The following is a 56,865-nucleotide window of genomic DNA, read 5'->3' on the forward strand; positions in this document are numbered from 1 at the left end:
TTGTGGTAAAAGTGAGCTCACTGAGAGGTGACCTGTTTACCACATTCTTTGGAGGTTAAACCACACAGGAGAGCATGGTAACCTGGACAATTAGGCTAAATTCAGAGCCTACCTTAGCCCACAGTAACTGGCTGACATGTTCCTCTCTTCAATGTACCTTTGTGGTATAAATATGTGACCACATGTGGTTTTTTATTGGAAGACATGTAAGATAAAGACCAGGGCAAAACCAGATCTGATGTTATTGGTCGCTCTGCCAGTCTTCTGGCCAGCTAGTACAAAGCATTGTGGTTTTGCACCTGGGAATTCAGATTCCAATGAAAAAAACAAAGTTAAGTGTAATGGTTTCATATGTGAGAAGATTCTGCTGTGTCTGCCTAATGATGGGTGAGAACTAGGCAGACTTTTTTTAAGGTACTTTGTGGGTCTTTTTGGTGAAGAAATGAAATAAATCAGGGACTCATATCATTACTTCAGAGAGACAGCAAGCACTTTTTTTGACAAAATGGGACTCAGGGACTCAGTATTTTGTAGAGTTCTCATAGAACAGTATAAGCTATAAGGAATGGGATTTGTTCAGCCATGAACGCTTGATTCTTTCAGTTTAACATGGAGAAGAAAATCCTTCCTATCCATTTAGATTATGTTGAATTTCCACACTACAGTGAATAATTTACTACTGATCTAATAAGATGTTAAAATCTAACTTCTATTATCTTAAGTTTTAATTAATTTTTTGAACTAATGACTCTGGTGAATAAGACAGCTCTTACTTGTAATCTGTTTTTCTAAGGCACCTTGAAAGTATTAGATTACATTTTTGTATGAAAGAGTTGGTACTGAGGCATGGGATATGCCTGTACCTGTTAGTGGCTGGGCAAGCAGGAGTACCTGTAAACACTCAGGATCTAGGCTTTACAGAAATGACAGAGATCATCTGAAACCACTGAACCACTGAAACCACTTTCAACATTTGTACAGTAGATTTCCTTTACATCACTCATTGACAGTTTATATTAATTGCTAATTCTAACATATTCCATCATCTCCTTTGCACACTTTTTCTTTATGCTAGCTCAGTCCTTGATTTTTGCTGCTACCTTGTTCAAAACTCAGGCCATCTTCAATGGACTCAGTACTTTCTAAACATCTACTGGGATTTAAGACCTTAATAGCCTAAAGTTTCCAACATAATACTTCAAACAGAGTTAAGCATGAAGGGTTCCTGACAGGCTTCTCTATTTGGAAGACAGCCCTCGCATTGCTTCTTGGTGTTACGGGATCTTCATTTTTGACAATCAAGATATTTCATTTGGTCATAATTATATTCCTTTCTCACCACTGCAAATGGGGACAGGTTTTTCAAACTAGTTTTTATGCTCATACACTAGAGCACCACATGGCTACAGAACCTCCTCACTGAGAACGAGGTTGAGTGCCAATGTCCTGCCAAGTAATTACTGTAGCCAATAATCAAGTTTTCCTAGTATATATGGAATACATACTAGGTAGGGTCAAAATGCCAGCAACCTTGCCTACCTGTGACTGTTACTCCAGTTTCGAAGGATTTAATATCAGCAATATTAAGAACATTTGCTTGCTTAAGACAATGGTCTTAAGGTCATCTAAAGTGTAATAATCTTGAATGTCAACTTTCCCAGGGCATAAAGTAATAAACTGGACAACTGATGGGGTTTCTCTGCTACACAGCATCAGAAATGTGCACTGCCATGGTGATCCCCCTTCGATTACTCTTGTATTTTTCTCCCTGGGGACAAATACTCTTGTGATGCACTCTAGGTATGGGATAACTGTTTATTCATGGCCTTATTTTTAAAAAGGAGTTTTGTTTTGTCTCGTCTTACCTCTGGGTATCTATTCCATGCACAATGTAAACAAGTGTTGCTGCAAGACTACCGCATGTAGGTCAGCCCTTCCAATGAGCCTGGAGTTACCTTGGCAGGCAACCAAGAGTAATGCTCTGCATAGCATAACCCACTGCCTCCACTGGCCTCTCTACATGCTCACCCACAAATGGGATGGACAGCAGCAGCAATGGTAAGAACCACAGCGTGGGCTGTGCTCTGGGCACCCCAAATAACCACAGTGCTGATAATTGTACCATCAGCAGTCGCCAGGGCTATTGAGTGAATATCAAATACATTCCTTACTGGCCCACACTGTACTGCCATATCCTGACTGCTATTTTACCTCTGCCTACTGGATTATCCTAACTTGTGCATGTCTCGTCATGCTGCTCACACACTCAGTCGAAACAGGGTGGACAAAGCCTTCTAATCTTTTATTGGTATCATGTGTCTGGACATTTGCTCATTGCTAATTTCAGCTCTCATACCTTGGATTCAATCTTTCTTGGTGGTTGTTTCCTTCATGCCAATAATCTATGGGTTACTTTTTGAGTGACCTTCTTCCTTGAGAAGCCTTGGGAGGAGGTGTTGCTGCAGTGAGTTCACAAGCACTGTTTGCTCCTGCAACTATGTTCCTTTCCTAATTTTCTGCTGCTTTTATACCCCATCAATTAGGGAAGGGTGCAGTCAACCTGCAACATCTGATTCTCAGGGAAATCACCTGATTTTTCATTATTACCTTTGTTTCAAACCTGTCAGGACAGAATAGGAGAGATGGCTCTGCACAAAATTATTATCATCTCTTAAATTAGTCATATTCTTCTGGAGAAAGAAACACTTTCTATCAGGCAGTAGTCACTATTGTGTCTTAAAAAATGCTATTTGAGTACCAAAAGCAACAGTGACAGCATGGAGAACTGTGCAGGATAGCGCATGGCTTTTCAGCTCGACAGCTCTCAGCATTGCATAGGAACCCACGTTGCTCTCTGTTGCTGCCCTTGGACTGCTTTCAATAACCAGGTTAGCTCATTTAAGATGAGCTAAAATTAAGAGCTATAACGAGGATGTCCTGAGGTGGATCTTTTGGCACTCATGCTGGTATTTACAGCTGTGATAAAAATCAGTTACATATTTATTTCTAGTAATAAGATCTTAAAATGTACTTCATGTTTGTCAGGCTTAGATCCAATTTTTTTCTTTTAAATATCTCCTGAGGCTCCATTCTGGGCAATCTGCCTACTAAAAACTTTCATTCACTTTGCTTTGCTGTGTAATCTTCAATCATATTTTCAGCTAAAAACGCCAGTCCTTTTTGTGGGAAAACATTACCCTGTATCACAATTTTAGCCCTTTCAATAACACAGAACTGGGGACTAGATTGTCAGTATTGGTATGTTCTTTGGACAATTGTTTTGGAAAGACATATGGAGATTTGTATTCAGCAGTACATCCTGAGAACTGGATGTCAGATCACAGTCACTTTTTTTTTTTTCTGAAAGAGACAATATATCAGGGACCGACTAATATGCTGCAGTAAAACTGATGATAGCAGCAAGCTGCAGTAATTCAAGCTGCATAAGTTGTTGCTTGAATAATAGCAATTATAAGTAAATGCAGTCAGTTTCTTCTCTTCAAAGAAGGATTTGAGATTGAAGAGATTGAAGAAAGGGACTGGAATGGGCATCTCCTGGAGTATCACAGAGAAGACCACCCATATCCCCCACAAGAGAGCACTGTACCCTCTGGCTCCTTCTCTTACTTGGTATTCAGTCTCTTCTGGAAATTAAAAAGCAGAAGACAATAAGAAACAGTATCAAGTTGTGCCATAGGAGGTTTATATTGGATATTAGGGAAGATTCTTCCCCAAAAGGGTGGTCAGGCATTGGAACGGACTGCTGGGGAAGTGGGTGAGTCACCATCCCTGGAGGTATTTGAAAGGCACATAGATGTGGCACTTAGGGGACATGATTTAATGGTGGACTTGGCAATGCTGGATTAGTGGTTGGATTCTGTGATCCTAAAAGTCTTTTCTAACCTAAACAATTTATGATTCTATGTCTTTTTCCTTCAGTGTCAATTTTTTCCTTTTTGTTTTACAGAAACAACATTTAAATCCATTTTGAGTCTATTCTAAAATTTCAGTTTGCTCCTCTTTTGCTGAAGTTTAAAAACTATTTTTGATACCAGCAATGGAAGCAATCTCTGATATTTTGAATCTTACCATTCTTCACTGTTTGCATATTATGAAAACAAAAAATGTTTTTATTTCTGTTTATTGGAACATATTCCAAAAATAGCTGAAGACTCATTCAGTTGTCTTAAATTATTATCTTCAGTTGACCAAAGTTTTTTTTTTTTCATTAAATAGGAAAAAAGCTTTAATTTACAACCTATTGCACTTAAAAACTTGCAGAGAAAATATTATTTTCTTGAAACATCAAAAATCAAACCATAAAATTCAACTCAAGGGAACTACTAAGAAAAATATTTCTACACTGTGCATTTTGTGGAGTTGACCAAAGTTTTATTTTTTCATTAAACAGGAAAAAAACCTTAATTTACAATCTATCACACTTAAAAACTTGTAGAGAAAACATTATCTTCTTGAAACATTAAAAATCAAACCATAAGATTCAACTCATGGGAACTACTAAGAATACAATTTCTACACTGCACATTTTGTGGAGAGTGTTGATGAGATTATTTGGCTGTATTGGTAATTAAAAATTATCTATGTAATTCTATCTATGTATACTCTAAGCAGTATCCACAAGCAGGTATTTTCTCAGACACTTTGCATCTCAGGTCCTGTCTTCCTCCCTGGCAAAATCTGATTAATCCCCATTTCCTATATGATTGGAAATTACAGGCTTCTCTTTCTCAACAATACCGATGGACAGTAATTACAATGTACATCCAAAGAGTGCTCAAGACAATTAATATCAACATGATGCAACACAAAGCTGACCTATCTGTATGGTACTAGGATCTGCTGTCATTTTAAATATTGCTCCAATGGAATGCTATGGTATGATACTTTCCTACTTCTTGTCTGGCTTCACAAATAAATTACTTAGATTTTGTCCCCATGTAATTTTTTTAACCAAATGACTGCATTTTTTAAAAACTCTTTCCAAATTGTAAATATCTTTGTAATAACAATAACTCTGTGATGAGGTGGTAATCAGGAGCCACCATGATGCTTTTGATGCAGTCTGTACAGGGCTGCTAAAAAAAGACTAGAAAATCTGAATCTGATCTCTCTCCTAATTCTGGCAGCAAAAGTTTTGACAAGCTTCTTTGTTAGCAGATCATTAATTTATTGGATAGTTGTGGCTTGTGCATGCTCATGGGTCATCTAACACAGAAAAATCTCCTGTTGAAACGAGCAGATGAGTGCTTTATGTCACTGGAGCCTTCCACTAAAGCCAAGTATGAGACAAATGTCAAATGCTGCATGCTGTTAACATCAGAGTTGTTTTCTCATTATTATCAGCAGAAACAGTGAGAACTTTCAAGGCAGAAAATAATTTATCCATTTCCAGGGTTAGGAGATGATTTTGAAAGTAATTGGCCTTGAATGTTTTGATCATGCTGCTGAGAAAAGAGGTGAGCCAGTCTGAGATACTCCTTTCATCCCATGGCCTCAGGTTACTTTCTCTGTAGCAGAGTGCATCAAAAGGAATGTGTATTTGAGCTGCACTGCTTCAGTGGAGCATCCCACTTTCACTGGGATTAAAGAAGTACTCTGGATTCCTTATCTGCATTATGAAAGTAGGGACCTCCAAAAGAAAAGGGAGAAATCAGGTAAAGGGTGAAAAACAAGATTAATGAGAACTTCTGCAGAGTTCAGTTGCATAAAATGCCATTGCTTTGAGGGACAGTTATGACATACTTAAGTCCTTGTGTTACATCACCTTTACTTCCCTTGCAGCATTACTGATTGCCCACTTAGTTGGTTTTTTTTGGTTTTTTTTTTTTTTGAATGCTTACAGGGGTTATTTATAATTTTGTTTTCTGGTCTGGTTTAACTCTTTATTCTTCTAAGGTTGTTACATGTTACTTCCATTCCAACTCCTCCTATTCACTTATCAATTTCACTAATATTTTATTTACTTCCGTCTTAAGGCCATTAGTAAAGGTTTAATTAATAGGCCAGAAGTGCAATCTCTGTGGCTTAATGATACATTGTTTGGATGCATTGATAATTCAGAGGGTGGAGTATTAATGATTAAGTATTTAAATAAATTTTGAACCCTACTTCTTCTAGTTGTGAGGGGACACTTTGTCCCAGTACAAATATATTTTTATATATGCAATAATAAGAGTAACTCAATTTACATGCTTCTAATAATATCTTCCACATGAGGCACTGAGATGATTACAATTCCATTACTCTCATCATTATTTTTCATAGATAAGGAAGAAGAAAAAACAACACTCTAAGCCTTAACTGTATGTTAGTAAGACAGTGAAAGACTTGTAAAGAAAACACAGACCTTTTCCTTATTAGCTTTTTGTCAGCTCAGTTTTTGTAAAATTTTTGAAAAGGGATGCTGGGAAAAGAAGCAACTGGCAAGTAACAGGTAGCACAGAAACAGAGTCATAATTACATTTGAGGGGCTGGGCAAATGCTACTATATGTTGGGTTTGTTCTCTGAAGACCCTGTCTAAGCTTCTTAGACCTCGACTGTACCTTCTTGGATGTAGTTATCCTCGAACACATTCCATCTCTCTAATTCTCCTCTTTTTTTCCCAGCAGATGATTTCCAGAAAATTAACACTTCTGTTGTTGTTGTTGTTCTTGTTGGTTTTTTAATTATTTCTTTTATCTTACTAAATACCACAGGTACACTGGCTAACAGAAGCTGCACATAAAACCAGACTGATAAGGAATGGGTTCTTGGTTAAATATTTAGAAATAATTTCATGTCCTTGCAGTTAAGGGCATAATTTAGGTTACTGAAATCTAGATATTAACATCACTTTTTCAGGACCAAATTCACAATTGTATTGAGTATCTGTTCTTGCTTTCACTGTTTGTGGTAAAGGAGACTTTTAACAGTTGCAATGGTATCAGCAGTTAACAGTTTGTGGAGCACCATGGCCAACACTTTATAGCTCTCCCAACTTCCTGTAGACCCCACATGGCTACATGGACTCAAGAATTAGCAGAAACAAACCTATTTTCTCTGCAAGATCCTATGATCTGGTAATAAAAAAATGTGGTTTGCTATTAATCCTTTTATTTTAGGCAGTGAAACAAGAAGTGTCTGATACCATACCTGTATGACCCATTACAGCTATAATGGTGATTGCTGCTCAGATGTCTATTACACCTCTTTAGAAAGATACATGTTAAAATGACTGATACACACTATTGCGTTATGGCCACCTCCTCTCTGAAATACTCTAATAATGCAGTGAACAATGGCGATATGTTGTAATAATTTTAAGTCCTGATCTGGTATTGCACACAAATGCATCTTTCACCCATACATATCCTTAAATTTACTACATTGAGCTGCCTAAATAAAACTACTTTTGCTTGGTTCTTTCTGATAGTCTAAGTATTTTCTCCAAAATATAACAATAGCTAGGTCTCAAGTGAGGAATTTATGAGGAAAGATGTCAAGAATTCATGTTGAACAAACTCAGGTCTCAGATTTCTTAAACTGGGTGGCATTCACCAATTATATCCCTCTGCCCACACCCCTTGTTTTCATCAAAAAGTAAATGGGAGTCTCTCAGGCTTTCTCACTCATTAGGGAGTGGCAAAAATAGATTCAAGTTTTCTCTGGCCATGCTTAAGTAGTCACATAGGAACTACATGCAGTCTAAGGGCTGTGCAGAGGAACGCTGCACTAACTAGCACATGCTGCTTTCCAGGCAGGTGTCAGAGGACTGTCCCAGTACAATTGTGTCTCTTTTGAACTGGACTTTTTTCATGTCCAACTAGACCAGAATGCAGGCAGGAAAGATTATAACTTGTGACTATCTGACTAACTGGCCTAAACGGATCGCTTTTGCCAAAGCTTTAATCTCGGAAGTGTTAGTCATTTTCATGACTGTTATTTACAGTTTTAAAGATCAAACCTCAGATTTAAAATTTCACTAAGGAATTGAATAGCACCCAGTGTAACAAGTTTGATAGGTTTTATTGCAGTTAATATATATTACCTGACATTTTTAGAAATATTCAAGAATGCACTAATATAAAGTGTGCTGCAGTAAACATGGGAACTGTACCATGCTTAGCTTCTATAAAATGGACACTTGAAAGGAAATTTCGGACAGATATATATATATATACACATATACATATCTATATATATACATATATATATGTTTTCTTTTGTTTTTAACATGGACATTCAAAAGAACCCATGGATCCACCATGACCCAAAGCTGTGAACCTGCACAAGCAACATTTTACGATTTCTCAACTCTGTTCTTTTCTAGTTATTTCCAGCCCACATAAATCTGTAACTCAGTTTGGTCATAAATGAAATAAGCTGCTGAACAGCACCAGCTGGATCTGATGAAATCAGTGTGTACAGCTGGGTATTATCCTCCTACTGGAGGTACCACAACTCTCATATCATCAAGGATTTCCTGTGTGGCCTCATACATGCATTATACTGGCCAGATAAAAGAACAAAACACAGAAGAACACCAGCTGAAAAGCCATCCATGGCAGATTACTAATTATCTAACAGGCAGGTGAGCAATCATCTTGTTTGTTGTACTCAGTGTCTGCCTGGTTAACAGAATCCCCTGAGAGAAGTCCTGAGGGCAAAGGAGTCCAGGATGGTTGAGAATTCTTCAAGGAGGAACTCTTACAGGCGTAGGAGCAGGCCATTCCCATGTGCCAAAAGGTGAGCCAGCAGGGAAATATGACCTGGTAGAACAGAGAGCTTTGGCTGGAACTTAGGGTAAAAAAATAGGGTGTATCACCTTTGAAAGAAGGAGCAGGCAGCTTGGAGAGACTACAGGGATGTTACAGGGTTATGCAGGAAGAAAGCCAAAGCACAGTTAGAACTTAATCTGGCTACTGACATAAAAGACAATAAAATATGTTTCTATAAATATACCAACAAAAGGAGGGCTAAGGAGAATCTCACAGAATCTCACAGAATGGATAAAATTGGAAGAAACCACAGGGCATCATCTTGTCCAACATCTCTATTCAAGAAGAGTTATCCTAGAGCACTTTGCACAGGATTGCATCCAGATGGGTTCTGAATATCTCCAGTGAAGGAGACTCCACTACCTCCCTGGGCAATCTGTTCCAGTGGTGGTCACCCACACAGTGAAGAAGTTCTTCCTCACGTTTTCCATCCACGGGATGCAGGGGAAACACAACGACAAAGGATAAGGAAAAGCCCAAGGTATTAAATGACTCCTTTCCCTCAGTCTGCACCAGTAAAACTAGCAGTTCTCTTGGTATCCAACCCCCTGAGCAGGGGCCAGGAGCAGGAGCAGAATGAAGCCCCCATAATCCAAGGGGAAACAGCAATCTGTTACACCAAACAGACACACACAAATCTATAGGGCCAGATGGGATCCACACAAGGATACTGAGGGAGCTGGCAGACGTGCTCACCAAGCCACTTGCAATAATTTCAATTATTTGTCATCCACATATTACAGGTGTTCTGGAGTTCCAGTGCAGTCTGGATCACTCTGTGGCAGATGGTAGGGCTGTGTTTCCACTCCCAGGAGAGTCAATCCCAGGTGTACTGGATGCCCTGTGAGCAGTGTCCTGCACTCTGCTGCCAAAGGACTGAGGAAAACCCACAAGCAATGTCAGTTGTGATATGCCTGTTGGCTGCCTTTGACTCCAGCTAGTGCTGAAGTTCCAGCATGTCCAGTATGGCAGCACTGGAGTGGTGTCATGACTTCACTCAGGCCACGACAGTCCATTGTGTGTCTCCTTTCTCCGTTAAGACTTTCACACAGTCCATATGGGACTATTAAAGGGTGAGTCCCTCTGATCACTCCTTGGCTCTCCTGTAGATGAATCAGCTCATGGATGGGAGTCAGGGAATCTCAGTTGGTGTGATAATGCTGCCAATACACTGCAGTGGTAGGAATCAGCACCTGCTGCTCTTCAGCCTTCAGCAATGCCACAACAGAAGGGACCTCTGAGAGATGTGGCAAGGTAGACAGCTGCTTAATTTCCTCCTTCTCCAAGGCAGCTACACTGCCCACCAATACTCTTTCATAAGCCCACCAATACTCTTTCAGGTCTTTGAAATACCCTCTGCTGAGATGTCTACAGGGCAGATGCATGGAGCCTTTGGGCCAGTCACAGAGGAGGGTTTTTGGCACTCATTCTTAGAAAGACTTAATTCAACCTTCAACACAGACAGATCCTGTGATCTCCCATCACTCCAGAAACACAGATGGATTCTGCTTCTTTGTAATCTGATGGTAATAGTGTACACTGTGCACTGATATTGACTAGAGCCTTAGAGTCCTGTGGATTTGATGTACCGGGCCACTGGTACAGCCAGTAAAGCAGGCTGTCCCCTTCTTTCACCTAATTGCAGGCAGAGCCCCTCTAGTACTGGCCATAGATGGCTCCATTGACTTGTAAAATCAGAATTAATTTCCATAGGATCAGAAGTAGGACCAACCCTTCCACTCTGACCAGGGAACTGCCCACTGAAGACTGGAGCAGCAATTTTCCTGGAAGAATCCCCATTTGTGATTGCTTTTCTTTGCAACCCATGTACCCATGTCTCTAGAGTCAAGGTAGACTTTCCACCCTATTTCCTCATGTCTTCTTTGTGGTCCCTCAGGTAAAACCACAGGGTATCTTGTGGTGTACACCCTCTATATCCTCCCTCTTGAGCAAAAGGACGCTCACTGCAATAGCTGAGATACTGGTCTGTACGGGTGACGAGTAGGACCTATCCTCTCTTTGTTGCTACAACTCCTGGAACAGCTTTTTCCACTTTTGGACAGGTTTTCTACAGTCAAGATACAGGTTCCTAGGGAGGAACAGAGATTTTCTTCATATTGCTGGAGTTGGTGAGTCACTAAATCATTATCGGTGCCTCTTTGTCTTTCCAAATAATGACTGCCAATAAGGTGGCATATGCAGGAAGTGCATTCTGTACAAATTTCTGCCACATGGGTCATGTACATTAGATTTCATCTTGATCTGTGGGTTACTGCATATTGTTTGGGGCAGAATAAATCATCTCTAGCATGGCTAATTCCTGAAAGATACTTGTCTTCATGACGGTCCACTTGTCTTTCTTGAAGGGATTCCTTTCCTTCATGCCTGACAGGAATCATCTCTACCACAGGCTGAGGACTTGTGTTCTCCTTTCCATTTGCCTTATCAATATTCCCTTTATCTAGAAAGTGATCCTAGCTGCTTGGCTTCCTTACCCTCTAATGCCAGGATACTAGATCCATTATCCCAGCCCTGGAGCAGCCAAGTGACAAATGTGCTCATCTGGGTGATGGCTGAAATATTTTCACACATCCTGAAGATCATTAAGGATAGGGGTCATGGGGTAACCTCTTGTTCTGCTTCTTCCTCCTTGCTCTTTTGCTAACCCTGCTTTGTCCTTTCCTAAATGAGCTTTCATGTCCATTTCTTCTCGTCTGCAGGAGCATCTGACACCAGCACGGGCTGGTTCTCATGTTCAGCTGCAGTGCCTGGCAAGGGAGTTGGATTATTTGTGGTGTCTGTCCCCAGGGTTGGGGACAAACAACAGTGCCAGTTGTTTTGCTCTCTCACCCAGAGACTATATCTTTCCTGCAGAGTACTGAATAGTGATGAACTTGGTAGGTAAAAAAGTTATCATTATTAATAGTTTCCAACAGATGGCTCCCAAAGTACAGTGGGGACAGCGATGCTGAGTACAAATACTAGATTTGTTTCATGACCAGCAATTCTGTCATACCATAAGCCAGTGCTACAAAGTACAGCAACGTGATAAGTTTAGCTCAGTTCCCACGGGTGAGATACTGCAAGTAAGGTATGACATAGCACATCTAGAAGAACAAGCACACCAACTTTGGGAGCAAATAAATCAACATTGTGACCAGGGACTACTAAGCTGATATAAAAATGCTTGTAATAAAATAGTTCTAACACATTCTAGTCAGATTTGTCATTGTCTCAAGATATCATGCCCCATGTTGGGAGCCAAAAAGAACTGCTACGGTTATGGTTTAACCACAGCATCTCTCACCACTCCCCACCCCACCATTGGTGGTGTGAGGAGGAGAATCAGGAAAAAAAACAGAAAAACCCATGGGTTGAGATATGTACAGTTTAATAATTTAAGTAAAATAAAATAAAAATAACAATATAATTTTAATGCAAAACGGGAGACAAAAATAAACCAGAGAGAAATAACACCTAAGAGAATAAAGTGATGCACAATACAATTGCTCACCACCTGCTACCCAACGCCTGTCCCATCCCTGAGCAGAGATCAAGCTCTTCGAGCCAACTCCTCCCAGTTTATATACAGAGCATGATGTTCTCAGATATGGGATATCCCTTTGGCCAGTTCAGCTCAGCTGTCCTGCTCCTGCTCCCTCCCAGCTTTTTGTGCTGCTCCTCACTGGCAGAGTATGAGAAACTGAAAAGTCCTTTGCTTAGGGTACGCACTACTGAGCAACAAACAAAACATCAGGGTGCTACCTACACAATTCTCCTACTAAATCAAAACCACAGCACTTTACCAGCTGTAAGGAAAAGAATTTACTCCATCCCAGCAAAAACGAGGACAATGTGGCACTTAGGGACATGACAGAGTATTGCACCTGCTTTTCTCTGCATCAGTCTCCCCCCCACAGAACCCGCCTCTAATTCCTTTTTCTCCATTGGCCCCAGCTTTGATAAATATTTATTCACATCTGGTATGGCTGGCACCATCACCCAAGTGACCTCATACTTCTGAGGAGTCGGTATTCTTGATGTGGTTATGTAGGTGCTCTTCGTGGTGTATGATCCTGCTACAGGAAAGATGACCTTTTCAAAATACTCCACTTCAAATACCTGTGAAGTTTGGCTGTCCCTCACACAAATCCTCCATAACAACATGTGAGATCCAGCCAACTTTCACACTTTGATCTGTAGCTTTCATCAGCTGCTTACAGTGTTATGCTCAGCAATTTCTCATTACATTCTCTATATTTCCACCTCCCCTCAGTCAGCCTAACCTCCATCCAGGCGCTAGTCAAGAGCCTGATCATTTGCCTGCAGCCTTAACACCATCTTTGTATCAAGTTCATCAGCAAAAATTTAAAATCACCACTATATTAGGCACATCACTGTTACAGTCAATCCCTGAGGTATCCTTCCTGACATGAATATCTTGAACACTTCTTATTGAGACTTTCTTTTTGAAGTCTGTTTATTAGCCAGTTTCTACATCAGTATTTTGTGTGCATGAAAAGCTGTGCATTTTATAAACCTCCAGCAGAAACTGGAATCAAGACAACACAAATAAACCCAAAAGAGCAATGGTTCTCATTATTTTATTGATTGAATATGACCATCAATATAGAAAAAAAGTTTATTTTCCAAGTCCAGTCACAAAGCATGCATTCACTCTATAAATTAAGAAATACTATGGGATAAGATCCACTGATACACAAAAACTACAAAAAAATGACACATAAATCTCAAAGTAGTCAGTAGGGACAAACAATAGTATGTCATGGAAACATAACATGTAGGAGGACTGGGAATACTGGACATCTGGTGATTATTTTTGCTGCTCAAAATCTTAGTAGTTGTTATTTACTCACTGCTTTCAGAACAACTTCTCAGTTGTTGGAGTGACTATGCCATCCAGAATGTGTGTTAGCTTCTTCTCATGGACATCCATAGGTTGTAGGAATGCATTGGGAGTCAGGAATAGTCCAGATACTCTCAGTATATGGTGTTCATGAAATATTCAGCAAAGCTTTCTCCAAATGCACTTTCCACCAAATCAGCTACATTGAATGTCTGTCAACAGTTGCAATCAAAGACCTACCATTATTTTTTTTTCTTTTAGATAAGCCCTTCATAGGCTTCAGACATTAAACCTCAAGTACCAAATTAAGAAGATGCCAAATTTTCAAGAGGAGGAAGGCCTCTCTCTTGTGTCTATCACAGAAAACACCATAGCGTGGTATAAAGATTTTACCAACACTTGAAAAATCCTTTGTGATTCACCTGTACATTTGCTGCATTTAGATTTACAAGACCATTATCCAAAATAATATGAAATCCTACCATAAGATGAGGTATTTTAAAAGAGTCAAACAAAATTGCCCTGATAGTGACTCATTACAAAAGACTGACCTCTCTCTCCTTTTGGTTGTTACCCAGTCTAGTACTTGTTTTTGCAATTCACAATTCACTTCTGTCACTCAAAGTGGAATTACCTTTAGAAGGAGACTACAGTTCATACGCTTCTTAAATTCCCTATGTATCTATGACTTTATATTAAATAAAATGAGAAGCATAAATATTTATAAGCAAATAAAGAATGCTTCTACCAACCATCCAAAACCCATGCATATTTTATGTTTTGTTGAAGAATACTAAATGGAGGTTCTTTTATTTTTTTTCTATGAGTATTACAGGCTTTCTTTCTCTGACTCTTTTTCTCTTGTTTGTTTGGGTTTTTTTCCCCCCAAGATCTACCCCATTTTCTTTCTCCTATTTATTTTGGTTTTGCCAGGAATCTATATGGTATCGAGATTTCTTGTCACAGCTACAGAAATCAAATGACAGCTCTTTAGGGCATTTTTCACTTACTAGAACACCGCCACTTTCCTCTCCCCTAACACCCATCAAAACTCCTGCTAGTAAAATAATCCACCTTTATGTCCCTCAAATGAAGCCAAATGCAGAGCGAATTAATGCAACTTGCGCTGTTTCTTTACATTTTCACTAGATCTGGATTCTGGTGGAACGCAAAATCAATACAACAAACCCACCAAAAATATGGGAGGAGGAGTAAGGCAATGCTGAAAAAGATCATCTCACGTAGCTTTAGCTGAGAATTACAATTGCTCTTATTTAGTAGAGAAACACAGGCATCTCTATGGGATCATCCATTACATTCTAAAAAAGGTGTTTGGACAAAATTTCCTTGTTGAAATCCTTTTGTTGAGTGTAGAGTGAGCCTGTATCACTAGATGAGCTGAGCTATTTAAAATGTAGATGAATAAAGGAGAATGAGATAAATTTCAATGAAAGGCCAGAGTAGGTATCTCATTATTAGACATAATGTGTGATGTCTATGGCAAGCGAATGATTAGCAACTTACCAAATTAATAGGAAAATAATATATATAAGGAAATAAGGAAATACATATAAGAAAATAAGGAAAAAATACACATCTGAGTTTTATAATGAGCCATCAATCTTGAAAACAGACTATATTTAGCATAATACTGAATTCATTATAAGCATCAGAAGAAACACAGAGCTGCAAGGAACACAAATTATTGCCTACACCCAGAATCGAGAGGGAGGCAAACCGAGAGGCCGAATTGTTTGGCTTAGCGCGTTGGTATTACTGTAGCCCAGGAAGGGGACGCTCAGAGAAGGAGCTGCTTTTAGCAGCCTCAGGCACGCTGCACATCCGGGATCGGCTTAGGAACGATCCCCTGGAGGAAAAGGTACAGGGCAGGCGCAAGGACACACAGCCCGGCTATTCCGTTACAACTAAATGAAGCTTCAAACTATAGCCGGCTATGGCCAAACGGGAAGAGCATTTCCAGATAAATAATTTCAGTCACTCGGCGCGGCCCTGTGCCCGTCCCCCTCCTCATCCGGAACCAGGATCGGGCCGCGGCCGCCCCAGCGCGCCTGCGCGGCCGCCCCTCCGCTCGGGCCCCACAAGGCGCCGGGACCCGCGGCCGCCGCGCACGGCGCAGCCACCGGCCAATGGGCGGGCCGGCCGCCAATGTGTTTCCCTCCTGCAGCCAATCAGAGCTCGCTTCCTCCCGCCTTCCGGCCAATGGGAAGGGCGCTCTTGGGGCGTCGGTCGCGTTCAAACCGGGGGCAGCGCGCGAAGGCGCTCGGTCGCAGCCGCGTCCCGGCCCCGCGGCGGCCTCGGTGAGGGCGGCCGGGCGGGGACCAGGGCGGCCGGGAAGGACAGCGAGGGTGAAGGGACCGGGCCGGGGAGCAGCGGAGTGAGGGAAGGTGGGTGAAGGGGCCGGGGGGCAGCGGCGGTGCTGGTCTGCGGTGAGGCCGCGGGGGGTGCTGGGCCCAGCTCCTCGGCAGCCCCGGGGCTGCGGCTTCGCTGGGCTTCCGCTCCTGAGGGCGAGGAAAGCTGCTTGCGTCTTCCCCCTCACGGTCTTTGTTTATGCCGCATTGCCTCACCTGCTCCGCTGCTGCTCAGTCTCTCTGTTACTTAGCCCAGTTTTGCATCTTGGTGTCTTATCCTTTCCGTTAGATTTAAATATTTTTGTATTTTATTTCTTTCCTAGTGTTGGTAATTTTTTTTAAATCCACGACGGTTTTTCTTAGGTGGGAGTTTTTGTTTTCCTTTAAAAAAATCCTGATTTAGGACTTGTAAATAAAACAGACAGAAGACGATGCAATTTTGTAGATAGTGTTTTTTAAAGGCTGGATACATGCTTCTGAAACAGTTGTTATTTTACCTTTTCTCTAAAGAAGACATAAACAGGACAAGTAGTGTAATACAGTAAATACAGTATTTCAAGACTGGATGCTGTTACTCCTTTTTATTATCAATGAGTATTTTTGAGTGTGTTAGATGTGGAATCTTACCACCAACCTGTAGTGCCACTTTATCCATTTACTGCTCTCAAGTCTCTGTCCTTTGGCTCCTTGTGTAGTGGGTCTGTATGAGGGGTTGAAGTTACTTTAACTACTACACTTTATTTAGAGGTAGTTCTTCCTGATCTTTGCACTGCATGTTCTCCCTAACCTCTCCTGGAGGCATTTCTGCATCTCAGGTATGCTGCAGTGGAGCTGCTGCAGTTACCATTCAGTGCTTTTGTAACAGCTGGTTTAGGTCTTCACTGTTGTCAGATTTTAAATATATATATACCAGTGGAATTCATGGCAAATGATTTTTTTAAGAGTAATTATTCAGTAGATTAAGAGACAAAGAACCTGTGCATACTTGCTTGTGGTTGAACATGACAGTATGTAGATGAATATGCCCTTAGTGTACTTTTTAGTATCTGAAGGTCACAGCAAGCTGACACATTTGGAAATGCTTGTCCTCATTCAAAATGTTGTCTTTAAGCTTTTTTAATTCTGTTTTTATTACGAACTAGGAATAGTTTCATTGATTTTGATGAAAACTGTATTTCTGGGACATGAGGATTAGGCAAGCTTGCGCAATATGCTTTCAGTGTTTCACCCATCAATTTTTGATGCACAGGAACTTCTTCAGGATGGAGAACTTCATTTCTTGCCTTTGGGTTCTTGGGATCATCTGAGGTAGTCTGGCCCACATCCATCTTACCTTCTGGACAAGGCATATCCATTCTTCAGGAGGGTTTTTCTCTGTAACACGTTGAACCTAGAGCAGTTAAACAGCGCACCAGGAATGTAAGTTTGATGTGTATTGTTGCAACTTAAGATCAAATTTATACAGAAGTTTATTTTTCTTTTTGTCTACTGCATTTGGGAAGCTATCACTGCCGGAAGAATAATGAACCTTTGATATTAGTGAGGAAAATATAATGACTGTGTTTAAGAAATCCAAAATCCGCCTGGGAATTTTTAGCAGTTATGGTTGCAATGAGCTATTGTGGTGTTTCTTAACATGAGGTAAATTTCTTTTGGTTGTCTTGGTGCTTCAGGTTCTGGAGAAGCTGACCTCATCCATACTTTGAGGGAGTAGGTACAGTTGCAATTCAGATCTCTATGGATATTCTCACCCATAAAGAGATGATTTGGAGTATCTGATTTCCTGTAGCCCCTTCTACAGTGTTTTTAAAAGGCAAAACTGCAATGTGTACTAAAATTTTCCTTATGAAGTGAATAAGTATCATCTGTGGAATGGCGCATGAACAGTATTAGCTCTAGTAATCACCTAGGTAATTTTAGCAGCATGATACCCAGAAGACGGGACAGTTTACACTCTCAGAAGAGCCTAAAGTGGCTCTGGGGGAGAAATAGATATTAAAGCAAGTTCCAAACAAGCATTGAAATTAAAATCTATTCAGTGTACAATTTTGAATATAAATGTTGGGGGGGGTCTTTATTTGTTTTTGTTCAGTGAAACAAAAAATAGTATCTCATATATTACTGATTTAGCATACAGTCTTAAGCTTTCATAGGATTTTGGGTTTTTTTCATTATAGGTCTTGCTTGAGGCTATTTGAGTGTCTCTCCAGACCCTTAAGATGCTATAGCCTCTTTATAGTGGTAATGTAGATGGTGCTTTTGCTGGACTAAGTCTTGGAATTTACTCAGCGAAACTGTGTTTTGAACCTACAGAACAACACTTCTATATAGACAGGAGCAGGCTTGCTATTCTTGGTGGGCCATATCTAGTTCAGGATGAACATGAAATATGCCTACTTTTACTTGATAAGTGAGCTCTTGTAAGCATGATAATCTTTTTGATTTATAGTCTTTGCTTGGGGAAAGCTGGGAGCTTGGTGCATTTAAAGACATGCCAGCTTCTGGTGAATAACGCCCTAAAAATTATTTGTGGGACTTCCTGAGAGTGGTGCCTGGTGTATTTTTTAGGTAGTGGGGTTAAAGGTAGATGAACTTCATTCCATTCAATTCTCTCTCTAGCAGTAATTCACCTAAAAGTAGATCTGAAGTTTCTAACCCTCTAGCAACTTTTTGTTGTACACAAGTACAAGAGGAACAAAAACCAACATTTCACTATAAAACTAGACTTAGTCTTTCTTTGAACTTATTTAATCTGTTTGAAGTGCATTACATTCCGTGTTTCTGGGCCCAACTTCACAGCAATTAGAATGTCAAACCCCCTGAATATGTGCTAAATTCACCACAGTTTTTACTAGAATTCTCATGTTCATTAGATGTATGGAACATTGTTGTGGGAAAAGCTGTTTATTATTTAGGCAGAAAAGGAAGAAATCATTAGGGTTTTTTTAGTTTATTTTAGCAGTCTTGCTCTGCTCAGATTGCCTAAATTCTTAGCTCTCAGCTATATACATGTATTATCTCAGCTGATGATAAACTGTCAGAATGTTGATGATTTGGCATAAGTTTCTTATAAGAAGTCTTTGAATCTCTAAACCTCCTTTCAGAAACTTAAAAATAGGTGTCACTTGTCTTTGTCCTTTGAACAGAGGAGAAAGTGAATTCTTTTCTGCTTAACCCACTGTGAGAACTAATTGCTGTAACCTGTGGGAAAGAGCATGGATTAACAGTGTGTGCTAAACTAAAGCCAGCCTAATTATGAGTACAGAACGTGATTTGATGTGATGGACTGGAAGCTATTTCAGGCAACACATCATACTCCCCATTTTATTCAAATGCTGAGTATACCTTATTGGAAAGGGCTACTGTGAAGCATGGATTGAATTTGGATGAATCAGTTAAGTACCAGTTATTTTTATTTGTCCAAGTTGTCTTCTGTGAAGTGGTTTACTTGTATAACTATATTGACAAAGGCTTAAATAGAGTATTTGTTACATAACATGGTTGAGTCTCAAGCTCCAAATGATACATGAGAGGCTTTCCCATGGTAATTCCAATCAAAGTGAGCTACAACAGGGTTCTTCAGTGACTCCATTGTTTTTTAACCTTGTGCCTGCAGATGGAGGAGACAGACCTAAGTGAAAGAGGATTACCACAGATTACATCAATCATGAATAGAGTTAGAAACTTGAAAAACAAATACAGAAATGAAGAGAATATCACAGATGAATTTAATTATACCAAAATCTCAGCGGATACAACAGGTATTTGGTTTTGCTATTCTACTGTCACTTATGCAAAAGATCTTAACATAGACTGAGTGAAAGAACCATTAACTGAAATAATTTCAAGTTTAGTGTTTCTTTAATCTTAATGACCACAGAGTTAATTTCATCTCTCCTTATTTCTCAGCTCTGTTGCTTTAATCTTGTTTGAAAAATAGTAACTGTCTTTCACAAAAGCATGTAGAAAGTGTTCTGTACATGTTTGCTGCTGTTTTAATCAATCTCCTTTTTTGTTTTTCTGTCAGATAACTCTGGAACTGTCAATCAAATAATGATGACAACAAACAATCCAGAAGATTGGCTATGTTTTTTACTTAAACTAGAGAAAAAGGGTGTTCCTCAGATGGATGTTAGCCTGCTCAATAGACTCATTGGCCGTTACAGCCAAGCAGTGACTGCATTACCTGCAGAAAAGTACAGTCAAGATGAGAGCTATGCTCGCATCCTTGTGAGATTTGCTGAGTTGAAAGCGTAAGTATAAATTTTCAACATGAGAACTCATCATTCTATTTTTGAATTAAGATAAGAATACCTTGTTTCATTAGTGTTTTCTGCAACAAATTATCATTTCGGGTGTGGAAGGTAAATAGCTTTGGTTAGTCAGCTTATCTGTCTCCACAGTACTTGCATTGTTTGTATATGCTAATAAACATGATTGTTTAGAGCTATTTGGTTTAGAGATGTTAACACACTACCTTTCTTCTCGGTTCTCTATGTAAGGTACAAGAGGGAATAGCATGAAATCCTTTTTTGAGCTTCATTTTAGTATGCTTTCTCTCTTACTAGACAAGATCATCACAGTTTGATTAAATTAACTGCCTTAGGATAGGAACAATGTCTCAGAACATCATTCTCTAGTTCCACACTTTGAAAATTAGTTTTGGTTGTGGTCATTTATTGCTTTATTCAGTCCAAATTCGAGCAGTGTGGTTGTGGAGATGTGTTCAGACATAATTTGGGACAGGGTTATAATTGGAATCTTTTTCGTAAGGGGTTCTTTTGTCTCTTGAAATAGTACAACAAATATTTTGATGAACAGCTGTATTTAAACAGTGTGGCAATCTAACAATCAGAGCTGAGCAAGTTATTTTCCAGTGAACATAGCTAATCTTTTTCTTGTATGCTCTTCCCCTACTTGACGTTTTGGCATATGGTTTCATCTTGCAGTATGATAAAGGTCCTTTGCATGGACCTTGCTGCATCACTGTCACTAAAAGCATACAGTGGAAGTAATCTGTTGAATCTCCTGTTGAGAAACAGGAGTGAATAATGACCTTGTGAATCTTTAGTATCTTGAAGAGGGAAGGTTTTTGTGTAAGTGGAGTAAAGAATCTCTTCCAGAAAGGTTTAAAGATACATTGCAAGATGGCATTCTTATTCAAAGATCAGTTGCTTTTCCTCAGAGCAGAAACTGTGCAATATACGCTTCTGGATCCTAGTTTGTGGAAATACTTTTCCCGAATAGTGATCAAATCAAATCTGTTATTTGATTGTAGGAGAGTTTAAGTTCAGAAAGGTGATTTCCTACCTCCCTAATCACTTGGACTTATTTTCACTTGATCTTTAGAACATGGTTTGAAAGGTGGGATACTTTTAAGATGTGTGCAAGAGCTATGTTCAGTATTCTGTGTGATGTATTGCAGAAAGCAAAACCAAAGGTGCTGTCAGTAGCTTGTTAATACATGAATAGTATGTGGTTGTCTAGTTGTGGTGTCTCACTGAAATATCTTCAGTTGTTTCACTGTTACAGCCTCTAGGGACCTTTTTGGTAGTCTGTCTTGTTTCACTAATAAAATGCACTCTATAGCTGTACTAAAGTAACTTCTACTTTAGTAGCCAACATAACAGAATTTACCTATCTCACTAGGTAGCTCAGGTCTGCTCTTTTTATTTTCTGCTGCATATTTTTAATTGGCAAATATCATCAGTCATGTTTCCTGACATGCCTAATAAAAATTTCTTTTAAAAAGATGAACAATCCACTCCAAACCCCCTTTTAAAAATATGTTCCCACCAAAATCTGATACAGCATTAATCCCGCTGGAACTTCACTGTAGGATCTCCCTAAATGATGATTCCTCATTTGGAAATGACTTTCAGATTCTAGCTTGTTCTTAATGATTTTTATGATCTAATACTTTCTACTCCAGAGTAGCATATAATATCCATTATTTTTATGAACTACATCTGTAATCTCACCATCAATGAAATTACTTTTGGCTGATTAGACCTAAAAACCAATGATGTTGATGGTAATTTTTGGAGATTAGGTTAATCAGTGGCTACTTATTTGGATCTTTTGTGTTTGGCATCTTTAGTTACTGCTCATAACTTACTCTCATTGCTCATAATTTTTTTTTGTTCTCAATTTCCCTGGTATTCTACACTCTACCTCCTCTGTTCCCGGCTGTCAGTTTGTCCAGTACTATATATTTTGTCTTTTTCTTTAACAGAAGCAAAAACAATCCTCTCATCTCATGACTTTGAGTGCTTCTGGTTTATTTTTTAGCTATTGCAAGTAAAGCAATATTGATACTACAAGTTAAGTGACACTGATAGATGCTCTGATGATACTACCTTGGGTGGGAGAGAGATGTGTTTTTCAGTAGAATTATTTGCTGTTCTCCCAAGTATTCCACCTAAACAAGGTGGAAGAGCAAATCAGCATCACAAACTTCAGAAGCAATGGCTTGAGATTTTAGTATCTACTGCCATCAAGACGATTTTGTTCTGATTGCAGAATGCTAAGTGGTTGGAATGGTTCTTAAAGATCATCTAGTCCCAACTCCTCCTGCTGTAGGCAGGGATGCCTTTCACTAGACCAGATTGCTCAAGGCTTTTTCCAGCCTGACCTTGAATGCCTCCAGGGTTGGGGCATCCACTGTCTCCCTAGGTAACCTGTTCCAGTGTCTCACCACCCTCACAATAAAGAGGATTACTTCTTTATTGTGACGACCTAAAACTTAGGCTACCTAATATCTAGCCTAAGTTTCTTCTTTCATTTTGTACCCATTTTTCCTAGTTCTACCACTAGAGTTCCTGAGAATAAGTCCATTTCTGGCTTCCCTGCAGGCCCCCTTCAGATATTGGAAGTTTGCTATGAGGTCTCCATGCAACCTTCTCTTCTCCAGGTGAACAGCTCCAACTTTTCCAGCCCATCTTCATAGGAGGGGTGCTCCAGCTGCCTAATCATCTTTGTGCCTCTTGTCTGGACTTGTGCCAACAGGTCCCTGTCCTTTTTATGTTGGGAGCTGAATGCAGTGTCTCAGGTGGGATTTCCCAAGGGCAGAGGGGCAGACTACACCTCCTGTGACCTGCTGGCCATGCTCCTTTTGGTTGAGCCCAGGATTCTGTTTGGCTTTCTGGGCTCCAAGTGCACACAGCTGGCTCATGTTGATTTTTTTCATCAGCCATCACCCCCAAGTCTTTCTCCCTAAGCCTGCTAGCAATCACATCTCTGCCCAACCTTTAGGGGAGAAACTGGGTCATTCCATTCTTTACACTGGACGGACCTTTTTTGTCCTGTTATCTGCTTTAGCTGCAGTCTAGCTGTGCCAATAACTTTTGACCTATTGTTATACCAAGTTTGTCTGAAGAACCCTTGAGTGTGCTCTGAAATAGTTGAAGACAGCAAATGCCTCTATGATTTTCTGTATTGTATATTAGCAATGCCAGACCTGCTCTTGTGGAATGCTTCTGGCTGTAGCACAGTGCCACCAAGCGTGTGACAGTTGGTGCCTATTGCTAGTGTCAGGTCTTGTTGTGTGTATTGCTATCCAAGCTGTTGCTGCTTTCTGCTGGAACTTAACTAACAAGCTCTTTGAAAGTGAATGTAATACATTACAGCTTAATTTCTCTGGCTCAGACTTTGCCTGCAGATGGGTAATTCTGTGCCTGTCCTATTGTTTTGGATGATCAGAGCCGAGTTCAGTAAACCTGTGTGACTCTAGGTACATGCCTAAGTAACAAGAAAAACTTCTTTCACTCAAAATTCCATAGAATTGGAATGAAAATGTTCCTTACCTTTCCATGTTGTATTTTTCTGTACTTTTATTTTGAACCATGGTCATTAATTTTTTTGCTCTTCCCGCTTCTAAGTGGTACCTGTGTGTACCTGTTGGGTCAAGGGGGAACTTAGGAAAGAATTCCTTTATCTCTAGATTATAGATGTTGCTGGTAAAAGTGTTAAGCTCGCTTTTTTTTTGTCAGTTGAAACATAACATTAAATTTCATAGTGATGTAGATTTAGGTATTTTGTGTCTTGACTGGTATTTGCAGAGGCTGTAGTTGCACTTGCATATTTAAATATTGGTGTGCTGTGTGTAAGCATGAACCTGCTCAGCAGTCTATGGCTGAATGTAACACTAGGATTAAAATTTTCCAAAAGTAAATGAACTATCAAGTGTGAAGGAGCTTAAGGATTGAGTCCTTTGCGTTTTGGGAAGGTTCAGCTTGTTATCTTTCAATAATTAGCATTTAAAATTCTTTGCTTATTTGTAGTTCACTGATTGCTCTAAGAAAGAGGAAAATCTTTAGCCTACAGGTGTGTTGCTTTTTCAAAGTTATTTAAAGGCTTCATCCCATACATGGAACTTCATCCTTCTCAGGCTTTTCACCTTGTATAACTATGAATGTGCTGTATTTACAGTCTTCAAGATCCAGAGGAGGCACGGGACCAATTTCACCTGGCCAGACTGAACTGCAAGAAATTTGCTTTTGTGCATGTGGCTTTTGCACAGTTTGAGCTATCACAAGGTGTGTAAAAAAAAAAAAAAAACCACCAAGAAAACAAACAACCAAACTTGTTTGGTGTTGCTGTTCTGTGTTGTTCTCAGTTTTGTTGTTTTAAACTTCTGCTCCGTTACTTAATTTGTAAGGAAACTGATAGATATTGAATAAGAAAGAAAAAAGTCTATTTTTTTAAATTGAAATTTATTGAGAATGTGTGTTCACTTTTAGAATGAAAATATGCACACAATTCATTGTTTTTTTCTGTTTTAGAAATAACTTTCAAACCAGGTGAAAATTGAAAAGTGAGGCTCAAATACTTGTGGAAGTAATTCTTGCTTGTGGAAGAAATTCTGTCTTCCAAAAAGCATCTGTAGATTGAGTATGCACATTGACAGTGTGTTTTGGTTTAATAAAAAACAATTTGGTTGCCCTGGTACTTGCTGACAAGACTGGGTTGGCTGCCCACAGGCTTGTATTTTTGGGTATCTTTTGTTTCCATGGGTGATTTGAACAGTGACATATGTTGCCCTGGGTGTTTCTTCCTTTGACAGTTTGCTCTGTACAGAAAGACAAGCACATTCCATGAAAGCTGTGTTCTTATTTGAATGGAAAAGACTTGATTAATGTATTAATTTTTATGTGATTTGTTTTCCTTCATGTTTTTTAGTATCATGCAAGTTATTGTATATTGTTGTGTATATTTCTCATACTGCCTAGTATGAGAAATTCTCCCCAAACTCAGCTACACTAAATCTCCATTCTACACTCTAGATTCTTGAATACATTTTACTGGTTATTCGTTTTTAGTTTATTTCTGTTTATTTTCCACTGATAGTGGTTTTGTCTGTAAATTTTTGCTCCAGTGCTTCTTTTTAACTGTATTTTAGGATATTGTTTAGATGTTCGAAGTGTGGCCCAAAAGGCAGAACCATTTTGTTAAAATCTATAAGTAGATACTCATTTGTCATCTCAGATTTTCCAGATTTTCTTTACTGATAAGTGGATTGACATTAGAGCAGAAAATGCTATGAACCAACTCTCCCCTCCCAGAAGTACATGCTGTGTTTATGAATGACTCCTGTACAAGATGGGGGGAAAAAAGACAAAAATCCGCATGTTTGTGTCTTGAAATCACACAGTTTCTGTGTTATGCCTAAGTCAGTTATCTGACCAGTCTTGTTCTAATATAAACTTGTGGTATTGAACTTCTAAACAGTAGTAAAAAGAATATAATCATTTTTTTAGTGAGCACTGGATGTTTATTGAAACAGATAATTAAACACTAATACTGCAATAACAGAGATATTGTTAAATAAGTGTAATAAAGCCTGTTGTGTAATTTAATGAAGTGTAGAAATGTTGCTACAGGTTACCAGTGACTAAATTCATCCTGTAGTTACAGGATGTGCTCATGCAGTAGTTTACCTTACTTTGACAGTAAGTAATCAATCTAGAATGAAGTTCTAATCCCAAAGGAAATAAGCCAGTTATGATCGGCTTTGTTTTATCTGCAGTGTGCTCTCTGATTTGTATCTGTTACCCTTGAGCTGATCTAGGTGTCCTTTAGTAATGTGTATGGAGCTACAGTGTCCCTGCTGTGTGCTTCAAAGAGGATTAATGGAACATGTGAGTTGTAAATTGTTACTTAAGAGTGCTGTTCCTTTTTCATTGTGTCCACTTAGGCCAGAGGGAAAGGAGGGTAGTGCTTTGTTGCTTCTTCATCCCAGTGATTTCAGCGGTGCTTGGCTCACCTGTCAGTGTTTTCTTTTGCATTAACAAGAAAAACTTAATTGCACATTCTCTTCCTTAGCTCACAGTTTTGCTCAAGATAAAAGCTCAAGTTGTGAAATTAGACTTGGCAAATTGATTTTGATTTCCTAATAATTGAATATTAGTGACCTGGAAATGGATTGAGACAATAAAGGTGCCATTCTGGTTTTTGTGGCTCCTTTTTTACTTAAATACTGACTAAAATTTCATTTAAATACCCCAGATGAGGAGTTGTCTTGTCATTACTTGGGTACCCTTGGGTGGTGTGCTTGAGGATGATTTGCTGTGAATTGGTCAGAATTCATGACCATGGATAAAACTCTACTCTTGAGTGTTTCACATCTTATGCCAGGGTGCTTGATTCAGGCTTTTGGCATGTGATGAAGTGGACTGATTGGAATTCAGAAATACTTCTGACTTTACTTTGTGCCTTGGATCCTCATCTGTTAAGGGGGATGAAGCAGTTAGTTTTTCATATACATGTTTTGGTGTCATGTTCTTTCTTACTCAGTGAGGTGCACAATACTGGGAGGAATTACTTTCGAGTAGCAGGTATTGTTGAAGCAATGTGTGGTTACTAAATATAGCCAAAGGTAGAATCAGAATGCTGGTTAGGGATTCTTAGAGCTTATCCACTTTGCTATGGATTTAGGAGAAAAACAGTATTTGACTATATGGTTAAAAAAAATTCTGACCAATTAGCACAAAATTGATTTAAATGAAATTATAGCTCATCTAATTTTGGTGCTTCCTTGCTCTAGTGTTTGATATCATCCATTTAATATTCTTAAAATAGGTTACTTAAAGCAGAAGTTCCAGAGCCCTACACTTCACTTCCACCAGCCTGAACTACAGGCAACAGTGATGTCTGACTTCATTTATGAGTGGAATTTTGAGTGTGGAGGATACGGTGCTCTTAAATATGCTATTGTGCATATACTTGAGTATTTCTTATAATATATATGTGTGGCATGAATGTAAGAACAAAGTGGTTTGTTTTGCTGCTTTGGAATGGAGGAAGAAGGGCATTTGGGGTTTCAGGGGCATTGACAGCTGTAGCAAAATACTGCATCATTTTGCCCAGATGTTCTTCAAACCAAGTAAAGTATTGTGGTTACAGTACACTTTTTTCCTTATTTGACTTTTTCTAATAGATGCCTGTATATGTTTACATATGTAAATTGACTGCTTCAATATGTTTTGATAACACATTCCCTTTCCCATTCCAGCTCTCTTCAAAGTTCTCTGTTTATGCCATTTAGTAATGTGTAAAACTGTAATGAAAAAATGTCCTTGCTTTTCTCTCCTCTTTTCTTAACTGTAGTGCTGTCCAGAGTTGTTTTATTTAACAACAGCTGGTTTTAAATGTGATTTCTATTAAGTGCATTAAAGATGTTTTATAATATATACATAATAAAAGTTTTACCTGGTCAGATCTAAATGGAAGTCCATGAAAGTAATATTTCCTTGCTGATACTACAGGGAAAAAAAAGGATTTTAGAATGAGTACAATTTTCTTACAGTTCCTATAACACTAAAAAAATACTGAAAATGTGTGTTTTGTGACTTGGTGTTCAATTTGACGTGAAAATTTGAATTGTGTGATTGCTTGTAACTATTTCCAGGCAGTTTCCTTAAAATGGCAATGTAAGAGGAGGTGTCCCTAATAAACAATGGCTTCATAGAACTATGCAAAGTGAATGTAAGACAACATGAATGTAACCATCTCTTTAAAAAAATCTTGCCCCAGTGTAATTGTTTTTTTACTTCTGTGATTTCTAATTCTGTGCTTCTTACACCTAGAAAATGAGAAGAAGTGTAAGCAGATCCTTCAGAAAGCTGTGGAGTGCTCTGCTGTTCCTCTGGAATTGTTGGAAACTGCTCTGCAAAACTTACATTTGAAAAAAAAGCAGTTACTTTCAGATGAGGAGAAGGAGAACTTTGCAGGTAATTGCAGTTTCTTAAAATACTGGTTGCTTATGCATGTTGTGATTCTAGATTGAAAAAAAAATTGCTAGTGTTTGTCCCTTCTAGATACAAACTCAGAATCTCTATTGCCCAATTCTCTATTGTCAATATTATGAATCTTATTCCTTCAGTGCTTGTTTTAATCTTCAGTGCAGTGGCTGTAGTTAGCAGGAGCTGTGGTATGGTCAATTCTGTTATTCTGCAGTGGGTTCCTCTGGCTGTCATCAAGGATTTGCAGTTTGTAAGAGAGACTTACAGCTCTAAGTGTGAAGTAAGAGCTGTTGGTAGAGAAGAATTAGGACTGGAATATACAGACTAAACTTCACATATATAGGTTGCTTGGAGGTGTATCTTGTGACAGACTGGGAAAGCTTTGACAGTCATTTCAGTCAAGTGAAATCTAGGAAAAATAATCCATTTCAACTTTATTGTGGACAAAACCCATATGTTTATCAGTACAAAGTTGAAGTGCTTGGCTGTATCATAAATCCTAAGTGATTCTTATTGCTGGGTATGTAACTTCAAAAAGGGAACTGTTATTTCTTGAAGTTTTCAAGAGATAAATTTGTTTGGAGTGGAATTGAGCAAAAAATATGGTTCGGCTTCAGCATTGAAGTGTGTGCAGCTAACTCATTCAAGGGTGAAGTTGAACACTTCCCGCATTGTGTAAGGACAGAATTAATGTAAAATAAGTCTGATTTAATTTTCTTAGGGATATATCTTCAGGAGTGGTGTTTGAGATTTGCTTGGCACCTATTGAATCAACCTTTGACTGAAACACTAGCGGGGGTGAATCCTTTTAATAGTGTTCAGCTATGGCGTTCATTTCTAATAAACTCTCTTTTCTGTCTTATTCTGTTTATCATTAATTGGATATAGACATCATAAATGCCACTGCTGATCTACTGTGCCACAGGAGAATATCTTGAAGGATACCAATATCCTTCATGGATTGCATAATTTTTCACTGCCATTGACTTGCTGCTGCAGAGCTAAGGGAATACCTGTGAGAATGAATGCCAAAACCCTGCCTGCCAGTTAGGAAGCAGTGAACTGTGGGGCAAGAGTAGGCTTATTTATTTTTTCATATATATGGGCTTGTAATTAGCTATTTGAAAAATGCAAACTATTAATTTAGTTATTTAAAGATTAAAAGGTAAATAACACCAGACTTGAAACATCTCAAACTCTGGGACATAAGAGGTAAATCACTAAATTTGCCTTTAAGTGAATTTGTATGGTCCTCTGGAACAACAGAGGCTATTTTAGTATATTGGCATTTAGGTATTTTCTGGTTTGTATTACCATTTGAAGAGCTGCTTTTGAAAGTTTTTTATTTGAAAATATGAATGCTGTGTATGTAAATGTGTTTGTTCACAGCTTCAGAAGATTGTACAGAATGCTTTTGGCAGTTATATGCTGTTAGTGTTGTGATGCAAACATAACCCATGCATCAAGTCTAGAAATCTTTGGTTTAATTCCTTTTTTTCCTCTTTCATTCATGATCAGCAGTCTAAAGTATTTGACATCCCAGGTGCAATCAAACATGTTTAGTTGGGAAAAGGTAGTTTAGTATTTCAGAAATGTAGGCTGCAGAATCATTTTAGAATTGTTTTGAGTGGAAGAGAGCCTTAGGACATGGGGTCCAGCTGTGGTAAGGAGTATCATAAGCAGATAGGCTGTCTTAGACTGTGAAGGAATGAAAGTATTGTAGATCACCAGCTTGGTGGTTTAAAAAAAAAATCTTTGGGTAAAAATTGTGGGCTGCATTTATGAGATGGTGATGGTCCTGGGTTGGTAATAAAACTACACTGTATATTGAGGCACTTGTTTTATTTAAATGAGTGATTTGGTCTATTGGCATAAGTAGTTCATAAAACATTAAGTATTAGAAATAGCCATTACTGCACTGTTCATCTACCATCTGACTGAAAGTAGTAAAGGGGTATGGGAGAGTTCAAAAGAAAAGTAAAAACCATTTAAATGAATTGATACGGATTTAAAAATGTTAAGTGCTATATAAAAAAGTCCTTAAATTGTGATTTCTTGGAAGGCTGTGGATAGCTGTGGATCTTGTTGGTCAAGCAGATAATTTCCTATACTGATGGAACACATGGTCCATGTGATGTAGAATATCATATTATATAGTATCTTAGTTAGAATCTTTGAATGGTTGGGGTTGGAAGGGACATTAAAGGTCATCTAGTTCCAAGCCCCTGCTATGGGGCAAGAACACTTTCCTGTAGACCAGGTTGCTCAAAGCTTTCAACCTGGCTTTGGACACTTCCAGACACTTCCAGTTGACTTGTTTTTTTTATTTTGTGTTTTGGGTTTTTTTTTTTTTTTTTTTTTGTTGTTGTTTTTTTGGGTTTTTTTTGGTTTTATTTTTTTTTTTTTTCCAAATATGCTCTTTGGTGCCTGTCTTTTTTTTTTTTTTTTTAAATCTTGTAGCATTAAAGAGATCTTAATCGAAATAACCAGATATTAATTTACATTTTTAAAAAAGGGTTTGTCAGGAAAATAGCTGAGTTCAAGTGATTATTGTTTATCTGAAGGTCCTTAAAGTAGCTTGTACTCCACATTGTTCCCAAAATGAAGAATTAAACTGTGTTGTAATGTGAATGCGTGTTCATTAAGGTGTTGATACATTTTCATTAGTGTATTCTGAGTTCTTGTGGTTTCTTTGTCTCTGAGAAATGACCATCCCTTTACCTGTAGGGAAAACTAATGTGGAAGACAGTGTTGTTCTGAACTGTTTATTTGTGGGTTTGAGTTTCTAGAATGACTCTTCAAATAACTTGAATTCTGGTTGTGTTTCCCATAAAGTATATCTGAAATATATACTTTCACAAAGTTTATTAAGTGGACCTGACATTTCATTTTAAGATTAATGTACAACTTCATAAAACTACTGCTAAATATTCAATAATCAAGCAAGACTCTCTTCTGGATTAAGATGGGGGAGGTGAATGAGCTTTTTGCTATTGCCTGCCTTGATACTCCCTGGCCTTGCACAGCTTATATGACCACTCTCATATTTGCTATCAGTGAAATCAGCTGGTTTAATTTAACTCAATTAATTACTTAGAATAATTTAGTTGAATTTATCTGATATGATCTGAATGATTCTAATATTTTCCTTACAGTATCAAGTACACAGGAGTCTGGACTTCAGAATATAGGTGGAAATCACAGAAGCTTAAAAAAGAATGATTCTAGTGAAAATTCTTCTACTATTACCAGATCTTTATTTGGGTAATGTCTTAATTCCTTATTTAGTTTCTTATAACATCATTTAAACCAAAACCAAACACATATGCAACAGTGTTGTGTGTGTTGTTTTGTGGGTTTTTTGTTTTGTTTTTTCTTTTAGGGAAGAGAAGTCACAGGAACTGGGTGCTCTAGTTAATTACCAGAATCCATTGAGACCACTAAACAAATCTAACCAGGTAAAACTTGTTACTTTTTCTTTAAAATCTTAAACTCTTTATTTTGCTGTACACACCTGGTAACTTCGAATTTGTTCTAAGATTTGCCCGTTTGGGAGGATTCCTGTTACCCTAGTGTCTGATGATGGTGATGACATGGAGGATTCAGATGTCCCACTCACGGCTAGTCTTACGAAGAGGTATGGTTATTGGGTTTACCTACAGCACAACAGATTTTAATACTCCTTTTCAATGGTTCTTTTACTGGCTAGTGAAAATGTCAGATGTCAGTGTTAAATTTGACCTGAAGGATAGAGACAAATAGTCATTATGGTTGCAACAGGTACTGCAGTAACCTACTTCCAATCTTATGGAAATTCTTTGTATGAAAGCATGTGAAGATGAAGAAAAAGCGTGTTCTGGCTAATCAGTAAGCTCAAAATAAATGGAAATTAAAGTGGAAATGGATTTAGTTCAAAATATCTAAAAGTTTATGTAGTCCACTTTTTAAAATAAGAGATAAGACAGTCTTGTAACTCAAGATATTTTAAAATCCTCATTTTGTAGGACTACTTTGCATCGTTTCTCACTTTGCTGTCTGAGTGGACCTGCTTTTCTGTATATTTTAAGCTTGTAACCAAAAGTCTTCACACAACTACTTTTCATCTCATTCCCAAAAATAACTATTGCCCCAGTGTATTGTATGTGATGTAATTAAAAATGTTACTTCAACAGGCAAATGTCCAGCTCCAAACAAACAGCCTTTGTTGCACCTTTTCCACCATCAGAACAGAAACCTTGTGGGCGTGATTCATACAGCCTGGGAGATTTGCAGGTAATGTAAATTTTTTTTAAATATATAAAGAAATTCTAGGTATCCAATTATATTAGTCAGAAAGATAATAACACCTTTTTCAATTCAAGAAAGAAATAATGTAGGATTTCACTTTAAGTAATCATTTGTGGATAGAAATATTCATTTGGCTTTTAAACTGAAAGTTTTTATGCGTAATAGGGCATTAAAAAAGAGCTTTCTCTGAACCCATCAGTACATCTGATGGGAGCCAGTGGGAGTGGTGTTTGGAGTATGATTTAGGAAGAGGGGATAAACTGATTTCAGCTTGACTACAGGACCTTTTTAAGCTGTAGTCATGAATTTTGCCATGGGAAATACCCTATATAGGGAAGTCAATTCAACTAAATTAGTGTTCTGTGGAGCCATAAATTACAGCTTTTGATAGGGATTTTTATCATAAAAAAACAAATGACTTACATTACTATGCCTTACGTTTTCGTGTCCCTATCTCCTGAAAGAAAATTTCAGAGTAGAAAGCATTTAGCTTTTATTATAGCAACTAGGTTATGATAATTCATAATGTTGATATATTTAAAAATAGCATTGGTAATACTTGTCTGTGTAACCTGCACAGTTCCCTGAGGCATGTTTGCTTTGCAGTGTGCCTGCCACTTAATCCCCTTGAGGAATGTCTTTTGTATACTACTCTCGAGTTTTCCTTTGATTCTTTAAGATGCTTTTTATGTTCTTTAGTCCTTACAAGAAAAAACAGCTTTGCAGTTGCAGATGTTGGATGAGGGCAGCTCAGAAACAGCCACCAATTCAACTGTAACTCTCAAAACCAAAGTGGATGCAAGTCTTGTGACAAAAAGAGCAGGTAACTATTAATGTCATGTCTGAGTAGTTTGAAATAGAATAAATGTTGAAAATGTGCTATTCTGTTTTTTTAAAAAATGCATTGCTAAATAAAATGTTTTTCAAACAGCAGAAGTTACTGCATTATTAACATACTTTTGGAGAATTATTCTTAAAGTTCTTTTAAAAACAGTTTTGATGTATTTCAGAAATACTTCACTAGATATTGCATGGATTTTGACTGTTGTGTGAAGTCAGCTAGAAATAGGGATGGTATTAGATTACATTTTTGTCTTTCTGGAAAATATTGTAACCAGCTTAGATTTATAGTAAGGATTTCAGGGCTAGTAAAATCTAGAAGGTTGCTGCTAATTATTTACCAACTTCATGGAATATGGAATATATGTACTAACCTCCTATGGTTAGTTGCGAGCTACTTCAGTGTTTCATCAGAAAGCTGGTTCCCAAAGTGGCTTTCTCATCCTGCTGAAAAATTAGGTGAAAATGTCTAATATTGCAAGAGTTAGATTTAGGATTGTGTAAGTACATATGTATTGTAGGAAAGAAAGAAAGATTTCAGTTGAAAAATGGTGATTTTTTTGAACTTCAGTGTCCCCTAAGCTCCTCAGTGAACTTTTCCCACTGACATTGGGAACAGTTTGGGTTTTGGGTCATGGTTGCCCTGTTTGTGCTTCATTCACGTTTCCAGGTGAGTTGTTGGTTGAGGTAGTTCAGTCCTTCAGCAGCTGACTTGCACTAAGCTGCTCAGCATGGGATGCTGCTTTCTAGTAATTTGAAAAGAAAACTTTTCAGGCTTGTGAAGGAACACTCTTAAGCTATGCTGTTTGCAGCTTGCACTGTCACATCCCGCCATTTCACTCTTGTACTCCCTGTGCAAAAGGAACTAGGAGACAGTGCCAAGTCCCTTTAGGCCTCTGGCTTCAGTCATTGCACTTAGATTATAGGCTGCTTATTGTTGCAGACAACAGACTTCTCATTTGGAGTGTAGTAGTAAGCTTATCTTCAGTGCTTTATAAACCTGCTCAGTATCCCGGGATGTTGTAGTACAATTTGTGAACATACTCTCGTTGCGTGTGTTGGCGTAGGAAACAGTTGCATCTCTGTTACTGTTACATTGTTGTCCTAAGACTTTGAAGAAAGTTGCCATTTTACTGCACTCACTTGAATATGAACCTTGAGGACTTCATTAATGTCTTTTAAGGCCTAATTCCAGTAAATCATCTGTGTTTTAGTCTGATCTAGAAAATGAGGTAAAATTATTCTATAAACTTTTCAAGTGTTGAATATTGAATCATTTTAATAGTCTGGGTTTTGGGTTTTTTTTTGGTTTTTTTTCACAGAAAATAAAGTTCAGCACCTGGAGCTGAAGACACCAGAGCACAGGAGTCTGGAGAGTCAACAGCAACAAACTAGTTTTGGTGAAAGCTATAGAAAGCAATTGGAACAGATAAAACTAAATTGTGTTAATGCCAGAAAAAAAATGCCAACTCAGGAAATGTCACAGAAGAGCTGCTATGGAGAGGTAAAGTAACCAAAATACATACTACATGTGTGCTAGCAGCAGCCTTCTCATGCTGAAGAAATTGTTTTCTTAATTGCGGCTCCTTGTGTGATATCATATCTTGCTTTGCCCTTTGTAGGGGAAACAAATGAACATTGAACAGTCTGGTCATCCTGTTTCAAGACGATTATCACCACCAGATGCTGTTTCTAAGAGAAGTGACCCATCGCACGTTTATGGAACACCAAGCACCACATCTAATGATTATATGGCCTGGTAAGCCTACTATAAGATGGTAGTTGATCTCTGAAAAGGTTTCAGCAGATTTTTACAGGGTTTAAATTATTCTGTTTGATAGCAAACATTCCAAGTGCTTCTGTGAAATGCCTGACTTTGAGATTCAGGTTGCATTTGGGGACCTTTGCCTTTTTGGGCAGCTTTTCAGCATTTGAATATTTACCATCAAATCAGTAAGTTCCTAGTAGTGTTTACTTTTTTCACTGATGCCTGCTACATGACACTTTCTTTTGGATAACTTTTTATGTGGCTGACAGGCTTTTTAGATTGATAACTATGTACCAGTTTATTTCCCATGATGCAAGTGTCTGAGGTTTTTTAAAAGCACTTTGAGAAATCCAGAAACTTGCAGAATTAAGCACTTATGTTAGGAAATTATAGCATTTGTTTATCCATGTTACCTTAAATAAGGCATAAACCCCTATGCCTGTGTTGGCAAATCTTTCTAATTATGTGATTACTTACTGTTTTCATAAGTCTCTAGGATGAATCATATAGGTCAAGGTTGTATGCTGAGTAAGCACTGTTGCTGTTGGTAGGACCTCTGTCTCTATAGCTGTAGAATTCAGACTATAGATAGGACATGAGCTACATAATTTCATAAAGAAACGTGATAATAGTCCTTGAATAAATTCTCTTTACTTAGTTTGTACATGCTAAATATGCAGAATTGCTGAGTGTTTCTGTATTCAAAGAAAACCATGCTTTGGACTGGTTTTGTTCTTTTTTTTTTACTTCTGTGATTTTACTCTACCAAATAAATCCTAGTTATATACATTTTTTCCAGTTCTGATCCTGGCATTAGTTTCTGTAAATACAATGGGGGGAAAAATAAAGTATGTTAAGAAATACAACTAAAGAGATGGCAGACACATCAGGAGAACAAATAAAAAAACTATAGAATTTTTGCAGTCTTTAGTTTTCTTAAATCTGTGATCTTTCTGCTCATATACAGTGTAGCTAAAGCTCTCAAAGCAATAGTGAGAGTTTTTGAAGTTGTCTGTCTTAATATGCTTACTTTAAGAAACAGGTAATCTAAAAAGTTTTTGAATAAATAACAAGCTGGAGAAGAGTAACTGGCTCAAACTCTTATAGTCAGCTCTTCTAGCTTTATAGTTCTTTTACTTTTCAGTTGCTGGGAAGTGCCAGCTATTGTCTGAAGATAGTGAGTTTGTGTTTTTAAAGGTATTTGCTAAGTATGTTATAGTTTCAGTGTATTTCTAGAAGGACTTCCAAATGAAGAAGTTGAAGTGGTCTTAATGGTAATTATTGAATGAAGTGGAGGCTTGAGCTCTTGCTAGTCAATAGGGTTTAACTTTCAGGAAACATTGAAGATTTCAACTTTGTTGTTAAAATTATCTTAACAAAATACAACTAATGCAGATATTCATTTTTTTGTTAGTTTCAGCACACCAGTTGTAAAGGACAAGTTTCTACCAGGATGTCAAATTTCTACTCCCTACAGCCAGTTCCCTTATTATTTACCACATACTCCAGCAACTCCATTTCAAAATCAAGTTGGCTTGCAGGTAACAATTTTCTGTCATTTTTAGCACATATTTTCATTGGGAACTACTTTAGGTAAAATAAACGTGTGTATATATTTTTTTTCATCTGAAGATTCTGTTCATCTTCCTGGAGGAGTAATGGAAAGTAGTCTAGTATTCCTAAAAGAGCTTCTTGTGTGTATATCTGAATTCAGATGGCCTAAGTCAGATGTTGAAAAATCAGTTCAATTTTGTCAAAATGCTGGAGCCTTTATGCAATCTAAGCCTTTTCAGGTCCTACTTAATGGCAGAGAAAAGAACTAGAGCCTCTATTTTTGTTCGGCAGTGCTTTTACAGTTGTATTACCCAGTACAGTACCATTAAAGAGAAGCAGTGTGTGTTGAAAACCATGAGTTTGAAGGAGGTAAAAGATTGCATTTTGCCTCCATTTTTTAAGATTTTTTTCTAGATTTCACAAATCTTGATACATTTGTTGTGGCCTGCCATAATGTAAAAATGGATTACTGTAGATGTGTTGCATATTCAGGTAGGAACCTTCCCAATTGTAGATAAAACTGGGGGATAGGTTTAAGATTTTATCCTCTGGTAGCATATTGATAAATTAATAAATCAACCTTGAGGTCTTTCTGTGGCTTGGTATAGCAGATATGGGCAATGCAGGCTGTTTCAACTTCGCACTACTTCAGTCTTTTAGCTAGTAATTAGCTTCAACTAGAATGGTAGATGATTTCAGTACAGCTCTTATGTTTCATGCTGATACTGAAAGTCTCTTGGATAATGTAATTTCTGACGTTATATGTAAAGAGGGAGATGTCTCTAATGATCTGGGAAGCCTTATTAAAGAAGATCCTTTCCTTGATTTCCAGTGTGAGGAGCATTGGCACCTTTTACAAGAGTGCAGTGATGTCACATGCCAAATGATGATCAGTGTATGGGGATCTGGCTTTCTTTGAAGTTTCTTTACTGCTTCTAAACAACTTTATCATCTTCAGGAAGAGCAAGATAACTTAAAGCATTTTAACTTAATAAAAAGTAGAGCTCTCTTAAGTTCTGTTGCAGGTACCAATATTTATTTCTTAACCTTTTCTACGTGTACACAGGTTCCAGCTTCTGTACCTTCGCATGAATGCCTTGTCATCAATGGAAGAGTTTATACAGTGTTAAAGCAAATAGGTAGTGGAGGCTCAAGTAAGGTAAGGTGCTCCTTTATCCTTTTAGGCAGTCACTCATTTACACAGTAGTACAATCCATTGTAAATACACATTGAAGTCACCTAATGAGTGCCTAGTGCCTTGTACACAATGTTTGACCCTGGGAATCTAGAACTTTGCTGGTTTAATGCTGTGGTTAGACTTTCTCCCCTTGAAGATAGTTTCAATGGTAGAGTAAGCATTAAAATTTCTGGTAGAATCAGCTCTTCTGTTGTAAGAGGTGTGCAGCATTGAGTACGTCCTAATGTGAGAGGCTGTTGTTTGGAGCAGTGTGATTACAGTGTTGGGAAATGGGTGACTTGTAAAGTTCAGAGCCTGAAGGAGACAGACCATCTCTTAACTACTTCTGTAACTTGTTTGAGAAGTAGAGTTGTAGCTATGTCTGAAGTGGTGAGTGAGCTGCTTTTTACATGGAAATTTGGGGTCATGAGAGCTTGGGAAACAATATTGGCAGAATCTCTTGGGTTTGTTATAGTTGTTTACTTTCTTAACAGCATAAGCAGTTTAAGCTGGATATTGTGGAGGATTACGTCAAAGGCCTTACAGAAGTCCGGATAGATGACATCTGTATCTCTTCCCTTGTCCTCTGATGTAGTCCCTCCCTCAAAGAAGGTCACTGGGTTGGTCAGACAGATGACAGACTTGCACGTGGTGAAGCAGTGCTGGCTCTTTCAAATCACCTCCCTGTTCTCCATGTATTTTAGCATAGCTTCTAGGAGGATGTATCCTAAGGATAGCTAATTTAACTAATTATTTACAGGTCTTTCCCTTTGTGAATCCATGTTGACTGTGTCTGATGATTGCATTTCAATAGTACCCAGTAGGATATTCTCTGTAATTTTTCTAGCAACTGAGGTTAGGCTAACAGGTTTTTAGTTTCCTGGGTCTTCCTTCACATCCTTCTTGTCAATTGGACTAATACTAGCCAGCTTCCAGACAGCAGGGAACTCCAGAAAGAGGAGCTCTCTGTGTCACCAGTGTATAGCTGTAGGATGGCAGGGACTGTGTGTCACTTTCTCATAGTCTGCTTAAAACAAGGCTAAAATAGAGCAGGGTATGCATGGGGTTTTGTGTTTAAATGTTGCCAAGGATGAAGATTCCATAGCCTATCTGGACAAGCAGTTTTCCTGTTGGACTATATGATAGTGAAAAAATCAAACTATCCCATTGCTATCTTTCTTGTTAGTTATGTCTGTTGCATCTCATACTTTGATGGTTCAAGAGGAGTCTGTCATACCTTCCCTTAGATAGCTGAAGACAGCAATAGGACTTCCTGCAGCCTTCTCATCTTAAGACTAAATGAGACTTTGTGCTCTCTGCCTTTTCTAATGTGCCATGTAATCTAGCCTCCAAATGATTTTGGTGTGACAAAGTGAATGTGTGAAGGCAGATCAAACCTGTATCTCTGGGAGTGTAATTTCATAATCTTTATCTTAGGAACACTGCAGACTTATGATGTACTACACCTGGTGTAATATAATGTGTCACCAAGATAGCTTCTGATAGAGGGCTGTTTCTGTCGTAACTGGTGTCTTTTTTGATTTTTTTTTTTTTCATGCTGACTTGTATGAATTTCTTTGTGTTGTTTCTTCCTTTTGAAGAGGTAGACTTCATTGGTATTTTGGCTGAGTTGAGATGGACCATAGTACATCAGAATTAGGGATGGATGAAGTTATTAACTAATACTGTTTTGCAGGTGTTTCAAGTACTGAATGACAAGAAGCAGCTGTATGCTGTCAAATATGTGAACCTAGAGGAAGCTGATCAACAGACTGTTGAGAGCTATAAGAATGAAATTGCTCATTTGAGTAAACTGCAGCAACATAGTGATAAGATCATCCGCCTTTATGGCTAGTGAGTAAATACTAACTTTATTTAATCAGTGTTTCTCTATAGAAAGATATTTCCTTCACTTTTAACATATGTGTTTTCTTTTTAGTGAAATTACTGATCAACATATCTACATGGTAATGGAGTGTGGAAATATTGATCTCAATAGCTGGCTTAAAAAGAAAAAAAAGATGGATCCATTGGAACGAAAGAGCTATTGGAAAAATATGCTGGAAGCTGTTCACACAATCCATGAACATGGTATTCTTAAATAATTCTAGGTATTTGTGTAGGATATATGGCAGATAATATGGATCTTGTTTTAATTTTGGAAGTGGTGTTGGTGTAATCTTAGTGATCTTCAAAGATGGGTATTTACTGTGTTTTAAAAAAAGCAGTGATGTGAAAAACCAAGGTAAATCTTGATTCAGAGATAGACTTAGCTAACTCAAGAAGGATCTCACAAATATCACTGTTAATGATATCTGCTTTCTTTCAACAGCCAGAAAATACTTTCTCTTTTAGACTACCTCATTATGCTTCCACTTGTTAATTCCACTTGTTCTCTGTTAGACTAAAATTTTAGCCACTCAGTCTTTCCATACTTAGCTCTGACATTAATGACAGCTCTGCCATCTTTACTTTAGGAAAAAGCTTAAACACTCTGTCAGAGTTCTTCAGGCCTTCCTCTTGTCTTTACCTATATAATTGTATATGCATCTATATTCTGTTTGTCTGTGTAGCATGAAGGAGAGGGCAGGCTTGGATCTTTTCCTATATAATAATGAAGTGAAGACCAGTACATGTAGCAGGAAGCATCATCTATTTTCAGGACTGGAGCATTCAATAATATAGCAAACAGCAAAACCTACTGAAATTCAGGGTGCATGCTTACATGTGATGTTTTGAAAAAAGACATAGATTTTTGTAAAATATCAGGGTAGATTGCTTGATTATGTAGATAGTAACCAAAATTCATGTTAAATCGTGCGAGTAGAGCTTATGAGAAGTCAGTTGTGTATGTTCCTCAATGAATGGTACCTTTAATCAGACTAAGCAATAAAATTATTTTATTTTAACTACCTGCTTAGCTAATTAAAGAGAGCTGCAAGCATGGACAGGCCACTGAACTGCTCCAGAGCAGCAATCCAGTGTGGCTATGTGCACACAGAGCCGGAGTGTCTGTCCCAAACTGAGACAAACTGTGCAACTCAAATTGGTTGGAGCTGTTCTGGAGTACCTGCAGGTTTGAATAAGTAGTAATTCTAACTGCAAATTCATGCAAGTTAAGAGCTCTTTAGGAAGAAATGGAAGCACTTTTATGAAATCTGCATAAACTTAGATAAAGCCAATCTGCACCTTCTGTTTGTGCAAGGGTTATGGAAATTGAGTAATGCTGACCCTTATGGTAGTAATTTGGATTTATTTTAAACTCTTTTTTACAGGCATTATTCACAGTGATCTGAAACCAGCAAACTTCCTGATAGTTGATGGAATGTTAAAACTAATTGACTTTGGCATTGCAAACCAAATGCAGCCAGATGTGACAAGTATCATTAAAGATTCTCAGGTGAAATTCTTCTAGAAAATTCATGTCCATTTTTCTGTGAAATGCAATAGTACCTGCTGATAATTTTGATTGTAATAACCTCAATTACTATTGAGTTCTTATGCTGAATAGTTTTATATGTGTACATGAATATTCATGTATAGTGTTTTTACATGTTTTTAATGAAGAAAATAATAGCATTCAGCCTTAATAGAAATAAACTTTTAAGATGTTTTTCAGTGTCTTGGGACAGAAATCTAAGTTTTTGTTAAGTTAAATAAATTTAATGCATGCTTTACTTAAAAAAATATTTTTTTCATTTTTATGGCTAGGCTGGCACAATGAATTATATGCCACCTGAAGCAATAGAAGATAGGTCTTCCTATGGAGAAAATGGCAAGCCTCGTTCTAAGGTAGTATGATCCTTTTCCTTCTATTCCCTTCATGTTAAGAAGGAAGTAATTCAATCATGTATCTGCAGATTAGTTTCTTTTTTTTCAAAATCTTCCACTGAAACTTAAGAAAATTTATTGTGCCATGATGATGGTGTGCAGAGTTGGAAGGTCATGCCTAACCACCTAAAAGCATTTGGCAGATGATGTTTAAAAAAATTGAAGTGCTCAATTACTGAGTAAAAGTGAATCTAAAACAGAGGCACAGTCTTGGGCATTTTAAGGACACATGTATGAGTTCAGTGTATCCTATTATTTTTTCTCTGCTACAGAGTATTGTGTATTGTAGAACATTCTATAACATCACCAGGGCAATAGAATGTGAATGATGAGAAAAGTACTGAAGGGGAAGTGTTTTTCACATTGGCAGTCAAACTTCAACTGAGGGTTACATGGTTTGGTGAAAAAGTATTTAAAATCCATATGTACTCACATGTACATGAAGATTAACTTTTTAACAGTTGAATGGTAGTATTAGTATGTAATGAAATACAATCTTGTCTTCCTAAATAGAGAATAATATATTTTATAAGTGGATTTCTTTTTTAAGGACGATAATTTTTTTTACCTTTTTGTACTTTTAAATTCGTACTGCATGCAAAGTGGAGATTTGTTCAGTTTATCTAAGCAAAAATCTAACCACTGTGCTGGGAGTCAGGTTCTCTGTATGAATCTTCCTCCATTTGCCTCCTCTTCCCCACTCTGTGCTTCTCTTAAAGTACTCCAGCTTCAACAGGACAAGTACAAAGTTGTACTGCAAGGAACAGCCTGAGTGTCAGGGTTGAAATATGGATCTGAATCCTTTAAACACAGGAGAATTGAATTGTGGCTTTCCACTCAGGAGACATAGTGGTGATCTCTCACTGTTTCCTGGGTTTAAATAATTTAGCATGCTTTTAGTTGTATTTATTTTTAAATCTGAAATTAGAATCCTGCAGTTTGACTTGTTAAGGACTAACTTTGTTTTTAAGTTAGTTCTTCAAATAAGTTGATTTTCAAAAATAGCTTACAAGAATAGTTTTCTTATCGAGTATCAGTGAAGGAAGCCACATTACTATCTTAGTAGATAATGGCATGCTGCCTTTGTGATTTTGTGTAAGAGTAACAAAGATTTCTTATACAATGAAAACTGTACAAATCCATGATAAGGAACTGATCCTTCAGTCAATTTAAGTGGAGAGTAATCTTCTTTTTTTTTTTTTTAATATTAGATAAGTCCCAAAAGTGATGTGTGGTCTCTGGGCTGCATTTTGTACTGTATGACATATGGAAGGACTCCATTTCAGCATATAACAAGTCACATCAATAAAATGCATGCTATTGTTGATCCAAGCTATGAAATAGGGTTCCCAGATATTGCTGAGAAGGATCTTCAAGATGTGCTGAAGGTAACTTTTTGAAGGTCCTTTTGTTTTAAATAATGGTAATTTCTTTACTTAAAGCATATTTTCCAAAACTGAATGAGTTGTGCTTGAGAGACTTTTTCCACAAAGAGATGCTCACTGCTACTTGTAGCAACAAGCCTTATTCCAAAAGAAGAATGAAGCTAGAGCTACTTCACCTAGTTTCCATGTTAAAGTCTCTTTTCAGCTCAATGCCAGTTAAGTAAGTACTGAAAGCAGTCTGACTGAAGTCCTTTGGTTCAACAACCTAAGTAAATACTGTTAATTCCTAGGACAATTCATAATTTATAGGCAAAACATTCTTCCTCTTTTTTCATTTGCAGCGCTGTTTAATAAGGAATCCTAAAGAGAGAATTTCTGTTTCGGAGCTGCTGGTACATCCCTATGTTCAAATTCAAAGTCATTGTCAAACAGGTACATTTATTTTAAAATACATTTTTATTAAATAGTATTTGTAACTATGCGTTAAAAAGCACTTTCCTCTTAGAGGTACTATGAGCTTGTTGGCATGACTCAGTTTTGTTTGGTGCTTACATCTGCTTCAGAAAAGACTTCAATATTTTCATTCTTAAACCTCTTACAAACTGTTCTGGCAGTTTTTACACATTTCAGCATAACTATAAATTATCTGCAGGCGTCCCAAATGCAAAAGGAACAACAGAGGAAATGAAACGTATCCTTGGCCAGCTTGTTGGCTTGAATTCTCCCAATTCTATTTCTAGAGCTGCGAGGGTAAGTAAATTGTCTTTTCTATTTTGTGTACATGCTCATGCAGACAAATGTTAGAATGTTCGGTCATGAACGATGAAACAATACATGTATGAAATCTTTAGCCATAGCTGGGAAAACATTACATATCATAGTGCTTTTATTTGCAAGGATACAGACTCTCTCTACGTTCTTCTGAATTGGAAGGGCTTAAAATGATGCCAGTAATCTTTACTTTTAGGTTTTTTCTTTCCTTTCCATTTCCTGGTAGATCTGCTTTGCTTTTAAGCAGCCCCTAAGCGAGGGTCTTCTAATTTAAGAATCCTCACTATGAAAAAATTATCTAAATTGATCTGTTAAGTGTGCACATTTTTGGACTGCAACTGTTCCTGCTTCCTGGAAGTTGCTGAGCTGTTAATGCAGTGCTATTTGTAAATTAGTTCCTGTGTGTTGAAGTATTGCAGCCTCTCTGTTTATTGCCTGAAAGAGAAGTTTGATAAATCTTTGACTCTGTTCTTTCTACCTGTGTTTCAGAAGTGATGGTGGTAAAGTATACATAAGACCTAGAGAATGCAAAGCTGCTTTCATGGGGAGGAAAGCAAATTCAATGTATATTAAATTGAAAGGAGTTCATGCTTACGCTTCTAGTTGCACTTGATTGGTTTTAAATATGAGGGTGAACAAGTAGTTATTCTTCTAACAAAATGATGTGGCTGTTTGTGGGCATCTGAGTATCTCATGTAAAGCTTGCATGCCCCCAGTTTACAAATAACTCTCTCCTTCCATGCTGGGGTTTCCATAGTGGAGACATTTAATAGAGTAAACTTGATTTTTAGATCTCTGCAGTTCGTTTGTTCTCTCCTGACTTGTGAAGCTCTATAACTTTGCCCACACTGCTAAGTCAGCATATGTATTTTCTTCTGGGCACTGCACTGCGTTACAGCTGGTACAACTAAGCTGTCTTAAGTGTGTTTTTGTTTTTTGATTTGACAAAACAATTTTAGTGTGGAATATTTCAGTATATGATAATTTATTTCAAGTGGTAATGTTTGTTATATAGTTTGAATCCATGTGCAGTACAACTGTGTTCACCTGAATACCCTGTGTTTGTTAACTTTCAGACTTTATATGAACAGTGCAACAGTGGTAAAACTCTTGATGTATCAGCATTTGCAAAACCTGGGAGTCAGAAAACATGGACAACAAAATGATGTACTACTGTTCAGGAGGCAACAGATGTCTGTTCTGTTCAAAAAGTATTTTGTGCTGCTAGCTTTTAAAAGGACACTCAGCATAAAGTTTGCATTTTTATATGTTCTTTGTGTTCTTTTGATAATGATTGCAGGTCATTAAAAAGAGCTTAATTGAATGTTTTTTACTGTGGACTCTTTCACTCCTTACATGCTGCCTTGGGTTGAGCAACGACAATGGCTACTTGGTGATTATGGTCTGTGTTACTTACAAAGCACTACAGTGTCTGTAGTACAAAAACTTGTATGAGAATCTTTTAAGATGAGATCTTATGAGAAGCTAATATAAAAAAGTTCCCAAAAAATGCCAATTGATGTACATGGAAAACATGAAATACCTTTTGAAACATCCAAGGCATGAACAGAGTGTTATGCTGTTCTGTCCTTTGCTAATAAATACCTTGGAAATGAACACTTGGTATAAACCACCAGTTACAATATTGGTAGATGCATGTAAATGTCACCCAGTTTTTGAGCTGTTCCTGTGGTTAAGTGTTATGATGGAATCATCAGTACTGTGTTGTACTTATACGAATAAAATGGCTCTTGTATTAAAAACGCTATTACAAGTTTAGTCTGCTTTTCAAATTTCAAAATAGAAAATCCTTCAGGATTCACAATGGTAATAAGTTACTAATTTGGATTTTTAAAAGCATTAATACTAAGCATTCTCTAAATGCACTGAATGTAAGAGAAGTGAATTCTACGTGGTTGTTATTGGATTGGTCAGGTTTTAACTGAAATATATTTCTGGTGTGAGTGTCTGTTCCTACCTGCCCTCCCTTGTTTTGGGTTAGCTGTGATTCTCCACATTACACAGGGAGAGTGATCAGAGTGGGAATTATTCTTGGTAAGGAGGAGGGCTGAAGCAGGGGCAGAGAATGTGTGCTCCGCTGCAGTGCTGGAGCACACACAAGAACAGCACATCTCCTTCCTAAGAGCAAACCTGGAAAGATAAACTTAAGGTGTTGGTCTCATTGTCATTATGTGAAACAGGATGTGGAATCTCAGTTAGTCCTCTGTCAGGATGGGGGTAGTTGTCCTATATTTCTAGTGAAAAAGGCTTGTTCCCTATAGTGGTCTTGTTCTTGCTCATTTTTTTAAGACTTAGTGCTGCTGCTGCAGAATTTCAGAGGTATTTCAGGCATAAAGAGTGAGTAGCTACACTAATTGTACTCCACCTTTTGTTTATAGTTTGTTGTATAGATGTTGAAATTTTCAAAGTTGAAGCCAATGAAGAAAATTTTATTCTGCACATTTCATATTCTAAACAGTTGGAGAGACTGCTAAGGTATGGGAACTTAGACACTTTGGCTTTCTCTGGAAGGGGGAGGAAGAAGTATCAGCCTCTTCAGAGAAAAATCTGTGAAGAAAATCTTTACTCTGCAGAAATGTCTTTTCATAAAGTGAAAAGTTTCCCAAGTCCTTGTCTAGATTACAGAGCTTGAAAAAATTATTTGTAATTATTGTAATGCTACAATTGTTAACTTTTGCTGTTTTGCTTCCCTAGTTAGTGTTGAATATTGAGAAGCAGTGCTACATTACTGCACAAAAGTGCTACGATAGCTACAGCTATTTTTCTTTTGTAGTGTATGATTTATCAAACCTTTCTCTTATTCCATGGCTGTTGAAGAACCCACAGGAAATATAACTGGCAGGAGAGGGAGCTTATGAAAGAGCCCTGGGGCTGATAAGAGGCAGTGGGTTGTTATCAGTCATCCCTTTTAAATTTTTCCATTGCAGATGGGCAGTTGATTTATACTCCTTCCCCACCTCAATGACACGCTTCAGGATGTCTGTCTACCTTGGTAGCTGCCACTTACCAGTCTTCAATCTATTTCAGGTTTTTTTTCTGCCTTGTAGACAACTATCTCCCTTCTCAGGTTTTGCTGGAGTCTTAAAAGCATAACTGAATTACAGAAATGTGTGATTAGCTTTAAAGGATAAAAAACACCTGTTACCCAGCAATTAAGATTAACTGCTAGAAGCTTTTAAAATGTCCATCCTGCATTACTGTCACCCTCAAGGCTGCATTTCAGGACATTGTATATAAAGGAGAGAGAAGATGGCTGGTAAAGCAGAGTATGTCTCTGTAAAGAGATAAATGTACAGCATAATACTGTATCAGCTGATAGTGAGATTCCACAGCTATGTGAAGCATACAGAGGTAAATGAGAACACTTCACTAAGTTCCCTGTTGTAATTCTTGTTGGAAAAATGGGTTTGGGAACTTACAGCCTGTAAATCTAAAACTGTGGTCCAAAAACTCTGCTCAGCAGCTTGCACTATAAAAGAAACCTAACTGCAGAAGGGTGACTTCCCTTTTCATTTATGAGGGGGTATAGCACGACTCATTGTCCAGATTCCTCATGAGGGTAAGTGGAGGGGCAGGAACTGACCTCTCCTCTGTGGTGGTGGGAGCTGAGGAAATGGCAGGAAGCTGTGTCAGGGAAGGTTTAGGTTAAATATCAGAAAAAGGTTCTTCCCCAGAGGGTAGTTGGGCACTGGAACAGGCTCCTCAGGGGAGTGGTCATAGCACCAAGCCTGACATAGTCCAAGAATTGTTTGGACAATGCTCTCAGGCACACTCTTGGGGTGTTCTGTGTAGGGCCAGGAGCTGGACTTGGTGATCCTTGTAGGTCCCTTCCACCTCAGGACACTTTTTGATTCCATGATTCTATGACTCTGCCTGAACTCTGCTCTGTAAGGTTAGTTGGAATTCAAACACTAAACAGAGTTTAAGTTTTGAAGGCTCTGCTCATGCAGTCATTCTTGTTGTGACAACACCTAGAATTTGAGTCCTTGACAAGTACAAGAAAAGGAGGCTGATACCTCTGCTCTGAGGACACTTGATCAAGGAACAGGAAAAATCTATTCACAGATCCATCACCATGATGCTGGAGGAGTCAAACTCCTGCTTCTCATCTAGTCTTCTGGAAGGCACTCTTAAGGTGCTACTGCTGTACATGTAGCTGTGCAGGAGGGAAATAGTAAAATCCCTAACAGCAGAGTACAGAGCAGAGCATGTGAGTTAGTCTGAAGGTAAGTTGTCGAATTGTCACTATTTTGGTCCCTCCTGTGGATTTCTGTTCTTCCTTTATGGTACCTGATAATGGTTGCATGCTAGACAGTTTCAACTAATTTTGGGAGTGGTGGTAAGTATCAAGTTAAAAATTCAACAGTTGAAGAAACTTGAGTTCTAGTCCTGGTGAGAAATCTACCTTGCTCCCTGAACTCCTCAGCAAGGATCTCTGGCTAATCCTTGCAGGTGCCAGTTATGACAACTCCTTGCTTCTCTCTTCCAGTTGTTTACACTCTTACTGCCTTGCTGCTCACACAAAAACGAGTTCTCAGCAACAACAAATAAAACAAATATCACCTTTTATTGTATTTCTCTTTAACGTTTCTATTGCTAAGGTATGTCCTGTTTCAGCTAAGGGTAAACTACTAATATGGGAGTATTCCCTTCCTGCTTGATGTATATATCTCTTCCCAACTTGGTTATCTGTCCCACCTGCCTGGGGCACAAGGCTTGTCAGTCTGTCAGGGAGCTGGTACAGTGTGCCCTTGTTTGCTTACTGCTTCACATAAAGTAATTAGGAGATAAATCTTGTGAGATAAAGGCTATGAAGAATGGAGCAGGCTCTGCAGTATGATTTACTTGTAGGATATAGAGGTGTACACCTGTGTAGACACAGAAGAAGTCTTTATACAGCCTGTCCATACACTTTCATGGGAGTTGCTGAAATGAAACCTGAGATAAAAATCTGACTCCTCACCTCAATTCCTTCTCTTGGCAGGTAGAATATTCACAGCTAAACAATGATGCAATTTGAAGATTCTGGCTCTAATCAGATGAATTGCTAAAATCCAGGCAGATTTTGCAATGAAAGATATGACTAATTTGATGTGGAATAGTGGTACCACTGTTCTGAACCCTGAATAAATACAAGGAATAGGTCAGTTTTAAACAATATCTGTCCATTGGTCTTAACCCTTATATGTTGTAAAGCTCTCTGGCTTGTCTCTGTACCCACTTAATGTGTATGTTACGTGGTAAGTGCAGGCATGCTTTGAATTCCTCTTTGTAACATGCTCCATGTTTCTGGCTTTTCCCCTATTTTATGTCACTGTTAATTGTATTTTTAATTAGCTATATTTAAGGAAATATCAATTGGATTTGCACTTGCTTCCTTTGTAGTCTTGAATAGACTAAATCTTAGAGGTCCCAAATGACTCTGTTAGCCTAGCACTGCCAAGCATAGGTAAAATATTTGTGAGTCTTCGCTCTTTACATTCCTTGTCTTGTTTGCTTAGAGTTTGGCAGAAAGCTGTTCAGTACCACAGATCTGTACAATGCTGCTTGCGTTCAGTGACTTACTGGGGCATATTGCAGAGTAGCATAGTACTTTGAAATAATCTTATCAGCCATAAAATGTGTGTTTGGATGTTCATGCAATGGGACACACAGTTCTGTGCAGCAGAAGGCTGTGATGTCCTCTCCACAGTGATAGGAAATGCTGGGTTCTGCAGCAGCTGCTCTGTGGTGGAGGAACAGCCATCCAGCACGAAGCACTCGCCAACATTTCAGGAAGGTACCTCAGTAATGAGAAGCTCTGAGTCTTCAGGAGGTCTTGGGTACCTGAGTGAAAGATGAGTGTGTGCCTAAATCTCTTTCAGTCTGATCTTTGGACTTAGCAGGCGTCCAGCACTGCAAAGGTAAAGTCACTTCCTAACTTCAGTGATGGATGCTGAGCAACGCAAATATGAACAAAGCATTGGTCTTTGGGACAGCAGATGAAGCTTCAAAGAAACCATGGCTTAGGGAATGCTCCTGTTGCTGCTCTAGCTTCTCATCTGGAAAGAAAAATCAACTCATGTGCATCAATGTTTAGAGCTGAGAAAGTTGGAAATCTTCATGTCAAGCTGTGCTCTGTAAGATATTAGTCCAAGGAACTACTTGATGTGTCAGTAGCAGCTTTTTAGGGCAGTCGATAAAGCTCTCCAGACCCAGGTGGTTTTGACTGCTGGAGTCTATAGGAGTTTGTAAGAGCTGTGTGAGGTGTTGTCCTGTGAGATTTTTAAATTAGCCTTAGGAACATAGAAAGGGAAGGTAGTAAATATGATACTCGTCTTCATGCATGTTGAAGCTTGTAAATGAGACTAGCAAATGTGTGTTCCATAGTAAATAAAGCCTATGTTGACAGAACACAAAGGAATTCACATGGGAAAAAAGTATCTTAACATACATACAACACAAGGGGCTGTGGAGTGGTATTTGGGGATGATTCTTCTGCATTATGCATAGTTTTCTGAAAATGTCTGCCCAAACCTTGCACCAAAGGAATCAATTAGATATTAATTATTGGGAAAGGATGAGAAAGCAATAAACTATTGGTATGCTGCTACATAAACATATTTGGTTTGAATGCTGTCTGCAGTCCTTGAAAAGGTTTAATAAAGCTAGAGGATATGGAGAGACCCGATGCAGGTCTTCAAGGAGATGGAAATGACTTCCAAGACTAAAAGCTGTATGACTTTCTTAGGAAACTCTCACTCTGGCTGGCTGCTGGATAGGAGGAATCAGCATTGCGCAGGGCTAGGAGCTGATGAAATGATCAGTCAGACTGTTAGAAATGGATAAAAGGAAGATCCTAGGGTTTAGTATGCAACACGTAAGTACATCTGAAGTATTGTGGAAGTCAAAGATACTAGTGTATTCAAAAAGAGATTGGATATATTCGAGGAGGTCAGGATCATCCTTGGCACTGTATGTAAGTGGTGAGATGTAATCTCTGGCTTGGGAATTCCCCCTATATATCTCTGATTCTAAGTGCCTGGGCTGTTTTGGCAGAAATGAAATTACTTACCTTGCTTAAAGGGTTTATGATAAAAAAGTTTAGCAGACCACACTGCCTTGTGGTCTGACCCCTGTGACAATAGATTCCTTAATTGGTTGGGTTTCTTTGGGTCCTGGGTACTTGATTTCCCTCTCCATGCCTGTCAGTGTGATAGCTTTTGCAAGCAGTTTTTGAATGTATTTGCTCCATCAGTGTCAAGAGAAGGCGATCATGTTTTAGCAGGCATTGTGTACCAGCAGCAGCTTGGCCAGAGCTGTGCTGCCTTACCTTGCTTCCCACCTGAGCCACTGCCTCAAGGAGTCAGGCAGGTTTTGTAGCTGTGCTGTAACTTCCCTGCTGAGATCACAGCTGTACCTCAGAAGGCCACCTGGAAGCTGGCATGGTGGCGGGCTGTTGCCTGGGTGTCAACTTCGGAGCAAGGCTATAAGAAAGCAAGGAGCTAGAATAGGCAACTGTAGCAGTGGTAGAAGCAGGGCTCAGAACTGCTTGTCAGAGGTTTGGTCCCACAGATCCAGTTTTAGGTTCTGTACACATGCTGTGGCTTTCTTGACTCTGCTTGTAACCACGTGCTGACCTAGTTGGCACTAGGTTCCACTTCACACACTGCCTGCTGATAACACCAGCAGCAATTCCTGCCAGCAGCTTAGGTCGGTGCAGGTCGTGATGTTTCAATAACCACTTTGGCACACTGGTGGGTTTTTGTACATGGGTGGGTCCTGCAAAACTTGTTTAGCTAGCCCTTCTTTTTCAGAGTTCCCTGTGTGCTCAGTCTTCCCACAGCACCTTGCCTCACACTTTGCTATATGCATGTCCTTACACCCTGTTTCAAGGCAATAGCTGGAACCTTTCCAGTGGTGGTTTCATGGGGAAATGCTAGTTCAAGGAGTTCACAGTGTTCCTTTCAAATTCTTCGGGTTTCACTTTAGGCAGGGGCCTGGTATCATTTGGGTACACTCCTGCCATAATTCTCCCAGGATCTGGAATAAGTGCTGAATAATAAGGACCCCAGGGCATTTGCTGATCACTTTGGTGTCTGTCACTATATTGGAATATTAAGTCTTGTCCATTCAAACTCTGGCCAAGGATCTTTTTGAGTTCAGGGAGATTCTGCTTCATGAAAGACAAGTGAAAAATAAACTTTCCTACATGTTGGACATCCTGTTTTTCTTTATGTTTGAAAACCTATATGTTTTCAGAAGGGATATGCAGAAAGACTGGCTGTGTAATGAGTCAATCCAGAAACATTGCTAATGCATGAGTTGTGCACCCAAAGCTACATCCAAGCACATTTTCCATAAAAGCTTATTCATTGTGTCTGATTACAGTAAACAGGAGTGTAGAGGCTTACTCATTCTATTTACTGAAATATTGTATCTTTCTCAATTTTGCAATTATAATAATAATAATTTGAAGTCTATATTGACATATGGTATCACAGGGGCTAACTGATTTTCATCTTGAGCATCTCTTAAAACATCATAGCCTAATAATGAAGAATTTCCCTAAGGCAGGCCAAGCATAAAGGAAAGATGAAGATATAAATCCAGGACTAGATGAAGCATCTACTCTATCTAAAGGAAAACCCTATTGTAGTTGCTGGTGTGAATGGATCTAATGGATCCAGTTAAAAAAACCAAAACACACAACAAAGCAAAAAAGTCCAACCAGTGACAGGGAGGTGCTACATCCCCACTGCTCTGCCTTGTGAGCTGTTATAAGCCTCTCTGGGATAGTGTCTGCTCTCCTTTCTCCCAGACTTCCTTCTTCTTGGCTGAGTGAGTCAGAATTTTCTATAGAGCATTTTCCTGATCCACCTACTGAACTGTCTTTGCCCTTCTGTGCATCCTGGTTGGCCGCATTCAAATATGGTGCATTGAACATGAAAAATTTTCAGAAGTCTCACCAGGTGCCTTTTTAGAGGGAAATATTTATCTTTTCAGAGAATACTTTCTAAGTACAATCCCTAGGCAGCATTTCTTTTTCTTGGCTTAAGCAGTTATGCTTCATAACTACTAAAAAAATGACTAATGCAGAACTCTTCTTCTGCTCTCCTTTTTTCACTTCCAACAGTTAGCTTACAGCACACAGTGAAAGGCTTTGGCACTAGGTACTTAACCTGCTCTATGTATGATTGAGGTTACTGTGACTTTTTTTCCTTATCACCTGGACCTGAATGACCGATCCTGAACTGAGGCTGATAAAGGTACAGGTAAAAATAAATTTTATTAGAATATTGGTGGTATCATTAATTATCTGCGATCCTTAAACTTTGAAAGTGCTCCAAGAGCCACTTTTCAGCCTACTGGAATTGGTCTTGCTTTGCACTGAGCAACTCAGGCTTCTGATTTCTTTCTGACCAGTAGGATAACATCCAAAGTCACATGATGAACATGAATGTTAGTACTCTATGTTGTCATCTGCCTTAATGGTTTACTTTTCCCTCATTTCAATAATTTAAAAGTTGTGCCAGAAAATGCATGGAAAGATATATGCAACGCATCCTGATCTTCTGACTGTCATAAGAAAAGAAACTATTCAGTAGGGTCTCATCATAAATACCAAGCTCTATTTTGTGTCAATTTCTACATTATTGTTACATGTTTTTAATCGAGACATACTTTTGAGGTCAGGCTAGTTAGTCTTGTATGGATCAGCACATTTATCGCCTTTTGTAGTCTTTGTGCCCTTCAACCATGTTTCATTCACTTCAAAATGAGTTTACCTAAGCTGCAGTCTCATATGCCAGTCCTTTCCAAGTTACTGAAAAGCAGCGTGTTGGGGTTAGAATTAAGGTCCATGCTGCCTCAGCTCTTGTCTCTGGCCAGTATGGGATGCCAAGGAAAGAGTGGCCTGGGGCAGGTGTGCAGTGATGCTTCTGAGATGGTGATCAGCACCTTCCCTTGGGTGCAAATACAGCTGCTCTTCCAGTTCCAGGACAATGGACTTGTGCAACAGCATGCTCAGTTTCAATGGCTGCCATGCCTTTGCTCCAAGGAGACATCATGGTCCTCACTGAAAACTGAGGCAGAGAATGGATTTTTTTGGGGTTATATGTAAATTTAGTTATGTGTCTATTGTCCTCATTTTCCCTGTTTCTTTTTATGTAGAAGAACATCCTGTTTATTTTGATTACCTTTTAGATGAAAAAAAATTTTTGAGAAGTTCTAAAATTCCCTCCCTCACTTTTTTTGAAATAAAGTTCTGAAACGTTGTATCTGGAATTCCTGCTTTTTGAGTTTTTTAGAAATTAGAAGCAGTATTCCTTGATCTGCATTTGTTTGTCCTGCCATTTTAACTTTGATCATTTGTTGTTTCTAAAAGAGTATCTTGCAATCCTTCTATCCTCTTTGCTTAGCAAAATGAAACCGCCTGGTTTTTGGACTTCCAGATTTAGGAGCTATTTGATAAGAAGAAATGTCTCTCTCTAGTTTGTGTCTTGAACTTTTTTTTTTTGAGGTTGCCAGCCTCCCAAAGTGTATGGCATATAGTGATATTAATCTCTTTTTTAACCTCTATGTTTCTGGAGAGCAGCTCTTTCCTGTAGGCAGTGCTGCTGGCCAGGGTGGCAGAGGTGGATGTCACCTGCTGGCCAGAATGGTCAGAGAGGAATCAGAAGCCTGAGGAGCTTGGTCAGGGGCAAGCCATAAATGAGTGCTCTCCTCATGCTTCTGGTTTGGCGTGGCCACAAGCCTGCCCCGGGAAGTGCATTGCAGGTTGGGCCAGGACTGGTGCTTGGTGAGCACTGAGGGCCAGAAGAGATCTCCTCAGCAGAAGGATATTCTGCTGCATCTTCTACATCCTGAACTCAACTATTTGCCTTGATCAAAACATCGCCTTTTAATTGCTTTGTGTTTAATTTCTGCGAGTAACTTAATGTTGTATTTCTGTTGCAAGTAACTGCTGCTTATTGGTTGCCCTTGTATTAATGACTGCAAGCTTTTCATGTAAGCTGTGACTGTATCCAAACCAGGTGTGTACCAGTGGCAGCCAGAGTGCAGGTTTGCTTCCTTCAGCTGTCCCAGTGTCATGGTCAGAATAAAGTGCCAGGAGTGGGCAGGGTTTCTTTTCGTGCTGTCCTGGGGTTTGTTATCAGTGATGATGCTACAGAGCAATATGTCATTGTCCAGTCAATGCCAAATCGATAGTGGCATTGGTGTAAGAGCTGCTCTGGCAATGTCAGCAGTCCCTCCTGCTCTCTGCATGTGCCTGTATTTTTGGCATAGAACTGGCAGGTGTTGACAGTGTCCTCAGACCACCTTCAAGCAATATGAAATGTCATTTAGCTTTCTTAAATCTCTATAAAAAATAATTTTATTACTCAGAGTCTAGGTGCCTTTAAACATGTTTCTACCTGTACTGAGAGCTTCCTCATCTGTCACTAAGAGATTACGACCAATCTTTTGTATTCATAACTGTGCCTTCTTTTGGTAAGGTTTTGCATTTAGTTACAGCTCTTGTAATGGTTGGCTGAGCTGTACAACACTGATGTGCCACTGGCTGTGCATTGTAGTTTAACTCACTTCTGATGGATCCCCAGGGAAAAGTTTCTGCACTCACCAAATATCTCCCAGGTTAGCATTTGATTTGTGTGTTACCTATATTGACTGAAAGCACACAGAGCTTTTTGACTATGTCTGAAGGCATGTTTTTTGAGGGCAGAAATGGCAAATGTTTTTTGTCCAGAGTCAAACACTGGTCTTCCAGTAGTGAGTCTAAAATTTTTTGTGACTATAGGCTGTGGTCAAACCTGCTGTTTCTGCTCAAACATGCTGCTTGCTGGGGTCTGTTTGTGCCTGGCCCACATGCTAGAAGCCCTGTGTCCTGCTGGTGTTTTAGGAGCGCATTGCCCGTGCACTCCTTCAGTGACTCACAGGTATTGTAATCAGGTTCTTTAATTAACTCTTTTGAGGGTTAAATCTTTACCAGGATTTTAACAGTGGCTTGGATACTTGTGCAGAGGAAAACTCTAAAGCAGCTGATTCAGAGAACTGAATTAGGTAACCCATTTCTGAACTTAGTTCACTGCTTTAGGAAGTTTTGTATTCATTCCTGCTCCGCTGGACAGCTGTTTCTGTTTGACTCTGATTAGCCATGATTCCTTTATGCACCTAGGAATGTCCTTTCTAATCAGTATGTTTTGAGGTAGCTTTAGTCTTGTATTGCCAGTTCTTTCCACAGCTGCTCACAAGATTAAGTCATGCTTGACTAATCTGATGGCCTCTATGGTGAAATGACTGGATCTGGGAATGAGGGGTGAGCAAGAGCTGATGTTTCCTTTGACTTTAGCAAGACTTTTGGCACTACCTCCCATAAAACTCTTGTAACCATTGCAGGATATTAGGGATTGGGTGGAAGGGTGGATGGACAGCTAGAAGATGGGTGAAATGCTGGCTGGATGACTGGGATCAGAGGGCAGTGGTTAATGAGTTGCACTTTCAGACCCCTGCAGTTCTCTACTTGTTGCTCAGGTGTGTCCTATTCTACATCATCAATGGCCTGGAGGAGGCAATGCAATGCACCCTCATCAAACTTGCATATGATTAATGCTTGAGGTCAGGGATGCTTTTCCCAGGTAGGCTGGAGGAATGGATAAACAGGAACCCTATAAAATTCAGCAGGGGAAAATGCCGAGCCCTGCCTTGGGCACCAGGATAAGCTGGGACTGCTGGGGAACAGCTCTGTGGAAAGGGCCATGGTAGGCAGTGAGCTGGGCATGTGTGTGTGCCCCAGATCAGCACCTGCAGAGCTCTTCCAACAGAACATCTGCCCGTGGAGTGTTTAGCTGAAGTAAATGGGCCAAACGCTGCTGTCAAGTTCTGTGTCATTCCCCCATGATTCAAGCTCTCTCTAGCAGTAGCATGATTTGCCCTGTGACCTCTGAGCAGTAAGCACAGCCATGCTCACTCTGTAGTCTTAAAAGTTAGGGATTT

General features: G+C 38.7%; 1 protein-coding gene across 2 annotated transcripts; it reads left to right on the forward strand.

Moving 5' to 3' along the window:
- Nucleotides 1-15,882: 15,882 nt before the first annotated feature.
- TTK (TTK protein kinase) lies at nucleotides 15,883-45,647 on the forward strand. Of its 2 annotated transcripts, none has more exons than XM_038133838.1 (23): nucleotides 15,883-15,963; nucleotides 17,264-17,433; nucleotides 19,631-19,775; nucleotides 20,042-20,267; nucleotides 24,445-24,551; nucleotides 28,101-28,244; nucleotides 31,412-31,520; nucleotides 31,639-31,714; nucleotides 31,796-31,893; nucleotides 32,429-32,528; nucleotides 33,243-33,366; nucleotides 34,706-34,887; nucleotides 35,006-35,142; nucleotides 36,566-36,692; nucleotides 37,772-37,864; nucleotides 39,579-39,736; nucleotides 39,822-39,973; nucleotides 41,158-41,282; nucleotides 41,594-41,674; nucleotides 42,925-43,101; nucleotides 43,440-43,530; nucleotides 43,751-43,848; nucleotides 44,946-45,647. In XM_038133838.1, the coding sequence occupies exons 3-23, from the start codon at nucleotides 19,631-19,633 to the stop codon at nucleotides 45,033-45,035; spliced, it is 2,640 nt and encodes an 879-aa protein (XP_037989766.1). In that variant the 5' UTR covers nucleotides 15,883-15,963; nucleotides 17,264-17,433; the 3' UTR covers nucleotides 45,036-45,647. The 2 variants fall into 2 exon arrangements, with proteins under 2 accessions (XP_037989766.1, XP_037989765.1); XM_038133837.1 differs by having other exon boundaries at nucleotides 15,891-16,050.
- Nucleotides 45,648-56,865: the final 11,218 nt, after the last annotated feature.

Source organism: Motacilla alba, chromosome 3, assembly GCF_015832195.1.
Source record: "Motacilla alba alba isolate MOTALB_02 chromosome 3, Motacilla_alba_V1.0_pri, whole genome shotgun sequence".
In the NCBI taxonomy this organism is placed as follows: Eukaryota; Metazoa; Chordata; class Aves; order Passeriformes; family Motacillidae; genus Motacilla; species Motacilla alba.

Excerpts from the sequence above, each read along its gene's own strand:
- TTK (XM_038133838.1), top strand. The coding sequence starts at position 19,631 with ATGGAGGAGACAGACCTAAGTGAAAGAGGATTACCACAGATTACATCA. Across the intron at positions 31,521-31,638 it reads ATTACCAGATCTTTATTTGG|GGAAGAGAAGTCACAGGAAC; the intron begins GTAATGTCTTAA and ends TTTTTCTTTTAG. Across the intron at positions 43,102-43,439 it reads ATCTTCAAGATGTGCTGAAG|CGCTGTTTAATAAGGAATCC; the intron begins GTAACTTTTTGA and ends TTTCATTTGCAG.